Consider the following 63,389-nt stretch of genomic DNA (forward strand, 5'->3'; position numbering starts at 1 on the left):
CTCAAGCTTGTTGGAAACAATACGACGAGTAGCATCAAAACAGCGAATGGTTATAGTAAGAAGAGGCAGGGGAGGTATGCCTAACAAAAATAGGAGTGAAACCTCCAACCGAGAAGAACCGGCAAAACCTCCAACATCGAAAATATAATAGAAGATGCAAGCGAACTCCGTTTTCGGTGAACTCAAGCTTGTCAACAAGATGACCGTAAGCTCTAAGACTCACAAAGAGAACCAAACAAGAACCAAGAAAGATGATGCAAGGATGCAATGGTTTGAGCTCTCAACGAACGATACGATCGAGCTACTCATCGAGAGCCCCCCTTGATAGTATGGCAATCGATCCTATAACCCGGTCTCCCAACTACCATCATGAGACCGGTAAAATAGAAAACCTATCAAGGGCAAACCTTTGCCTTGCACATGGTCCACTTGAGCTAGATGATGACGATCTTGACTCCCTCAAGTTGGACCACCTTTCTTGATTGTGTTGGCTCGATGAAGACTAGTTGATTGCTCCCCCATACTCCACTATGGGTGAGCCTTTCTTCCGCACATCTTCACAAGTCCATTGTCACCACAAAGGACGGCAAGCTTCAAGCATTTGATCTCTTCGTGATGCTCCACTTGAACTTGCACACCGCAACCTTTCTTGATTGTGTTGACTCGATGAAGACTAGTTGATTGCTCCCCCATACTCTACTATGGGTGAGCTACTCTTCCGCACATCTTCACAGGTCCATTGTCACCACAAAGGACGGCAAGCTTCAAGCATTTGATCTCTTCGTGGTGCTCCACTTGAACTTGCACACCGCAACTTAACCCCACAAAGAACCCTCACGAAGACCATGGGTTAGTACACAAAGTGTAATTGACAATGCTTACCATACCATGGGATCACTTGATCCCTCTCGGTACATCTTCTATGCTTTGTGGGTTGATCAACTTGATTCACTCTTTAACTTAGTCTTGATCAACCTCTCACAAGACCAATCTTTAGGTAATTCCTTGAATAGCACCTTGGTCGACACAAACTCTCCTTGAAACCAACACATGTACTCCAAGAAAAGCCTATGGAAAAAACCTTCAAATATAACTCAAGGCAACCATTAGTCCATAGAGATTGTCATCAATTACCAAAACCAAACATGGGGGCACCGCATGTTCTTTCAATCTCCCACATTTTGGTAATTGATGACAATCACTTTCAAGAGAGTTTAATACAAGGAATTATGCATCACCATGCAATGCAACAACCAATAATGCATGCATATGAGATGCAAATGCTTAGGAACAAAACCAAAGCAAGGAGAAAACTCTAAAGACTTCTCCACAAAACTCTCTAAAAAATCCACAAAACTCTCTGAAACTTCTCCCCCATTGGCATCGATTGCCAAAATGGGCGAAAAGCTTAGAAGGCCAATATAGATTGAGTTCCTCCATAAGTTGTGTATTTCTCAACAAGAGAGTGGAATGCAATACACATATCCAACGGTAAATACTTGGAGGAAGACAAACTATATTGAGGCCCAAAGATTGCAAAAGAAAGATATGTCACAAAGACATAACAAAGAGAGACACAAGCAATCAAGCAATCAAAAGATACCAATTGAAGCAAGCTATCAAAAGATTCCAATTGAACCAACTCGACCAAAGATCCTTCGAGCCACAAGAATAAAAGATATTATGATAAGAGCAAAGAAGTGTTCTAAAGAAACTAGAGAAGCTCCCCATGATTTGTGCACACATAAGAATATTTGTGTTTGGATACAAAGTGCACAAAGTAGGATCATAGCTCCCCCAAAATCAATAGAAACTTACAACAAGTGCAAGTGAGCATATAGGAAACTAAGCCTAGTACTTGCAACAAACACATGGTTGAGCAACAAATAAAAGAGGCAACTTAAGAATGGGCTCAACCAAAATGATGTGTGTGAGTCAAGGCAATGCACTTGAGAAGACTAATGTACGAATGAGCATTAAGCATCAATAAAGTCTTGAAAGAATGAGGCACATAGTGCAAGGCCTATCATTCCCACACACAACTAGCAAATGGGTTCACAAGCTTACTAATAAGCATACAAACAGCCTATGCTTGTGACAACCCGTGGCGAAGATAGAAGATGAAAGCCTCATCAAGACGAGGGATACCAATAAGATGGCAAAAGCCTCGTAAAGATAAGCATGAGGAAAGTAATCTTCACCACACAAGAGTGCATCAAGATGCAACGAGATAAGACACGCACTCAAGGCAAAAGCTTTCACGGAGCCACCAAATAAATAACATAAGAAAGACAAGGTGGACGTGAAAGAAAGGATATCAACTAGATATGCAACTTTTCTCAAGTGTATAAGATTCTAGGTAGACGAACTCATGATGATTTATATATATGTACAAAGAAGGATGTACACCCGAAATAGTTGCAACACGAGGAACAAGATATCCACAAGGAAATCATAAATATACCGATAAGATATTTGCTTGAAAGCATAGCACATAGCTAGATAAGGTCTTATTGTATATAAATGAATTCCTACTACACAACCATCAAAGACATCGCAACAAGCAACATGAGATCATTGTTGGGATGCTTTGAGAAAGGAAACAAGTATCACAAGAAAGAATGGATAACATGCCATGATACAACCTACACAAGGTTGATGCAAGAAATGTGTGCATGAAGTATATGAAGATACTTGTTACCGAGATAACATTGGAAGGATGTAGTAGATACCAATTGAAGGTACAAAGTAGTTCATTGATCATCCTAGCTTGACTCCAATAAGCACATGGTGACAACTCCTTCCTTGTGAGTGAGCCGAGCATCCAATGCATCTCCACTTGTTCCTAGAACAACAACACAAACAAAATGGTACCCAAACTCATTGGGACCAAAGAGTTAGAGAACCAACAACACATAGGACAAACTCCACATAAATATGTGCATATAGATATGAAAATGAATTTCATGCACATCTCATCCAATTTGAGACTTGGTGGAGTTCCCCTATATATTGGGTCAAAGAAAGAAAACATGCCAAAGAAACTACAAGAAGTAAATATGCATGCTCAAGACTTTCAAGAACCGAGACCAAAAGACAAAGAAATACCAAGCGAAGAAAAGATACCAAATGAATAAATCATCACTTGGAGGATATCCATAAAAGATACATCGAGGAATGAGATATCCATTGATACACTCAAAAAGAAAGATGTCAAACTCCCAAAAAAGAGAGTGGTTCCAAACAAACCAAGCCCTCTACAAAGTTTCATGATGGCACAAAGCACCAAAAAGAAACGGCTTGCCTTCCACCAAACACACACTTGATAAGGATCACAAGATGAGTGTTTTATAGAGAATAGGATAGCTCCCCCAAGACTAGTGCATTAAGAGAATTGCATTTGAATACAAAATGCACGAGGTGGGATCATCACTTTCACTATATCTAGAAAACACTAGACAAGGTCAAGAAATTAACAAGATCCACAAGTGGAATGGAAGACAAAAGGGAGTTGATACAATCCTTGGCAAGAGAAAGGGCAAATAAAAAGCAAAGGCCAATGTAAAGATGATCAATAGATTCTACCACAAAAGTGAGTACCAATTGTCAAAAGACAAGAAGTAAACGGAAATAATTCCCGGTGGTAGATAACAAGGATATCCGACATCATCTTCACACCAAACAAAAAGCAAAATGCAACTTGTAGAGCTAACATGCCACCTAGGAACAAGATAATTTACAATATCAACTCTAGGTGACAATATCTCAAATGTACACATTTTCTAGGCTAGTAATATACACATAGCATATTACTCCCCCATAATGTGATGCCAATTAAGGATGAACAAGAGGCAAATAAAAGGATGCAACAAGAGATAATTAATGGACTATTTAGAATTTGAATTTCTCATGAGAAGACATACCACATAGCGACTAGATAAGCTTGCAATATCAATACTAAGTGGTATTCCCCATGTACCCACCTTTATAGGATTGTGAAGTGCACAAGCACATCACTCCCCCATAATGGGATATTCCATTAATCTCTCACAAGAGCCAACTAAGATATGAATAAGAAGCATAAAGGCTCTACGCACGACACACACATACATGATGTGCAAACCAACACACACATACTTGACTGCTCAAGATAATCAAGTTGGAAGCACAACATATACAAACACATGCAAGGAATGAAACCAAACATGCAAAAGGGCAAGTAACTATCAATGTACACAATTTAAGCACGAGTTACCGCAAGGAGGAACATTGGATATAAGATAGAAACTTGATAATCCGAATGACTTGGCTTGAGACAATAAGAATGATGAAGTCCCCTTAATTCTTCATAATGTAGCCAAGTCTCCAAGTGACCTCCAACAACACCTATTGATCAAGTATGAGATAGTTGGTCCCCAACCAAGTTGGGTCTGAAGAGGTTAGTCACAATAGGCTTGGATACCCAAATGGTTCTTTTCTTGACACCACTTTGAGCACCAACAAATTTGGCGAACACATTGTCAACCTTATCCTTCCCAAGAGAATAGACATCATCAATAATAATTGGGTTGGATAAGTTACCACTAGTGCATGAAGAAGCGAGGTGACCTTTCTCACGACATAGGTAGCAACGTCTACTCTTCACTTTCTTCTCACTTGATTTCTCAACTTGAGAAGCATTAGCTTGAGTCTTCTTGGGAAGAGGCATTTCTTCAACTTGAGGTTGAGAATGAGAGTGAACTTGTGGCCGCTTCCCTTGTTGCTTGTCACTAATGGGCTTCTTCTTCAATGGGCAAGATCTAACTGATGGGGAACGTAGCAGAAAACAAAAAATTTCCTACGGTTTCACCAAGATCCATCTAGGAGTTCATCTAGCAATGAGTGATTAGATGCATCTACGTACCTCGTAGATCGCGAGCGGAAGCGTTCAAAGAACGGGGATGATGGAGTTGTACTCGACGTGATTCGAATCACCGAAGATCCTAGCACCGAACGGACGGCACCTCCGCGTTCAACACACGTACGGTCAGCGTAACGTCTCCTTCTTCTTGATCTAGCAAGGGGGAAGGAGAAGTTGAGGGAGATGGCTCCAGCAGCAGCACGACGGCGTGGTGTTGATGGAGCTGCAGTACTCCGGCAGGGCTTCGCCAAGCACTATGGAGGAGGAGGATGTGTTGGAGAGGGAGAGGGAGGCACCAAAGATCAAGGTAAGAAGTCCTCCATCTCCCCACTATATATAGGAGGGCCAAGGGGGGGGCGCCGGCCCTAGGAGATCTAATCTCCTAGGGGGGTGCGGCCAAGGGGAGGAATCCCTCCTCCCCAAGGCACCTAGGAGGTGCCTTCCCCTCCTAGGACTCTTCCTTTAGGGTTTCCCCCACCCTAGGCGCATGGGCCCTAGGGGGAAGTGGCGCCCCAGCCCACTTTGGGCTGGATCCCTTCCCACTTCAGCCCATGGGGCCCTCCGGGATAGGTGGCCCCACCCGGTGGACCCCCGGGACCCTTTCGGTGGTCCCGGTACAATACCGGTGACCCCGAAACTTGTCCCGATGCCCGAAATAGCACTTCCTATATATAATTCTTTACCTCCGGACCATTTCGGAACTCCTCGTGACGTCCGGGATCTCATCCGGGACTCCGAACAACATTCGGGTTACTGCATATACATATCCCTACAACCCTAGCATCATCGAACCTTAAGTGTGTAGACCCTACGGGTTCGGGAGACATGTAGACATGACCGAGACGACTCTCCGGTCAATAACCAACAGCGGGATCTGGATACCCATGTTGGCTCCCATACGCTCCTCGATGATCTCATCGGATGAACCACGATGTCGAGGATTCAAGCAACCCCGTATACAATTCCCTTCGTCAATCGGTATGTTACTTGCCCGAGATTCGATCGTCAGTATCCCAATACCTCGTTCAATCTCGTTACCGGCAAGTCACTTTACTCGTACCGTAATGCATGATCCCATGACCAGACACTTGGTCACTTTGAGCTCATTATGATGATGCATTACTGAGTGGGCCCAGTGATACCTCTCCGTCATACGGAGTGACAAATCCCAGTCTTAATCCATGTCAACCCAACAGACACTTTCGGAGATACCCGTAGTATACCTTTATAGTCACCCAGTTACGTTGTGACGTTTGGTATACCCAAAGCACTCCTACGGTATCCGGGAGTTACACGATCTCATGGTCTAAGGAAAGGATACTTGACATTGGAGAACTCTAGCAAACGAACTATACGATCTTGTGCTATGTTTAGGATTGGGTCTTGTCCATCACATCATTCTCCTAATGATGTGATCTCGTTATCAATGACATCCAATGTCCATAGTCAGGAGACCATGACTATCTGTTGATCAACGAGCTAGTCAACTAGAGGCTTACTAGGGACATGTTGGTGTCTATTATTCACACATGTATTACGATTTCCGGATAACATAATTATAGCATGAATAAAGACAATTATCATGAACAAGGAAATATAATAATAATGCTTTTATTATTGCATCTAGGCCATATTTCCAACAGTCTCCCACTTGCACTAGAGTTAATAATCTAGTTACATTGTGATGAATCGAACACCCATGGAATTCTGGTGTTGATCATGTTTTGCTCTAGGGAGAGGTTTAGTCAACGGATCTGCTACATTCAGGTCTGTATGTACTTTACAAATATCTATGTCTCCATCTTGAACATTTTCACGAATGGAGTTGAAGCGACGCTTGATGTGCCTTGTCTTCTTGTGAAACCTGGGCTCCTTGGCAAGTGCAATAGCTCCAGTGTTGTCACTGAAGAGCTTGATTGGCCCCGACGCATTGGGTATGACTCCTAGGTCGGTGATGAACTCCTTCACCCAAATTGCTTCATGTGCTGCCTCCGAGGCTGCCATGTACTCCGCTTCACATGTAGATCCCGCCACGACGCTCTGCTTGCAACTGCACCAGCTTAATGCCCCACCATTCAAAATATACACGTATCCGGTTTGTGACTTAGAGTCATTCAGATCTGTGTCGAAGCTAGCGTCGACGTAACCCTTTACGACGAGCTCTTCGTCACCTCCATGAACGAGAAACATTTCCTTAGTCCTTTTCAGGTACTTTAGGATATTCTTGACCGCTGTCCAGTGTTCCTTGTCGGGATTACTTTTGTACCTTCCTACCAAACTTACGGCAAGGTTTACATCAGGTCTGGTACACAGCATGGCATACATAATAGAACCTATGGCTGAGGCATAGGGGATGACACTCATCTCTTCTATATCTTCTGCCGTGGTCGGACATTAAGCTGAGCTCAATTTCACACCTTGTAACACAGGCAAGAACCCCTTCTTAGACTGATCCATATTGAACTTCTTCAATATCTTATCAAGGTATGTGCTTTGTGAAAGACCTATGAGGCGTCTTGATCTATCTCTATAGATCTTGATGCCTAATATATATGCAGCTTCTCTAAGGTCCTTCATTGAAAAACTTTTATTCAAGTAGGCCTTAATGCTGTCCAAGAGTTCTATATCATTTCCCATCAAAAGTATGTCATCTACATATAATATGAGAAATGTTACAGAGCTCCCACTCACTTTCTTGTAAACGCAGGCTTCTCCATAAGTCTGCGTAAACCCAAACGCTTTGATCATCTCATCAAAGCGAATGTTCCAACTCCGAGATGCTTGCACCAGCCCATAAATCGAGCGTTGGAACTTAAACACCTTGTCAGCATTCTTAGGATCGACAAAACCTTCCGGCTGCATCATATACAATTCTTCCTTAAGGAAACCATTAAGGAATGCCATTTTGACGTCCATTTGCCATATCTCATAATCATAGAATGCAGCAATTGCTAACATGATTCGGACGGACTTCAGCTTCGCTACTGGTGAGAAAGTCTCATCGTAGTCAACCCCTTGAACTTGTCGATAACCCTTAGCGACAAGCCGAGCTTTATAGATGGTCACATTACCATCCGCGTCCGTCTTCTTCTTAAAGATCCATTTATTTTCTATGGCTCGCCGCTCTACGGGCAAGTCAGTCAAAGTTTATACTTCGTTTTCATACATGGATCCTATCTCAGATTTCATGGCTTCTAGCCATTTGTCGGAATCCGGGCCCATCATCGCTTCTTCATAGTTCGAAGGTTCACCGTTGTCTAACAACATGACTTCCAAGACAGGGTTGCCGTACCATTCTGGTGCGGAACGTGTCCTTGTGGACCTTCGAATTTCAGTAGGAGCTTGATCAGAAGTATCTTGATCATCATCATTAACTTCCTCTCTAGTCGGTGCAGGCACCTCAGGAACATTTACTTGAGTTGCGCCATTTTCCGGTTCAAGAGGTAATACTTCATCAAGATCTACTTTCCTCCCACTTACTTCTTTCGAGAGAAACTCTTTCTCCAGAAAGGACCCATTCTTGGCAACAAAGATCTTGCCTTCGGATCTGAGGTAGAAGGTATACCCAATAGTTTCTTTAGGGTATCCTATGAAGACGCATTTTTCCGATTTGGGTTCGAGGTTTTTAGGTTGAAGTTTCTTGACATAAGCATCTCATCCCCAAACTTTTAGAAATGACAGCTTAGGTTTCTTCCCAAACCATAATTCAAACGGTGTCGTCTCAACGGATTTCGACGGTGCCCTATTTAAAGTGAATGCGGCAGTCTCTAAAGCATAACCCCAAAAAGATAGCGGTAAATCGGTAAGAGACATCATAGATCGCACCATATCTAATAGAGTGCGATTGCAACGTTCGGACACACCATTACGCTGAGGTGTTCCAGGCGGCGTGAGCTGTGAAACTATTCCACATTTTCTTAAGTGTGTGCCAAACTCGTGACTCAAGTATTCTCCTCCACGATCTGATCGCAGGAACTTGATTTTCCTGTCACGTTGATTCTCAACCTCACTCTGAAATTCCTTGAACTTTTCAAAGGTCTCAGACTTGTGTTTCATTAAGTAGACATACCCATATCTACTCAAGTCATCAGTGAGGGTGAGAACATAACGATAGCCACCGCAAGCCTCAACACTCATTGGACCGCATACATCAGTATGTATGATTTCCAATAAGTTGGTTGCTCGCTCCATTGTTCCTGAGAACGGAGTCTTGGTCATTTTACCCATGAGGCATGGTTCGCACGTGTCAAATGATTCGTAATCAAGAGACTCTAAAAGTCCATCAGCATGGAGCTTCTTCATGCGTTTGACACCTATGTGACCAAGGCGGCAGTGCCACAAGTATGTGGGACTATCATTATCAATCTTACATCTTTTGGTACTCACACTATGAACATGTGTAGCATTACGCTCGAGATTCATTAAGAATAAACCATTCACCATCGGAGCATGACCATAAAACATATCTCTCATATAAATATAACAACCATTATTCTCGGATTTAAATGAGTAGCCATCTCGAATTAAACGAGATCCTGATACAATGTTCATGCTCAAACTTGGCACCAAATAACAATTATTGAGGTTCAAAACTAATCTCGTAGGTAAATGTAGAGGTAGCGTGCCGACGGCGATCACATCGACCTTGGAACCATTCCCGACGCGCATCGTCACCTCGTCCTTCGCCAGTCTCCGCTTATTCCGCAGCTCCTGCTTTGAGTTACAAATGTGAGCAACTACACCGGTATCAAATACCCAGGAGCTACTACGAGTACTGGTAAGGTACACATCAATTACATGTATATCACATATACCTTTCGTTTTGCCGGCCTTCTTGTCTGCTAAGTATTTGGGGCAGTTCCGCTTCCAGTGACCACTTTCCTTGCAATAAAAACACTCAGTTTCGGGCTTGGGTCCATTCTTTGGCTTCTTCCCGGCAGCTTGCTTGCCGGGCGCGGCAACTCCCTTGCCGTCCTTCTTGAAGGTTTTTTACCCTTGCCTTTCTTGAACTTAGTGGTTTTATTCACCATCAACACTTGATGTTCCTTTTTGACTTCTACCTCTGCTGATTTCAGCATTGCAAATACTTCAGGAATGGTCTTTTCCATCCCCTGCATATTGAAGTTCATCACAAAGCTCTTGTAGCTCGGTGGAAGCGACTGAAGGATTCTGTCAATGACCGCGTCATCCGGGAGATTAACTCCCAGCTGAGTCAAGCGGTCATGCAACCCAGACATAGTGAGTATGTGCTCACTGACAGAACTGTTTTCCTCCATCTTACAGCTGAAGAACTTGTCGGAGACTTGATATCTCTCGACCCGAGCATGAGCTTGGAAAACCATTTTCAGCTCTTCGAACATCTCATATGCTCCGTGTCTCTCAAAACGCTTTTGGAGCCCCGGCTCTAAGCTGTAAAGCATGCCGCACTGAACAAGGGAGTAGTCATCGGTACGTGCCTGCCAAGCGTTCATAACGTCTTGTTCTGCAGGGAGAACAGGTGCGTCACCTAGCGGTGCTTGTAGGACATAATCTTTCTTGGCAGCTATGAGGATGATCCTCAGGTTCCGGACCCAGTCCGTGTAGTTGCTGCCATCGTCTTTCAGCTTGGTTTTCTCTAGGAACGCGTTGAAGTTGAGGACTACGTTGGCCATTTGATCTACAAGACATATTGTAAAGATTTTAGACTAAGTTCATGATAATTAAGTTCATCTAATCAAATTATTCAATGAACTCCCACTTAGATAGACATCCCTCCAGTCATCTAAGTATAACATAATCCGAGTTAACTAGGCCGTGTCCGATCATCACGTGAGACGGACTAGTCAACGTCGGTGAACATCTTCATGTTGATCGTATCTTCTATACGACTCATGCTCGACCTTTCGGTCTTCTGTGTTCCGAGGCCATGTCTGTACATGCTAGGCTCGTCAAGTCAACCTAAGTGTTTGCATGTGTAAATCTGTCTTACACCCGTTGTATGTGAACGTTAGAATCTATCACACCCGATCATCACGTGGTGCTTCGAAACAACGAACTGTCGCAACGGTGCACAGTTAGGGGGAACACTTTCTTGAAATTATTATGAGGGATCATCTTATTTACTACCGTCGTTCTAAGCAAACAAGATGCAAAAACATGATAAACATCACATGCAATCAAATAATAATAGTGACATGATATGGCCAATATCACATAGCTCCTTTGATCTCCATCTTGGGGCTCCATGATCATCTTGTCACCGGCATGACACCATGATCTCCATCATCATGATTCCATCATCGTGTCTCCATGAAGTTGCTCGCCAACTATTACTTCTACTACTATGGCTAACGCGTTTAGCAATAAAGTAAAGTAATTTACATGGCGTTTCTCAATGACACGCAGGTCATACAAAAAATAAAGACAACTCCTATGGCTCCTGCCGGTTGTCATACTCATCGACATGCAAGTCGTGATTCCTATTACAATAGCATGAACATCTCATACATCACATATAGATCATTCATCATTCATCACAACTTTGGCCATATCATATCACAAAGCACTTGCTGCAAAAACTAGTTAGACGTCCTCTAATTGTTGTTGCAAGTTTTACGTGGCTGAAGTAGGGTTCTAGCAAGAACGTTTTCTTACCTACGTGAAAGCCACAACGTGATTTGTCAACTTCTATTTACCCTTCATAAGGACCCTTTTCATCGAATCCGCTCCAACTAAAGTAGGAGAGACAGACACCCGCCATCCACCTTATGCAACTTGTGCAAGTTCGTCGATGGAACCGGTCTCACGTAAGCGTACGTGTAAAGTTGGTCCGGGCCGCTTCATCCCACAATACCGTTGAAGCAAGATAAGACTAGTAGCGACAAGAAAGTTGACAACATCAACGCCCACAACCAATTGTGTTCTACTCGTGCAAGAGAACTACGCATAGACCTAGCTCATGATGCCACTGATGGGGAACATAGCAGAAAACAAAAAATTTCCTATGGTTTCACCAAGATCCATCTAGGAGTTCATCTAGCAACGAGTGATTAGATGCATCTACGTACCTCGTAGATCGCGAGCGGAAGCGTTCAAAGAACGGGGATGATGGAGTCGTACTCGACGTGATTCGAATCACCGAAGATCCTAGCACCGAACGGACGGCACCTCCGCGTTCAACACACGTACGGTCAGCGTAATGTCTCCTTCTTCTTGATCCAGCAAGGGGGAAGGAGAAGTTGAGGGAGATGGCTCCAGCAGCAGCATGACGGCGTGATGTTGATGGAGCTGCAGTACTTCGGCAGGGCTTCGCCAAGCACTATGAAGGAGGAGGATGTGTTGGAGAGGGAGAGGGAGGCACCAAAGATCAAGGTAAGAAGTCCTCCATCTCCCCACTATATATAGGAGGGCCAAGGGGGGGCGCCGGCCCTAGGAGATCTAATCTCCTAGGGGGGTGCGGCCAAGGGGAGGAATCCCTCCTCCCCAAGGCACCTAGGAGGTGCCTTCCCCTCCTAGGACTCTTCCTTTAGGGTTTCCCCCACCCTAGGCGCATGGGCCCTAGGGGGAAGTGGCGCCCCAGCCCACTTTGGGCTGGATCCCTTCCCACTTCAGCCCATGGGGCCCTCCGGGATAGGTGTCCCCACCCGGTGGACCCCCGGGACCCTTCCGGTGGTCCCGGTACAATACCGGTGACCCCGAAACTTGTCCCGATGCCCGAAATAGCACTTCCTATATATAATTCTTTACCTCCGGACCATTCCGGAACTCCTCGTGACGTCTGGGATCTCATCCGGGACTCCGAACAACATTCGGGTTACTACATATACATATCCCTACAACCCTAGCATCACCGAACCTTAAGTGTGTAGACCCTACGGGTTTGGGAGACATGTAGACATGACCGAGATGACTCTCCGGCCAATAACCAACAGCGGGATCTGGATACCCATGTTGGCTCCCACACACTCCTCGATGATCTCATCGGATGAACCACGATGTCGAGGATTCAAGCAACCCCGTATACAATTCCCTTCGTCAATCGGTATGTTACTTGCCCGAGATTCGATCGTCAGTATCCCAATACCTCGTTCAATCTCGTTACCGGCAAGTCACTTTACTCATACCGTAATGCATGATCCCGTGACCAGACACTTGGTCACTTTGAGCTCATTATGATGATGCATTACCGAGTGGGCCCAGTGATACCTCTCCGTCATACGGAGTGACAAATCCCAGTCTTAATCCATGTCAACCCAACAGACACTTTCGGAGATACCCGTAGTATACCTTTATAGTCACCCAGTTACGTTGTGACGTTTGGTACACCCAAAGCACTCCTACGGTATCCGGGAGTTACACGATCTCATGGTCTAAGGAAAGGATACTTGACATTGGAGAACTCTAGCAAACGAACTATACGATCTTGTGCTATGTTTAGGATTGGGTCTTGTCCATCACATCATTCTCCTAATGATGTGATCTCGTTATCAATGACATCCAATGTCCATAGTCAGGAAACCATGACTATCTGTTGATCAACGAGCTAGTCAACTAGAGGCTTACTAGGGACATGTTGGTGTCTATTATTCACACATGTATTACGATTTCCGGATAACACAATTATAGCATGAATAAAGACAATTATCATGAACAAGGAAATATAATAATAATGCTTTTATTATTGCCTCTAGGGCATATTTCCAACAGTAACATGATGCCCTTCTACTTTGCACTTGAAGCAAATAATCTTGGCCGAATTCCTGACTTGTTCTTGGCCCTTCTTCTTGATCATCTTGGACTTCTTCTTCTTATTGGAGTTGAATCCAAGTCCACCTTTGTCATTGGGGGATTTTTGCACACTCAAGATATTGTTGAGTGTGGATTTCCCTTCATGACTCTTTTCCAAGTCTTTCTTGAAAGAAGTGACTTGGGCCTTGAGCTCTTTGATTTCCTCTACATGGTTAGTCTCAACACAAGTACTAGAGGAAGTATAAGCTTCATTGTTAGAGCAACAAGGCAAGAAAAGCAATTCATCACAAGATGTACCCACATTGTGAGTAGATGAATTACAAGGACTAGCACCTGGCAATATAGCATTTTGACTAGAAGTAGTGCTAGTATCCACATGAGGCTCACTAGATGTTACCTTAGCAAGCATGGCCTCATGAGTTAATTTTAGCACATTATGGGATACTAGAAGATCATCATGAGAGCTTGTGAGCTTTACATGATTTTCTTCCAACATTCCATAATTGCTAGATAGCAACTCAAGTTGAGCCCTTAGCTCAACATTCTCCTTCAATATGGATGCTTCACAAGAGATAGAGTTAGTAGCACAAGCATCATCATTAGCAACAAGAGGAGAAGACAACTTGGCAAGCTCTTTAGAATATGAAGCTTTAAGTTGAGCATGAGACTCGGTGAGTTTGATGAGCTCACTCTTAATGACCCTTGAGCCATTTTCGAGGTGCTCAAAGTCCTCAAGGAGTTTAGCATGCGCAACTTCAAGCTCATCATTTTTAGTTTCAAAATCATTGACCACCTCAAGAGCTCTATCACGAGATTCCCTCACTCTAGATAATTCTAGAGCAAAAGTCTCCTCAAGAGATTCCTTGGTGGTTTGTTCAAGTTCAAGAGCTTGAGAGAGATCTGCAATCTCATTAGCGTAATCACGCTCATGACCTTCCATTTTCTCAATGGTGACCTCATGCTCCTCAAGATGAGATTCCAACTCCTCAATATATTTCTTGCCCTCAATGGCAATGGACATAATTTCCATGAAGTTGGAACGAGCAATTTTATTTTTATGAAGAGCTTTAAAAACCATTTCCCCCTTAATTTTTGAGGAGGCAACATTATCATTCTCTTCATCATAATCAACATCATCATCATTCTTGCCATCATCAATATCATCATAAGATATATTGGGATTCAAAGTGGGAGATACCTTTGAAGCCTTAGCCATAAGACAAAAAGCAATCGATGATGATGTAGGATCCCTTGAAGCACCGTTCAAGACCACATCTTGTTCCATGGGGTGTTGGGTTTCCTCTACATTGTTAGCACAACAATTCGAGGAAATATATGCATTTTTATCATGGCAACAAGACATAGTAAACATATCATCATGAGATTTAGTCAAGCAATTTCTACATGATATGCAAGGACTATCAACACAAGCATGTAAAACATTTAGAGTGCTCAAAGTGTTAAAGCCCAAAGAAGGAGCATTGCAATAAGATAGTGATGAAGGATCATCCACAATAAGCACACTATCATCATTGCTATGACCAACAATACTCACCATATCATTACCTTGTGGCAAACCACATGTAGGTGAAGTAGAAGTTGAGAATACTATACAACCGGGGGTGGAGGGAGAACAATCATCCCCACAAATCTTGGACACACCATATTTATCTTGAAGCTTCGTCCACAACTCATGAGCATCCCGGAACGGCATGAGTTGAAATATAACTACATTGTTCAAAACATCGAAAAGCACATTAGAAGCTTGAGCATTGAGATAAGAGTTTTTCTCATCCTCTAAAGATAATCTTTGGGGATCCTTTGGAGGAGAAAAACCCATATCTAGAATTCGCTCTAAATTTGGGTCCATGACCCTAAAGAGATTAAGCATGCGAATTTTTGGAAATATGCCCTAGAGGAAATAATAAAAGCATTATTATTATATTTCCTTGTTCATGATAATTGTCTTTATTCATGCTATAATTGTGTTATCCGGAAATCGTAATACATGTGTGAATAATAGACACCAACATGTCCCTAGTAAGCCTCTAGTTGACTAGCTCGTTGATCAACAGATAGTCATGGTTTCCTGACTATGGACATTGGATGTCATTGATAACGAGATCACATCATTAGGTGAATGATGTGATGGACAAGACCCAATCCTAAACATAGCATAAGATCGTATAGTTCGTTTGCTAGAGTTTTTCCAATGTCAAGTATCTTTCCTTAGACCATGAGATCGTGTAACTCCCGGATACCGTAGGAGTGCTTTGGGTGTACCAAACGTCACAACGTAACTGGGTGACTATAAAGGTATACTACGGGTATCTCCGAAAGTGTCTGTTGGGTTGACACGGATCAAGACTGGGATTTGTCACTCCGTATGACGGAGAGGTATCACTGGGCCCACTCGGTAATGCATCATCATTAATGAGCTCAAAGTGACCAAGTGTCTGGTCACGGGATCATGCATTACGGTACGAGTAAAGTGACTTGCCGGTAACGAGATTGAACAAGGTATTGGGATACCGACGATCGAATCTCGGGCAAGTAACATACCGATTGACAAAGGGAATTGTATACGGGGTTGCTTGAATCCTCGACATCGTGGTTCATCCGATGAGATCATCGAGGAGCATGTGGGAGCCAACATGGGTATCCAGATCCCGCTGTTGGTTATTGACCGGAGAGCGATCTCGGTCATGTCTACATGTCTCCCGAACCCGTAGGGTCTACACACTTAAGGTTCGGTGACGCTAGGGTTGTAGGGATATGTATATGCAGTAACCCGAATGTTGTTCGGAGTCCCGGATGAGATCCTGGACGTCACGAGGAGTTCCAGAATGGTCCGGAGGTAAAGAATTATATATAGGAAGTGCTATTTCGGCCGTCCGGACAAGTTTCGGGGTCACCGGTATTGTACCGGGACCACCGGAAGGGTCCCGGGGGTCCACCGGGTGGGGCCACCTGCCCCGGGGGGCCACATGGGCTGTAGGGGTGTGCGCCTTGGCCTATATGGGCCAAGGGCACCAGCCCCAAGAGGCCCATGCGCCAGGAGATCAAGAAAGGAAGAGTCCTAAAGGGGGAAGGCACCTCCTAGGTGCCTTGGGGAGGAGGGATTCCTCCCTTGGCCGCCGCCCTCCTAGGAGATTGCATCTCCTAGGGCCGCCCCCCCCCTAGGCTCCCTATATATAGTGGGGAAGGAGGGCCTCTCACACCACGCCTTTGGTGCCTCCCTCTCCCTCTCCAACACATCCTCCTCCTCGATAGAGCTTGGCGAAGCCCTGCCGGAGTACTACAACTCCATCACCACCACGCCGTCGTGCTGCTGTTGGAGCCATCTTCCTCAACCTCTTCTCCCCCTTGCTGGATCAAGAAGGAGGAGACGTTATGCTGACCGTACGTGTGTTGAACGCGGAGGTGCCGTCCGTTCGGCGCTAGGATCTCCGGTGATTTGGATCACGTCGAGTACGCCTTCCTCATCCCCGTTCTTTGAACGCTTCCGTGCGTTATCTACAAAGGTATGTAGATGCAATCCGATCACTCGTTGCTAGATGAACTCCTAGATGGATCTTGGTGAAACCGTAGGAAAATTTTTGTTTTCTGCAACGTTCCCCAACAGTGGCATCATGAGCTAGGTCTATGCGTAGTTCTCTTGCACGAGTAGAACACAATTTGTTGTGGGCGTTGATGTTGTCAACTTTCTTGCCGCTACTAGTCTTATCTTGCTTCAACGGTATTGTGGGATGAAGCGGCCCGGACCAACCTTACATGCACGCTTACGTGAGACCGGTTCCACCGACTGACATGCACTAGTTGCATAAGGTAGCTGGCGGGTGTCTGTCTCTCCCACTTTAGTTGGAGCGGATTCGATGAAAAGGGTCCTTATGAAGGGTAAATAGAAGTTGACAAATCACGTTGTGGCTTTCACGTAGGTAAGAAAACGTTCTTGCTAGAACCCTATTTCAGCCACGTAAAACTTGCAACAACAATTAGAGGACGTCTAACTTGTTTTTGCAGCAAGTGCTTTGTGATATGATATGGCCAAAGTTGTGATGAATGATGAATGATATATATGTGATGTATGAGATGTTCATGCTATTGTAATAGGAATCACGACTTGCATGTCGATGAGTATGACAACCGGCAGGAGCCATAGGAGTTGTCTTTATTTTTTGTATGACCTGCGTGTCATTGAGAAACGCCATGTAAATTACTTTACTTTATTGCTAAACGCTGTTAGCCATAGTAGTAGAAGTAATAGTTGGCGAGCAACTTCATGGAGACACGATGATGGAGATCATGATGATGGAGATCATGGTGTCATGCCGGTGACAAGATGATCATGGAGCCCCAAGATGGAGATCAAAGGAGCTATGTGATATTGGCCATATCATGTCACTATTATTATTTGATTGCATGTGATGTTTATCATGTTTTTGCATCTTGTTTGCTTAGAACGACGGTAGTAAATAAGATGATCCCTCATAATAATTTCAAGAAAGTGTTCCCCCTAACTGTGCACCGTTGCGACAGTTCGTTGTTTCGAAGCACCACGTGATGATCGGGTGTGATAGATTCCAACGTTCACATACAACGGGTGTAAGACAGATTTACACATGCAAACACTTAGGTTGACTTGACGAGCCTAGCATGTACAGACATGGCCTCGGAACACAGAAGACCGAAAGGTCGAGCATGAGTCGTATAGAAGATACGATCAACATGAAGATGTTCACCGATGTTGACTAGTCCGTCTCACGTGATGATCGGACACGGCCTAGTTAACTCGGATCATGTTATACTTAGATTACAGGAGGGATGTCTATCTAAGTGGGAGTTCATTGAATAATTTGATTAGATGAACTTAATTATCATGAACTTAGTCTAAAATCTTTACAATATGTCTTGTAGATCAAATGGCCAACGTAGTCCTCAACTTCAACGCGTTCCTAGAGAAAACCAAGCTGAAAGACGATGGCAGCAACTACACGGACTGGGTCCGGAACCTGAGGATCATCCTCATAGCTGCCAAGAAAGATTATGTCCTACAAGCACCGCTGGGTGACGCACCTGTTCTCCCTGCAGAACAAGACGTTATGAACGCTTGGCAGGCACGTACCGATGACTACTCCCTCGTTCAGTGCGGCATGCTTTACAGCTTAGAGCCGGGGCTCCAAAAGCGTTTTGAGAGACACGGAGCATATGAGATGTTCGAAGAGCTGAAAATGGTTTTCCAAGCTCATGCCCGGGTCGAGAGATATCAAGTCTCCGACAAATTCTTCAGCTGTAAGATGGAGGAAAATAGTTCTGTCAGTGAGCACATACTCACTATGTCTGGGTTACATAACCGCTTGACTCAGCTGGGAGTTAATCTCCCGGATGACGCGGTCATTGACAGAATCCTTCAGTCGCTTCCACCGAGCTACAAGAGCTTTGTGATGAACTTCAATATGCAGGGGATGGAAAAGACCATTCCTGAAGTATTTGCAATGCTGAAATCAGTAGAGGTAGAAGTCAAAAAGGAACATCAAGTGTTGATGGTGAATAAAACCACTAAGTTCAAGAAAGGCAAGGGTAAGAAAACCTTCAAGAAGGACGGCAAGGGAGTTGCCGCGCCCGGCAAGCAAGCTGCCGGGAAGAAGCCAAAGAATGGACCCAAGCCCGAGACTGAGTGCTTTTATTGCAAGGAAAGTGGTCACTGGAAGCGGAACTGCCCCAAATACTTAGCGGACAAGAAGGCCGGCAAAACGAAAGGTATATGTGATATACATGTAATTGATGTGTACCTTACCAGTACTCGTAGTAGCTCCTGGGTATTTGATACCGGTGCAGTTGCTCACATTTGTAACTCAAAGCAGGAGCTGCGGAATAAGCGGAGACTGGCGAAGGACGAGGTGACGATGCGCGTCGGGAATGGTTCCAAGGTCGATGTGATCGCCGTCGGCACGCTACCTCTACATTTACCTACGGGATTAGTTTTGAACCTCAATAATTGTTATTTAGTGCCAAGTTTGAGCATGAACATTGTATCAGGATCTCGTTTAATTCGAGATGGCTACTCATTTAAATCCGAGAATAATGGTTGTTCTATTTATATGAGAGATATGTTTTATGGTCATGCTCCGATGGTGAATGGTTTATTCTTAATGAATCTCGAGCGTAATGCTACACATGTTCATAGTGTGAGTACCAAAAGATGTAAGATTGATAATGATAGTCCCACATACTTGTGGCACTGCCGCCTTGGTCACATAGGTGTCAAACGCATGAAGAAGCTCCATGCTGATGGACTTTTAGAGTCTCTTGATTACGAATCATTTGACACGTGCGAACCATGCCTCATGGGTAAAATGACCAAGACTCCGTTCTCAGGAACAATGGAGCGAGCAACCAACTTATTGGAAATCATACATACTGATGTGTGCGGTCCAATGAGTGTTGAGGCTCGCGGTGGCTATCGTTATGTTCTCACCCTCACTGATGACTTGAGTAGATATGGGTATGTCTACTTAATGAAACACAAGTCTGAGACCTTTGAAAAGTTCAAGGAATTTCAGAGTGAGGTTGAGAATCAACGTGACAGGAAAATCAAGTTCCTGCGATCAGATCGTGGAGGAGAATACTTGAGTCATGAGTTTGGCACACACTTAAGAAAATGTGGAATAGTTTCACAACTCACGCCGCCTGGAACACCTCAGCGTAATGGTGTGTCCGAACGTCGTAATCGCACTCTATTAGATATGGTGCGATCTATGATGTCTCTTGCCGATTTACCGCTATCTTTTTGGGGTATGCTTTAGAGACTGCCGCATTCACTTTAAATAGGGCTCCGTCGAAATCCGTTGAGACGACACCGTATGAATTATGGTTTGGGAAGAAACCTAAGCTGTCGTTTCTAAAAGTTTGGGGATGCGATGCTTATGTCAAGAAACTTCAACCTGAAAAGCTCGAACCCAAGTCGGAAAAATGCGTCTTCATAGGATACCCTAAAGAAACTATTGGGTATACCTTCTACCTCAGATCCGAAGGCAAGATCTTTGTTGCCAAGAATGGATCCTTTCTAGAGAAGGAGTTTCTCTCGAAAGAAGTAAGTGGGAGGAAAGTAGAACTTGATGAAGTATTACCTCTTGAACCGGAAAATGGCGCAACTCAAGAAAATGTTCCTGAGGTGCCTGCACCGACTAGAGAGGAAGTTAATGATGATGATCAAGATACTTCTGATCAAGCTCCTACTGAAATTCGAAGGTCCACAAGGACACGTTCCGCACCAGAGTGGTACGGCAACCCTGTCTTGGAAATCATGTTGTTAGACAACGGTGAACCTTCGAACTATGAAGAAGCGATGGCGGGCCCGGATTCCGACAAATGGCTAGAAGCCATGAAATCCGAGATAGGATCCATGTATGAAAACGAAGTATGGACTTTGACTGACTTGCCCGTTGAGCGGCGAGCCATAGAAAATAAATGGATCTTTAAGAAGAAGACAGACGCGGATGGTAATGTGACCATCTATAAAGCTCGGCTTGTCGCTAAGGGTTATCGACAAGTTCAAGGGGTTGACTACGATGAGACTTTCTCACCGGTAGCGAAGCTAAAGTCCGTCCGAATCATGTTAGCAATTGCCGCATTCTATGATTATGAGATATGGCAAATGGACGTCAAAACGGCATTCCTTAATGGTTTCCTTAAGGAAGAATTGTATATGATGCAGCCGGAAGGTTTTGTCGATCCTAAGAATGCTAACAAGGTGTGCAAGCTCCAACGCTCGATTTATGGGCTGGTGCAAGCATCTCGGAGTTGGAACATTCGCTTTGATGAGATGATCAAAGCGTTTGGGTTTACGCAGACTTATGGAGAAGCCTGCGTTTACAAGAAAGTGAGTGGGAGCTCTGTAGCATTTCTCATATTATATGTAGATGACATACTTTTGATGGGAAATGATATAGAACTCTTGGACAGCATTAAGGCCTACTTGAATAAGAGTTTTTCAATGAAGGACCTTGGAGAAGCTGCTTATATATTAGGCATCAAGATCTATAGAGATAGATCAAGACGCCTCATAGGTCTTTCACAAAGCACATACCTTGATAAGATATTGAAGAAGTTCAATATGGATCAGTCTAAGAAGGGGTTCTTGCCTGTGTTGCAAGGTGTGAAATTGAGCTCAGCTCAATGTCCGACCACGGCAGAAGATATAGAAGAGATGAGTGTCATCCCCTATGCCTCAGCCATAGGTTCTATTATGTATGCCATGCTGTGTACCAGACCTGATGTAAACCTTGCCGTAAGTTTGGTAGGTAGGTACCAAAGTAATCCCGGCAAGGAACACTGGACAGCGGTCAAGAATATCCTGAAGTACCTGAAAAGGACTAAGGAAATGTTTCTCGTCTATGGAGGTGACGAAGAGCTCGTCGTAAAGGGTTACGTCGACGCTAGCTTCGACACAGATCTGGATGACTCAAAGTCACAAACCGGATACGTGTATATTTTGAATGGTGGGGCAGTAAGCTGGTGCAGTTGCAAGCAGAGCGTCGTGGCGGGATCTACATGTGAAGCGGAGTACATGGCAGCCTCGGAGGCAGCACATGAAGCAATTTGGGTGAAGGAGTTCATCACCGACCTAGGAGTCATACCCAATGCGTCGGGGCCAATCAAACTCTTCTGTGACAACACTGGAGCTATTGCACTTGCCAAGGAGCCCAGGTTTCACAAGAAGACCAGGCACATCAAGCGTCGCTTCAACTCCATTCGTGAAAATGTTCAAGATGGAGACATAGATATTTGTAAAGTACATACGGACCTGAATGTAGCAGATCCGTTGACTAAACCTCTCCCTAGAGCAAAACATGATCAACACCAGAATTCCATGGGTGTTCGATTCATCACAATGTAACTAGATTATTGACTCTAGTGCAAGTGGGAGACTGTTGGAAATATGCCCTAGAGGCAATAATAAAAGCATTATTATTATATTTCCTTGTTCATGATAATTGTCTTTATTCATGCTATAATTGTGTTATCCGGAAATCGTAATACATGTGTGAATAATAGACACCAACATGTCCCTAGTAAGCCTCTAGTTGACTAGCTCGTTGATCAACAGATAGTCATGGTTTCCTGACTATGGACATTGGATGTCATTGATAACGAGATCACATCATTAGGAGAATGATGTGATGGACAAGACCCAATCCTAAACATAGCATAAGATCGTATAGTTCGTTTGCTAGAGTTTTTCCAATGTCAAGTATCTTTTCCTTAGACCATGAGATCGTGTAACTCCCGGATACCGTAGGAGTGCTTTGGGTGTACCAAACGTCACAACGTAACTGGGTGACTATAAAGGTATACTACGGGTATCTCCGAAAGTGTCTGTTGGGTTGACACGGATCAAGACTGGGATTTGTCACTCCGTATGACGGAGAGGTATCACTGGGCCCACTCGGTAATGCATCATCATTATGAGCTCAAAGTGACCAAGTGTCTGGTCACGGGATCATGCATTACGGTACGAGTAAAGTGACTTGCCGGTAACGAGATTGAACGAGGTATTGGGATACCGACGATCGAATCTCGGGCAAGTAGCATACCGATTGACAAAGGGAATTGTATACGGGGTTGCTTGAATCCTCGACATCGTGGTTCATCCGATGAGATCATCGAGGAGCATGTGGGAGCCAACATGGGTATCCAGATCCCGCTGTTGGTTATTGACCGGAGAGCGATCTCGGTCATGTCTACATGTCTCCCGAACCCGTAGGGTCTACACACTTAAGGTTCGGTGACGCTAGGGTTGTAGGGATATGTATATGCAGTAACCCGAATGTTGTTCGGAGTCCCGGATGAGATCCCGGACGTCACGAGGAGTTCCGGAATGGTCCGGAGGTAAAGAATTATATATAGGAAGTGCTATTTCGGCCGTCGGGACAAGTTTCGGGGTCCCCGGTATTGTACCGGGACCACCGGAAGGGTCCCGGGGGTCCACCGGGTGGGGCCACCTGCCCCGGGGGGCCACATGGGCTGTAGGGGTGTGCGCCTTGGCCTATATGGGCCAAGGGCACCAGCCCCAAGAGGCCCATGTGCCAGGAGATCAAGAAAGGAAGAGTCCTAAAGGGGGAAGGCACCTCCTAGGTGCCTTGGGGAGGAGGGATTCCTCCCTTGGCCGCCGCCCCCCTAGGAGATTGCATCTCCTAGGGCCGCCCCCCCCCCTAGGCTCCCTATATATAGTGGGGAAGGAGGGCCTCTCACACCATGCCTTTGGTTCCTCCCTCTCCCTCTCCAACACATCCTCCTCCTCCATAGAGCTTGGCGAAGCCCTGCCGGAGTACTGCAGCTCCATCACCACCACGCCGTCGTGCTGCTGCTCGAGCCATCTTCCTCAACCTCTTCTCCCCCTTGCTGGATCAAGTAGGACGAGACATTACGCTGACCGTACGTGTGTTGAACGCGGAGGTGCCGTCCGTTCGGTGCTAGGATCTCCGGTGATTTGGATCACGTCGAGTACGCCTTCCTCATCCCCGTTCTTTGAACGCTTCCGCGCGTGATCTACAAAGGTATGTAGATGAAATCCGATCACTCGTTGCTAGATGAACTCCTAGATGGATCTTGGTGAAACCGTAGGAAAATTTTTGTTTTCTGCAACGTTCCCCAACACGAATTACCCAAACATCAAAAATTGTGCCATCGAAACTAAGAGTGTCAGAGAATCCTAAACCCCTAGTCGACATCCTCACTCTCTAGGCGGTTAAGCCCTAGAAACCTGGCTCTGATACCAATTGAAAGATCATGGATGTCGCCTAGAGGGGGGGTGAATAGGCGTTTTAAAATAATTACGGTTTAGGCTTGAACAAATGCGGAATAAACCTAGCGGTTAATTTGTCAAGCACAAAACCTAAAACAACTAGGCTCACCTATGTGCACCAACAACTTATGCTAAGCAATATAAGCAACTATGTGATAGCAAGAAATATGACAAGAAACAATATGGCTATCACAAAGTAAAGTGCATAAGTAAAGGGCTCGGGTAAGAGATAACCGAGGCACGTGGAGACGATGATGTATCCCGAAGTTCACACCCTTGCGGATGCTAATCTCCGTTTGAAGCGGTGTGGAGGCACAATGATCCCCAAGAAGCCACTAGGGCCACCATAATCTCCTCACGCCCTCGCACAATGCAAGATGTCGTGATTCCACTAAGGGGCCCTTGAGGGCGGTCACCGAACCCGTACAAATGGCAACCCTTGGGGCGGTCACCGAACCCGTACACTTTGGCAACCCTTGGGGCGGTCACCGGAACCCGTCAAATTGCTCGGGGCAATCTCCACAACCTAATTAGAGACCCCGACGCTTGCCCGAAGCTTTAGACCACAATGATTAAGCTCCGAACATCACCAACCGTCTAGGGCACCCAAGCACCCAAGAGGAACAAGCTCAAGGGTACCAAGCACCCAAGAGCAATAAGCTTCTCAACTTGTAACTTCCACGTATCACCGTGGAGAACTCAAACCGATGCACCAAATGCAATGGCAAGGGCACACGGAGTGCCCAAGTCCTTCTCTCTCAAATCCCACCAAAGCAACTAATGCTAGGGAGGAAAATGAGAGGAAGAACAAGAAAGAGAACACAAAGAACTCCAAGATCTAGATCCAAGGGGTTCCCCTCACATAGGGTAGAAAGTGATTGGTGGAAATGTGGATCTAGATCTCCTCTCTCTTTTCCCTCAAAAACTAGCAAGAATCCATGGAGGAATTGAGAGTTATCAAGCTCGAAGAAGGTCAACAATCGGGGAAGAACACGAGCTCAAAGGATAAGATTCATTGGGGAAGAAGACCCCCTTTTATAGGAGGGGGGGAAACCAACCGTTATGTGTTCAGCCCGCACACAAGCGGTACTACCGCTCCACGAGCGGTACTACCGCTCAGGCAGAAGAAACAGGGAAAAGGAGCAACAAAACATGAACCTTGGGGCGGTAGTACCGCAGGAGACAGCGGTACTACCGCTGGGTTAAGCGGTACTACCGCTCCCTTCGGCGGTACTGCCGCGCAGAACGAAGGGGAAAGGGAATGAGGGAACCGGGCGGTACTACCGCGGAGGAAGGGTGGTACTGCTGCTAAGGAGCGGTACTGCCGCACTACTGCCGCAGCGAGGTACCGCACAATCCGACACAGAAAAAGACCCCTCGAATCGACGCGGTAGGGACCTGGTAAGCCAGCGGTAGTACTGCTGCGGAGTCACCGCCGGTACTACCGCTGTGGAGCGGTACTGCCGCTTGAGACCCCTCAGCGGTACTATCGCTGGGTACCACGGTACTACCGCTGGGACCCTGACAAAAACCACACTCAAGAAAACAAGAACTGCCATAACTTCTGCATATGAGCTCCGAATTGAGCAAACTCGAGCTTGTTGGAAACAAGACGACGAGTAGCATCAAAACAGTGAATGGTTATAGTAAGAAGAGGCAGGGGAGGTATGCCTAACAAAAAGAGGAGTGAAACCTCCAACCGAGAAGAACCAGCAAAACCTCCAACATCGAAAATATAATAGAAGATGCAAGCGAACTCCATTTTCGATGAACTCAAGCTTGTCAACAAGATGACCGTAAGCTCTAAGACTCACAAAGAGAACCAAACAAGAACCAAGAAAGATGATGCAAGGATGCAATGGTTTGAGCTCTCAACGAACGATACGATCGAGCTACTCATCGAGAGCCCCCTTGATAGTATGGCAATCGATCCTATAACCCGGTCTTCCAACTACCAACATGAGACCGGTAAAATAGAAAACCTATCAAGGGCAAACCTTTGCCTTGCACATGGTCCACTTGAGCTAGATGATGACGATCTTGACTCCCTCAAGTTGGACCACCTTTCTTGATTGTGTTGGCTCGATGAAGACTAGTTGATTGCTCCCCCATACTCCACTATGGGTGAGCCTTTCTTCCGCACATCTTCAGAAGTCCATTGTCACCACAAAGGACGGCAAGCTTCAAGCATTTGATCTCTTCGTGATGCTCCACTTGAACTTGCACACCGCAACCTTTCTTGATTGTGTTGACTCGATGAAGACTAGTTGATTGCTCCCCCATACTCTACTATGGGTGAGCTACTCTTCCGCACATCTTCACAGGTCCATTGTCACCACAAAGGACGGCAAGCTTCAAGCATTTGATCTCTTCGTGGTGCTCCACTTGAACTTGCACACCGCAACCTAACCCCATAAAGAACCCTCACGAAGACCATGGGTTAGTACACAAAGCGTAATTGACAATGCTTACCATACCATGGGATCACTTGATCCCTCTCGGTACATCTTCTATGCTTTGTGGGTTGATCAACTTGATTCACTCTTTAACTTAGTCTTGATCAACCTCTCACAAGACCAATCTTTAGGTAATTCCTTGAATAGCACCTTGGTCGACACAAACTCTCCTTGAAACCAACACATGTACTCCAAGAAAAGCCTATGGAAAAAACCTTCAAATATAACTCAAGGCAACCATTAGTCCATAGAGATTGTCATCAATTACCAAAACCAAACATGGGGGCACCGCATGTTCTTTCAGAAGGGTATTTGTTCTTTCTTGAAGGAAAACATTTGGACCCGGCGCGCCGGCCGAACTTTCTGTCGGTCGCGCGCGGGACGTGGAATCAAATTTGATCCACCAATTAGATTGCCCCTCGCGCAAGCCCACCTTATCTTTTCTGATTCGTCACCGACCACCCGTCTCCTCCCCTCGGCCCCACAGTTGCCATGGCTACTACCTCTGATGAGAGGCCATGGTCGTTACCTCCGGCGCCAGACCTTGGCCGTGCCCATCTGTGGCGATGCCGCTGCTCGGACCGGCGCTGTGTTTTGCTACATTGCACGGCGATGCAGCGAAGATGGTGATTGTGATGCGACACATCACCCCGAGATTGGGGCTTTTGGTTCGCCTACCGGTCACCATTTGATGCAAACCAAGCATAAGAACTGTGGCGGCGGCGGAGATGCTGGAACCATCAACGGTGCATCTTGTAATCCACAAGAGCAAAAGTTGGAACCAACGGTGTGCAATGTTGGAACCAGCAGCAAGGCGTGCTATGGCTAGCGGCGGGGATGCTGGTGAAAGCTTCAATCGGCATGAAAAAAGCTTCTCATCAACTAGCATGAAAATAGCTTCAACCGCGGAAAAAAGCTTCAACCGGTGTATAACAAAGGTTCAACCAGCGAAGGAGAAAGCTTCAACCATGGGGAAAAGCTTCAATGGGCGTGGATAAAAAGCTTCAACTACAAAAAAAATCTGTGAGAGGCACAGAAAAATCTTCAACCGTTGTGTGAAAATGCTTCAACCATGAAAAGAGCTTTAATGGGCATAGTAAAAAAAAGCTTCAACCCACGAAAAACAGCTTCAACTATGGTGAAAAAAGCTTCAAGTGACATGGAAAAAAGCTTCAAGTGACATGAAAAAAAAGCTTCAACCGATACGGCATGCCGACGATGGTGCAAGCAGCGACATCGGGGAGCTGCGGCCGACGGCATGGTGGTGCTGCATCGCCACCGAGCTACAGTCGTTGCCACGCGGAGCTGCAACCAGAGGGCGCAGCTGCTGCATGGGTGGAGCTAGGGACGAGGGCGGTGATCCACGACAAGGATGGTCGGCGAGGGCGCCGACCGGGACGAGGGCAGCCGGCAGGGGGAGAGGAGAGGGTGCATTGTCGGAGAAGCATGTGTTGCCGAGAAGACGAAGTGACCATATAGAGGGGAAGAATCCTTCGTGCGCTCGCCGGGGGCGGGGGGGGAGGGGCGGGGGGGAGACGAGTGCATCTGACGGTCATAATTGACCAAATCAAATGGTTGGGGGTCGATCGGACGAAATTTCGGCCAGCGCGTCGGCTCTTAACAGTGCCCTTCTTAAACTGTACGCGTTTTAAGAATTAAAAAATTGAAAAATGTTTACATTTCAATAACTATCAAAAAATAGATTTTTTTTAAAAAATGACAAAAAAGCACGCTACAGTATTTTTGTACTTCAGGCTAGAGTGCTCTATTTTTTTATATAAACAGTTACCCCATGGAGGCTCGTGCAAGGGTCGCTTTTTTTCCCTGTAAGCACACCAAGTGATGCGCGCAGCAGCCGTCATGTGTCACGTGTTGTGTGCTCCCTCTGAATTTTGGTTTCTTTATTTGTTTTTTCTATATGTATTTTCAAGTTTTAAATGTTTTTCAGGTTTTATTCAGCCTTTTGGCTTTTGTGTTTTTCCCTATGTCCTAGAGGAAAATAGATTGGTACCTTTATGGGAGGGAGGGGGGGGCGGCGTTTCGGGAAGCAGTGCTTTTCTATGAGTTGTGCTTCACCGAAGTACAGCAATGCTTCCCAAAAAAGAAAAATCATAGCATGTACTTACACAAGAAGCATGAATGTACTTCCCTAAATGTAAAAAAGCACAACATGTGCTTCACGAAAAGAATAGTTGTGCTTCATGAAAACCACATATGCGCATTTCCTGAAAAATACAGTTGTACTTCCTCGAAAAAGGGACAAGCATAACATATGCTTCCACGAGAAGCATAGTTGTGCTTACCCGAAAAGTACAGCTTATGCTTCCGCGAGAAGCACAACTTTGTTTTTCAAAAAGGGAAAAGCACAACGTGCTTCTAAAAAGAAAGTGAAAAGGTATAATTGTGCTTTAGGGTTCTTTTTTTGTTGCATTTTATTTTTTGTGTTTTTGAAGAAAAAATGTTACAGTTTTTGTTTGGTTTTTAAAATGGTTTCCTATTTTTCATTCTGGGTTTTTCTTGAAAAGAAAGATTTGTCTAAACTTATTAATATGAGATCTAGCTTTCAAGATATCTACACTAGAAATTCATCGATGAAAACGGTTCATAAATTAGACACGCGGTTAAGAGATAAAATATTTTGAAACAAATCTACGAAAAAAAGGAAAACATTCAGGTTTGAGACAAGTGACACGCATGCATTGCGCCACTTGTCTGCACCAGAAAAAGGTGGAAGTGAACTTAAGGGTTGCCCGTCTGGTCTGGTGAAAAGCTTTCTTTAGGCCGAAACGTATGAAATCACTAGTTAAGGGGTACCATTTGGTCACTCCCACCTTTCCAGCTTGGACAAGTGGCGTGTTGCATGTGTGCACTTTGTCGTAATTTGAGAGTCTCTTTTTTGGTAGATTCGTTTATTCAAAACATTTTATCTCTTAAATCATGCATCCAAATCCCGAAAATAAATCTTCGAAACACCTATTAACGTGAGATTTAGTTTCGAAGATCTCAATGTGAGAAATTAAATCTCATGTTTCGATGAAAAATAAAAAATAAATACCAAATTCAGAGCGAGAGCCCAGCACACGACACGTGATAGCGGCTGAGAGCTCATCAAATAGCGCGCTCGCAGCTCACCAAGGTGACCCTAGAGGGGCTCCCGTATGGGGTATCCTCAGTTAGTTGCTCCCCAAAATATAACGTGTTAGAGCATCTCCAGCCGTTGCGCCTCCCAAGAGGCATTTTTTCAGCCTCCTGGGGAGGTGCCGGCGAACATATTTGCGTGGGGGTGGAATTTCTTCCAGTCGTGCCCCACCCAACAACAGCTGGGAGGAGCTCCTACGGCGGCCACCCCGTCCCGCGCCCACGCCTCGCCGCCCCGGCCACGACCACGTCGCGCCGTCCCGAGCAGGCGGAGGCCACCCCGGCTGGTTCCCACGGCGGCCACCCTGTCCGCGCCGCCCGCGCCCACGCCATCTAGGCCGCGTACATGCGCTTCCATCTGACAGGCAACGGCGGGGTCGTTGCTGCGCCTGGCAAGGTCGCATTCGAGCTTCGGTGGAGGCCGTGCCCGTCGTCGGCGGGGCTGGCGGTGTTCCTGAGGTCGGGGAGGCCGTCCTCGCGTGTGCTGGCGAGGGCCGACCTCTCCTTGTCTGTGGACGCCAAGGTGGAGAGTTGCGTGGTGCCCTCCGAGGAGGCGGCCAGTGGCGTAGCTAGGATTTTATGCCAGGGTGGTCCAATTGCCAAAAAAAATAATTGCACCACAAATTCAACAAACCAACATATGCATACAGAAACAGAATATATCAACTAGGTCTTTCAAATAATATAAAATTCATGGTTATGTCTTAAATTTGCATAAAAGAAGATAACACGTCTTATTTGTCGGGATAACGCCTTCTCAAGACCATGAAAGTTCTACTCTAGTATTTATCAATTATTAATTGTAAAAAATAAAACTAAATCTTGCACTCTCAGGTCTCAGCTTAGCTTGTTCAAATCTTCGTAGCAAGAAATTTATACTTTGAATTTATGAATTAACAGAGAATAAAAATCTTACTTTAGATCGGAGTAGTAGGATGGAAAACTGAACAACTGGTTCTCAACCAAACTAGATTGTGTGTGCTTCGCCGGCTGCCTGTTTGCCGCCGCCGGCAAGTGTCCTTCGCCCGGCGGCCAGTCCGTCGCCGTCGACGAGTGCCATGTAGGCCGGCGGATGCCCGCTGGGGGCCGCTAGGCGATGGCTGATGGCGATGGCCGCTCGCTCCTAGGGTTCCCGAACTGAAAGAGGCGGCGGGAATCAGGAACGTCTTCTTTTTTTTTGAGAACTAGGAACGTCTTCTCGTGTCGATCAATCAGCACAGACACAGAGACTAACGAGCCAATCCTTCACGTGTACATGGGCTGAGTTGGGCTTGTTTTTCTTTTTTCTTTTTTTACAGACTAAGTAGTATACTAATGGGCTGAATTCCAGGGTGGTCCATGGACCACCCTGGCCACCCTACAGCTACGCCACTGGAGGCGGCCATGGGCGCCGGTGGCAGGTACCTGCCGGTGCCGTCCGACGTGCAGCCGTTGGAAGGAGGAGGGGTCGTCATCCGTCTCCGCATCGACAAGGAGGTCAAGGTCAAGGCGAGGAGGAGCGCCCGTTCCTGTGCCTGGCCGGCTCCGATGCCGTCTCCCGCCGCGGCCCGGCGCTGTTCCAGCGCGACCGCTCATTGTCCATGTCCATGGTGCACCGGCCCAGCGATGTCGTCAGCACCGTCGCCCCTGCCGCCGGCGCCGTGGACAGGGCGTCGTGGACCACGCGCACCCCGGTGTCCCGTGAGGTCTCGGCGTGCCCAGCTTCGGCTACGGCGGACAGCGAACGGGGCCGGACCCAGCGCGGCCTGCCGGTGCTGGAGCCAAGGACGAGGCGGCGCGTGGAGGAGGAGCACTGCAGGGGAGGCCCGCGACGCAGCTTGGGCTCGTCGAGAACAGGACGCCATGGACGAGCTCCCCGCCTCCCTGCTCCGGCGCCCTCCCTGCGAGCCCCCCGCCTCCCTGCTCCGGCGTCCTCCCCGCGAGCTCCGGCGCCTGCCCGCCGTGACGCCCCCCGTGCCCCAGCTCCAGCGCCCTGCTCGTCGCGCCCATCCTGTCCCATGCGCGCCTGCTTTAGTGGGTGGGGGATGGGGGAGTGTGAGCACGTGGGTGGGCCTGCAGAAAAGAGAGGGAGAGAGAGAGGAGAGAGAGAGGGTTGAGACACTGAAAGTGGACCATTTGCATGCAAAATAAGAGTGTCAGCGTCCCTAGCTGCCTCCCGGGGGGCTGGGTTTCGCCTGGTCGCGCCGGCCGTATTTTTCCTCGAATCAGGCGAAAACTGGGCTCTTGGGGTGACGAGTGGGAGGAATTTTACTCGCCAACGGTGAAAAAATGCCTGGGAAAGGCTTCTTGGGGGGACTAGTGGAGATGCTCTTAACTGGCTGAAGCATGGGAGCTGGAGTTGTAGGTCGTGGCTATACATCGCTTATAGTAAGACCAAAGACAGTGCTGCCGGAAGGAATGCTTCTGGTGGGCCGGCCCAAATGAAGGTTTGTTCGTTTCTTTATCCTATTCCATTTTTTATCTCATTTTATCTTTTCCTTTTTTTTACCTTTGTTCATATTTTCCAAAAATAACTAAAATACATATATTACTCAAACAATTACATAATTTTAAAAAAAGTTCCTACAGTTTTAAAAAATGTTTGTGCAACTTTAAAAATAAGTTGATTGCATTTGAAAAAAATGTTTCAACACATATTAGAAAAATAAGATGAAATATAGGCGTTTGTAAAAATATGTTAATTGAATACAGAGTACATGTCAGATTGATATAAAAAATGTACAATGTGTAAGAAAAAAAAGTAGACATGAAAACATCTATTGGAAAAACAGATTAATAATTATATTTGAAAAATGATAAACAATGATAAAATTATTCCACATGTATACGAAAAATCAATTTATATGAAAAAAAGTAAACATAAAAACATTTAGATTTAAAAAATGTTAATCATGTATTTGAAAAATGTTAAACACTTATAAAAATAATATTTCATCTATATACGTAAAATGTAGAACATGTATGATAAAAAAGTAGACATAAAATCAAATATTTTTTAGTATGTTAGTAAAGTATTTAAAAATATATAAAATGTATACGAAAAATGTATATGTCAAAAACATATATAAAAAATGTTAATTGTGTATAAAAAAATCACGATGTACTCCCTCTGTTTTTATCTACTTCGCATATTATATTGTGTCAAGTCAAACCTTGTAAACTTCGACCATGTTTATACAAAAAATATTACCCAAATCAATAGCATTCGAATCATAATTCTGTATATTTCGTACCAAATACATTGTTATTGTTAAAGTTAAGATTGTTTTCATAAGTTGAAAATCATGCACAATGGACATGCAGTTGGCCGAATTGGACATGATATATGAAGTTATTATGCAACAAATGAACTTTAAATATGGGTCTAAAATAAAGCCATCAGATGCTACCGTGGAAGAGGCCGACTTGGCCCTGGTGCAGTGCCAAGGAAGAGGTGCTCAGGTGATGCGGGGCTTGATGAGGATGATGACATTGATGGCATAGCCTAGAGTCCTCCAAAACCTAAGGAAGGAAACATTGGTGATTTTTTAAGGAAACAATGGTGATGGCTCGAGTGTTGATAAGGGAAAGTGCCAAGTAGCGAGGAAATTGGTCATGAACATGGGCAGGGGTGAATGATTTGCAGGGGGGATCTGGCAATGTCTAAAACATGGAAAGTGAGAAGAATGGGAGTGTGGGGATGGCCCAGGGCAGTGGCGGTTATCTAACACTACCCTCGCCGTGAATTTATGTTCCACCAAAAGAACGCAAGATAGCTCAATAATTAAGGTCCTTAGACCGGACCAGCGCTTTAGGCATCATGGCTTCTCTCATGCTCCATGTATTATCTTTGCTCCTCGTTAATATCAAGACCTACCACATGGAGGTCATAGATTCACACGACAATAAATGCTTACCCAAGTAAGTATTTGGATCAATGTATGGGCCCGTAAATTGAACAACAAGCATCACACACACCATGGATAATCAACCTTTTACCATTGTAGAGGATGACCACATGCCCGGCTTGCAGATGCGCCTGACGCCTAGATCAATGGAGCGTCAGTGGTAGCCGTGTGGCCATGTAGTGCCTGCCTGGATGAGTGCATGCGCTTGGCCGCCATGGTTGTCGAGGGTGCGCGCTCACCGAGCGTCGCACTGCCAGGAAGGGGAGCTCGGAGCCGATGGGTATGGATCGACGTGGCACACCTGATCTTCTCTAAATTTATGTGGATTTTCTCATCGGTCGAGAGAGGTCGTAGGATTTTATGGCGGCTAAAAAAATAAAATGGGGTAAAAATGTGTCACAAACATGCCTAAATTGAGTATAAATGTGAATTCTGAGGGTAAAAAATGGAATTCACTCTACTACGTACTAAAAATGACCCACCGCCACCTTTCACAGCTGCAGTGGTTTATTCGTTGGAATTCGGGAACCGGCTTCTGTCAGATTCCTGAACTGCATAGTTTTTAAAACTCTTTTGTTTTGAAGGTTGGTTGGATTCCTCAATGCTTAACCTTTAAAACTCACTCGAGGGTCGCAAGTTGCCTAGGAACAAAGGATCTTGGTCTTATGTGCGGCGCGGGACCGGGAGATAGGTACTCCTTCCGTTCTAAAATAGATAACCCAACTTTGTACTAATTTTAGTATAAAGTTGGGTCATCTATTCTGGAACGGAGATAGATCAAAGCGATGTGAAACTGGGTTTAAAAAACTGGCGCCGTGGCACGCACAGTCGTACCTTCTCTCGCCTGTGGCGCCGATGTGTCGGGAGTCCAACAAGGAGCTCTTTTTTTGCAATTTAACTGCAGGGAGCTCGGATCCCCAAAGGCAGCCACTGCTTGGCACACCCCCACGGTCAGAAGCCACACGTGATGCATCAGCTGCGTGGCCCTCTGAGCAGCTGCACTAGTAACAGAGAGAAAGCTTACACTCGTAGGGTTTGTTAAACAACGCCGCGGCAGATGTTCTGTACTTGTATATAACAGTTTGTAAGAAATCTGAGCTTTGACCACCCAGCTAGCAGCTAGTCATCGATCTGTATCTGACTACCAGTGTTTAAACTAACAAGCATTCTTCTATAAGAGCCCAACAAGCCTCGGCCTTCCTCCTCTCTTCACTCTCCTTGCCATCACCCCTTCACCAGCCCGCCAAGATTTACCGGCCGTCGACAGTTAATTGGAGTTCACCATGACTACTGTCCGAGTTCTTCTTGCAGTTGCCCTGGTCATCTCCCTGCTCGCCCTTGGCCATCCCCTTGCTCATGCCCGCCATGGTGAGTCTCATTTTTCTCTTCTTATTTGAATCGTTCATCTCAAGTTTGTATTACTCCCCGCCAAGATTTCCTTATTTTCATTATTCATCTCAAGTTTGTATTACTCCCTCCGTCCCATAATATAAGAGCGTTTTTGACATTGTCACAATTAGTAGTATTGTTGATCTCACCAGCTGCTCATATATTGCTTCTCGCAGTGAAGGACCTGTCGTCCATGCCAACCGGTGATTCCTCGTCTGAAAAGAAAGGATTACAGCAAGGGAGTAACATGAAGCTCGATGCCGGGAAGACGAAGAAAGTTGAAAACGTCGGAGTGGAGGAGACACCTAAGGGATCTGCTGAACCAAGCTTCGGCAACCGGGGGAGCCTTGGTGCTGAGTCTGATAAGGTGGCCGTGTTTGCTCGCCGTGGAGAACCACCCAAGCCTCACCCGAAAAAACACAACTAAGGCACCGTCCGGAATGGGTGAAATTTTTTGGTGACCATATATCAGCACTTAGCTCAAAGTTGAACTAACTACCGGTGACCCTACAAGCTTTGCATCCAGTCCAGCAGTCCCTAAGTATGTGTACATATAGTTAGCTAGCTAGCTTGCTTTTTAGTTGATCTTGTTATATTTGTTATCTGATTTAGAGTAGTGGCAGTTCTCTTTCTTTCATGTGCCCCTCTCTAGCTAGTTTCTGGGTGAAATTTTGGCTAGGAAACGGAGATCCGAGTATCCGACTACTCCACTGAGCATACTGTACTATAGCTGCCTACTGTCAAATTAAATACCACACTTTTTCTATACATACACAGTTTATTCTTCTACTTTGAAGGGTCAATGCCTCAATGGATGCATTAAGCCAAAGGAAATCTTAACACATGTTCTCTTTTTTTTTGGAAGTTTTTCTTAACACAAGATCGGATGGTCACAGTTGCAAAAGAAAAAAAAACGGCAAACCATACACAAAAAAATCTTACCATCTATTCACACAAAAAACACGTTTCTTTTTTGAAGGAAATCTTAACACACGAGTTCGAAACAATAAAATGTTCCATCTATTCAAAAAAAATCTTACCATCTATACACAAAGAAAATTTTAACACACATGTGTTACAAAAAGAACGCCAATAATTGGCCATCGTTCCCTAGGGAGCTGCTCCCATTGAACATTTTCGTTCGCCAAGGGAGCAGCTCCCAGCGAATGATTCGACCAGCCCTCGATTGATCGCCAGGAGGAGGCCCTGTGGCAAACCCCCATTGGGCTAGAAGCCCAGTTTTGCTACTTTTAAATGACATGAAAAAATACATATTTTCTTATTAAAAACAGAGAAAAGCATGAAATCATGAGCGCCATCGTATGGAAAGTACTAATACAAAAACATCCATGCTGTGAAAATAAAAATAAAATATAAATATTTAAAAAATGCCACAAAAGTTGCCATGTCCTAATCAACACCCAAAAAACTTGTGTGCGAAAAAAGTGGCAGTAAAAATGCCACCTCTCAATATTAAAAATGCCGTCCCTCTTAAAATAAAAAAAATGCTCATCCTATTATAAAATAAAAAATGGCATGTTCTTATAAATAAAACTGCCATCATCTAACAATAAAAATACCATCCTCTCGTAACAAAAATGCCATCCTCTTATCTTTTAAACAAAAAATGCCATCACCTTAAGTAATAAAATTTTCATTCTCCCAACAATAAAAATGAGATCCTACTATAAAAAATGACATGCTCTTAAAAATAAAGCTGCCACGCTCTAATAATAAAAATGTCATCCTCTTAAGTAATAAAAATGCCATTCTCACAGCAATAAAAATGACATCCTGTTATAAGACATGCTCTTATAAAATAAAACAGCCATCCTCTAATAATAAAAACGACATCGTCTTATAATAAAAAATGCCATCCTCTTATAATGAAAATGACATATTATTATAATAAAAATGGTATGCCTCTTATAAGAAGAAATGGCATCCTCTTATAATAAAATTTCCTTGTGAGAAAGTTAACAAAAATGGGATATTCTAACGAACTACAAAACAAAAAAGCTTCAAAAATGCCAAGTTATATATAAAAATATGTTTTAACACAAATGTTCACGACCCACCTCTCCAGCCCAATGGCAAAAGGCCACTGTCGCGCGTGTGATGATTTTTTGGAGAAAAAAAAGGAACACGAGCGTTAGCCGGGGATCGGCAGACAACGGATGCTTCCAGCCATCCGACGTGGCCTTGCTCCTGCGCGAGATCCGTGCGACAGTGATGGGTGCGTTCGCTCGGGTTGGCCTCCCCGGGAGCGTCGAGCAGATAAGATTCCAGTAAAAAAAAGGAAAGTGTGTTAGGGAGTGTTGGTAAGGATGCATTATGCAATGAGCATATTGTACTATAGTTGATCTTGTGTTGTGACCATTTTAATGTGTTTTGTGACAATCAGATATTTTTTTGCAAAGGTGACCACCCGACCTTAACACAAAAATTAATGAATAGATGGTAAGGCTCGAACCATATGACCTTCTAATTAATCGACCTCATTGTTGTTGTTTTTTGTGAATTGACCTCATTGTTATTATACTAAAAATAGTGGATGATTAGGGAGTGGTTTTAGCAATGTTGTCGTGATTGAGATTGTCGTGGATGTCGTTAGTGAGACAAACACACAAAATATTTAAACAACGACCTCACAACGAAGGGCGTCGTACATGGACAAGTTTCACACCTCGATGTTTTCTGAACAGGTTTAGTCACCTCGACGAAGCGTGACCTAGTCCTACGTTAGAAGGTGTCAATGGAGGTTTGGTCATATGCCCGAGTGAAACGAGTCCCTCGGTACCCTCTACAAACTTCTCTTCCTCAACATATGTCAAATTAGGCTCCTCGGATACAACCCAAGAGCACATCGAATGAGGCTTGAAGCTCTACTGCCCTCCCCTTGATTCTAACTAAGAGAGAGTGAAATGACGTGCATGCTCATGAGAGGCTTTGTAATAAATGGTGATCTACCGGCTGATGGCGATTGCTCCTCCGTTGTGGTTCTTGAAGATGTTGGATAAACTCATCGGGCATGGTTGTGGGCGGCAGACGAGTTCTCATCGGTAGGTAGATGCCTAGTGCGGTGGCACAACGTTTGTAGGCTGAGGGACTTCGGTGGTCTGGGCATACATGATCTACAGAGACAAGGCAGTGGGGTACGCACTCCCTGGCTATGGCTATGATGGATGGATGATGATCGGACATGGAAGGACCTACTACTGCCCAATGACCCACATGCCAAGGGGGGCTTCATGCCTCCACGATGATCTCCATTGGATATGGATGCAAGACATCTTTTTGGTGCTCTCACAGGGCTAAGGGATGTTGGCCGGCAGACGGTGGCCAAACATGTACACACATTGTAATGGGTGAAGGGTTTGCTTCCACGATGCAACCCAGAGAAACCAATGGATGAAGTATGTCAAAGAGAACCCGACACCCATGGTGCTTCATGAGTTATGCTAGCTCTAGGAGGCTTCCATTGTCGTTGTGCTGCAGCAGGACACACCAGACACGATTGCATGGAAGTGGGCGGCTTCGGCCGACTACTTGACGACTACAATGTATAATATGCAGTTTCATGGGAGCCTTCAATCCAACTTGAAGGCGGTTTTTTGGAGTGCCAAGGCCTCCCCGAAGGCGAAGTGCTTTGCTTGGCAGCTGCCTCAGGGAAAGATCTCGCGATGGATAACCTAGCAAAGTGGAAGATCACGCATGACCCTATGGCCCTTTGTGACTTGTGACACTGGAGATGGTGCGTCATTTGATTGTGATTTATCCTTTTTCCATGAAGGTCTGGGGGAGGGCATCGTCCTCTTTAGGAGCGCCCAATGCTGGGATGAGCATGCCGGTTAATTGTAACTTACAGAATGCTTTAGGCGGCAAACGAGGGTCATGCCTCGTGCAATAAGATCTACATGGAAGGAGACATGCTTTATCGTGTCTTAGTGCCTATAAAATGACATGAATTCATGTATTTTCAATAATGATGCTAACTCGGCACTGTAGGTTCATGGCAAAATCATCGACGAGCGCGAGGACGTTGAGACAGGCAGGGCTTGCACCAATGGTAGCATTTTTTGACCTGCCTTGATCTCTTGTATTGAATTGGTCTATATGGTATGGTTCCCGGTGCCACACTAGCTTTTGTTTCCTTTTGATACCTTGGTTGCGTTATTATGTACTTCACACCTTCTGCATTAATGAAAATCAACACTATGTTGCTTTTTCATCAAAAAAGAGGCTTTATATAGGCTACGGGTCCTTGAAAAATGATCTTGGGCACCCTTGAGATGGTAGGTGGGAAGGTTTGGAGTGGTAATATTTGATCCATGGTGGATTAGGAGAGGGGATGAGTCTAGTCCATAGTGAGCCACCCATCTCAGTCCCTCCACTATGGTGAGATTTTGGACTCATGGGCTCATTCTAAACTTGGGTGTCTTTGCTTCTTATTTCTTTGTTTGACTTTATATTTTTATTTCCTCTTCTCCTTTGACTTGTTGATCATGGCAAGTTACTTGGGCTTTTGTTGACTTTACTCAACGTTCATTGTTTGCCATGTTAATGCCATGTAAGACCATGTGGGATCCTCTGTAGGATTTCGCTATTCATACAGCATGAGTCCCATCGAGCCAAAGTCACAAAAGTCATTGTTGTGCCTTCGAGTCAATACTTGACTTTTGGAGATCTTCATCTCCCGGTCTTCTAAGGTTTTCTTGATACTTCAAACTTCTTGGTCTGCTGATTAACTAGTCTTGCGGTTTCTTTGCTTCCATGGAGAGATTCTACCCCTTAGAAAGTTCACGAAGGGTGTCACTGGTTAAGAGAAAGTTTTCTTGTTGAGGTGGTGCAACATCCGGGGGAAACATAGACAAAAATGGAGAGGGATGAGTCACGAAGCACCTAGATGCCTTGTTTGGTTTTTGGGTTGAGTTTCCCTATGTTTCCGATCTTCATCCAGACGCCTGATGATGTTACAAAGAGAGCGGGATAAAAGAAACTTGTTGGCGAAGGAGAAGAGGGGTGTAAAAGAGCGACCCTACTTTTTCTCAGTCGTCCATCATTTTTCTTCCGTATTTCCACCCCCCCCCCCCCCATTTCCTGATTTCCTAGTATTTTTGGACCTTATTTTGGAATGTTGTCGCTAAATCTTCAAAGTTTCTAGGGCTTTTAGGCAGGAATAGAGAGAACGAGTGAAAAGGCAATAACACCTCCTCCCCAAAACAACAAGTGGCGTCTGAGACGGTCTGACTGCATAGTCGTGCCCGTCTTGGCCATGCTAATGCTGTGCCCACTCTCGGTCGCCCATATATACTTTAGCTAATGCTTTTTTGTTCGTTTTCTGGTTCGTTTCTTTTAAATGATTTTTATTTGCTTTATTTTCACTTAGTTTTCTATTAAAATACTTTCTAATTTTCAAAATAGTTCAGGAACTAAAAATGTTCGCAGATTCAAAAATATTGAAAAATTGTTAGCGAATTCTAAAAAATGTTAATGAATTTAAAAAATATTCAAAAATTCAAAAATTAATTAGGAATTTGAAAAAAATGATTGTGAATCCAAAACATGCTCAATTTTAAAATGTCCATAATTTAAAATGTTCGCATGTTGAAAAAATGCTCATGAATTTTTAAATGTTCACAAATTCAAAACATTCAAGAATTTAAAAAATGTTCGTGAAGAAAATTTTAATCATTTTTAAAAAAAATACAACATAAAAGAATATTCATGGACTCAGAAAATGTTTGCAAATTTCAAAAAAGAAAAAAAAGAAAAAATAGAACCAGAAGAAAATCCATGCAAGGAAAGAACAAAATGGTTCAGTGAAGGTTCAAGTAGCAGCGCTATCCATGAAGGTTGGTTCCTTCTCTACGCCTAATCGTCCTACTTCGGCTCCTTCACAGGGGGGGCGTAGCCATGTCTCGCTACTAGCGAGGCAAACCGTCCGCTCGCCTGAAGCGACGAAATAATGTGTCGGCCCAGTGGCACTGTTAGCTCGATCGTTTTCTTTTTTCTTTTGTTTAGTTTTTGTTATATTTTCAAAAAATAACTAAATACACATATTTCAAGAAAAATACAAGTTTCTAAAAAATATATAAGCAGTGTTAAAAAATGTTGATGCAACTATAAAAAATGTTTAAACTCCCAAATAATCTAAATAAATATATTGTGAACAACACTTTATATAAAACCATTTCAAAAAATATGTTAACCAAGAATTGAAAATTGTTAAATGAGTCTAGAAAATGTTTGTCATGTATAAAAAATTTGTACATAAAAATAGAAATGTGTACAAAAAAATTGATTATGTATTAAAAACTAATCTTGTATTTGAAAAATGTTAACCAAGCATTTAAAAATGTTAAATGTGTTTAGAATAATGTTGAACATGTATTCAAAAATTTTAATATTATATTTTAAAAATAATAATGAAGAATTTGAAAATGTTAAATGTGTATAAGAAAAATGTTTACCATTTATTCAAAAAATATTAATCTTGTATTAAGAAAATGCTAAAAGTGCATGGAAAAAATGTTCACCATGTATTTAAAAATGTTAAACATTTGCTTGAATTTTTTTATGGGAATACTTGAATTTTTTTAATCAAACATTTTAAAAAGTAAAAAAATAAAGAAAATATTGGCCATGTATTCAAAAAATCTTAATCTTTTATTTAGAAAATCTTGAATGTGTATTAGAAAATTTTATTATATATAGACCGAAAAATAAACAATATGCATGGAAAAAGTAGACATAAAAAATATTTGTTTTCTAAAAATGTTCATCATGTATTTAAAAAATGTGTAATGTGTATATAAACAATGTTTCTAATTATACAAAAATATTAAATGTGTACTGGAAAAGTTAACATGTGTCGAACAAAAAAGAAAAGTGATGAAAATTTTTTTTGCGGGTAGAAAAGTGATGAAAATTGACAAAAGCAAAAAGGAAATGCAAAGAAAATGAAGAATGAAACAAAGAAGACCAAAGTATAACGAAGAACGAAAGAAAACCAGTGAAAAATGAAAGAAAACTAAAATTATAACAAACAAAAAAACGGTGAAGAAAACAGAGGAAAAAACCAAAGAAAGGAACAAATAAAACGAAGAAAATATAAAGGAAAAATCATGAAACCCGATAAATAAACGAATCTAAATGGTGAAAAACAATAAAAGTGGAGAAAAAACAAAGAGAAAGCAGAAAACTGAATAAACCTATTGAAGAAATAGAGAAGACCGAAAGAATAAGAAAAAAATCCAAAATGAACTAGCAAACTGAATGGAACGCAGTGAGCGTAGCAAGTGAGCGAACTAACGGGAAGCGAGTCGAACATACATCTCACTGTAAGCGGGATATAGCCCTGACGCTTTCCCAAAGCCGCCCTAAACCATGACAATGAGTGCAGCTGCCAAGTGCTCGGCCCAACCAGGAGCCCATACCTTGTGATGTGTACTAGTACGTGTATGTTATTCTCTCGGATTGGGTTTATAAGTCGGCACATATTTTTAGGTCCTTATTTTAACTAGGAAAACTTGTCTAAGAAAACTAGGAAAACATGCATTGTATTTCATAAATATATGTTTTTATATTCATTGTCAAATGTAGTTTCTAACCATATAACAAATTTGTGGCATATTATAAATATATTATTAGTCAAACTGAAGACCTAAAAACTTGCATGACTTATAAACCCAACCGAAGGAAGTATTTAAATAAATGTAAACCATAGAAGAAGAAAAACGGACCAATGTGGCATGCCCAACCCATTAAGATAGAGAAAAACCCATGCATGAGAATCATAATTTCTTCGCTCTCTTCAGCAAACCATCGACTCTTATCATAAATTAACCATAAAAGATGAAGAAAACCATTAAAAAAGCTGAGAAACAAATAAAACCAAAAGGAAAATAGTGAAAACGTCAAAAGTAAAGGTAAGCCGCAAAAAATGCACAATCGGGCCACCGCGCGTCATGCGTGCCCTCAACAGGGACACCCTATGTGCTCCCCAAGTTGTTGATATGGATTTCTCGGGATCTTGTACCTTTGCCACGCAAGAGAGGGTTGACATTTCGCGAAATATTAAATTTAGGCCTAAGGGCATCTCCAACACAGACTCCTAAAACGTACACGTTATCCATTCATGGACGTGGACGTGAACGCGGACTGTGATACGGGAGCCGGCTATCCAATTGTGTACCTCAAACTTCTGCATTTTCAAACAGAATTTGAAACAAACTTGGTGATTTTCATTTAAAATAGATCACATTCATTATATTTTTGACATATTTCATTAAAGAAATGCATACGGAAGTTAACCTAGTCTAAATCTTCGCATCGTTGCGGGAGAGGGTATTGGGGTGGGACCGGGGTTTTGGACGCATAGGTGGTCCTTCCATGGATTCTTTAGTCAAGAATTGTCTTAGTTTTTTTATTTTGACCTGATTGAAATTAAGTGGATGCAATGAAAAAAGAAATTTAATTAGACTACTTAACTATTTCAATCTACTAATCTATTCTATGTAGATTCAAAGAGTACGACTACGTGGCGACCTTCGGGAGAGGATGCAGGCGCATAAGAGAGTTTTGGGGTGGGACCAGGCTTTCTCACACGCACATGGCGGCGGTTTAGACGACCACGAAGCTCTCGCCGATTTGCAGAATTTCAGACAACTGGACGCATCCGCTGATAGAAGGGGTACCGTGTTGGATGTCAAAGTGCATCTGGACAGCTTGGTCCGGACGTTTGTGGCCGATTTGAGGGTCCGCATTGAAGATGCCCTAATACCCTTTTTATTATACGACTGAAGTACATATCTCTCCTACTTCAAAAAAAACATAAGGTTTTGTTTTACGATTTCTTTTGTTTCATCTCCTTTCCGGCCCACCCCACCTCCGCTTTCGATTTCGCATGTTTTCCTCGTCAGTCTTCATTCTAAGATGCTCCACATCTTAATGATATGTCTATTTTTAATCACTTTAGCTAGACGTCAGTATTCTGAATTTTAATTCTGGGTCAGTCCATTCCCAAAGAAAGGAACAACGATCATGGAGGCGCGCGGAGCACCGAGGCTGCTGGTCCGCCGGGGAAGCAACGTCTTGGTGTCTATCTTAGGGGTGTGGAGGTGCAGGTTCACGGGTAAAGCAGCGCGTCGGTGTCTATCGTAGAGGTGTGGGGGTATGGGTTCATCGGGGAAGCAGTGTCTCAGTGTCTTAGGGGTGCGGGGGATGTTGACGCCTGAACTGGAGGTTGACGGGCTTAGAGCGATGACCTAGCGCGGCGGCAAGCACGGCAGTGGGAGGAGGTCAAGGTGGCGGAGGCATGTGGTGCAGCCGTGGTCGTTGGCGGTTTGAGGGAAGAAGGTTGAACTGCAAGGTATCGCAATAGTTTTCCTGCGGTTATAGGAAGTTTGAAGTAAATGTTTGAATATGATTGTGATTGGGTGAATTTTCTGTTCTGTAGGTTTGAAAAGGATTCCAAGAAGAGCGTGAACGTAACCAAAGTTATAACTGGTGACTTGGAAAGAAAACCCTCCGTCGTCAAAAGTATGTATCTCGTTCCTGAAGGCATGGTAACGTAACGTAGCCAATGCAGCTACTCACACCCGCAGTAACTTCAAAGCATCAGTTGCCAACTCAACTCAACTGATCAATGCAGCCAAAAACTACCGCTATATGTCCACATGAGCCATGGCCGCAGAATGCTGATCACTGGTCGATCCTGCGGACAGAAGACTGTCAAACTGGAGGCCATGAGCGCCACAACCAACCATGCCACTCTCATCGCTCGAGCCATCGTTTCTCTCGCCATGATCTTCTTCTTCTCCGCCGTCTGCAACTCCGACCCGGACCTCCTCTTCGACCACTGCGTCGCCGACACGGCCGCCGCCGCGGCGTTCCACTTCAACGGCCTGCCGTGCATCGACCCGGCGACGGCGCGCGCCGACCACTTCGCCACCTCGGCGCTCTCCGAGCCCACGGACCCGTCCGCCACGCTCTTCGGCTTCAACGCGACGGTGACCAGCCCGGCCGCGTCCCTCCCCGGCGCGAACGCGCAGGGGCTCGCCATGGCGCGCATCGACCTGGCCCCCGGCGGCATGGCGCCGCTGCACTCCCACCCGCGCGCGTCGGAGGTGGCGCTCGTGCTCTCCGGCGGCGTGCTGGTGGGGTTCGCCGACACGTCGTACCGGCTCTACACGCAGCGGCTGCGCGCCGGCGAGGCGTTCGTGTTCCCGAGGGGCATGGTGCACTTCATGCGCAACGAGGACGTCTCCGCCCCCGCCGTCGTGCTGTCCGGGCTCAACAGCCAGAGCCCCGGCGCGCAGCTCGTGCCCTTGTCGGCGTTCCGGACGGAGCCGCGCCTGCCGGACGAGGTCGTCAAGAAGACGTTCAGGATCACCGGGCAGGACGTGCAGAGGATACAAAGGAGCCTCGGTGGGTCGTAGGGGGGAAGATCGCCTCCGCTTGCATCGATTTAGTACTGTACTCGGCTACTCGGTAGATAATTACTCGTGTGCTACCACAGGAGTCTAAATATTGTACGCAATCATCATGATTTACCTGTCATTTTTATCATTAACGTGATTATTACATATTAAAAATGGGACTGACTAGCGTCCAATTGACTGAAAACAAATTTAGGGCCGTCGATTTGTTCTCATCCGTTTGATGCAGAATCGACGGCCGGATGACCTTCAATCTCCAGCACTCCTTGCGTGGCATTGTACATAAATCATTGTATATAGTTCAAACTCATAAGATGTAACATTATTATCGGAAGCAGCAATTTTTATCAAGCCACGCAAGCAAACTCCATCTTAAGCTTGAACTAGCAGAGTTCATGGGTGTCTACCCTGTCACGGATGCAGTTCGTTGATGCATAAACGTACAACAGCCCTTGTGCATATCATGATGCAAGGACAATGGTGTTACAACAGCTCTTGACGTTGAGAAAAAACAGCTCTTGACAAGATGATTACAGTGGTGACACATTCGTCAAATCATCGAGAAAGAGGCAGCCAAACACCGTGTTGAAAAAATCACTGCCTTTGATGGGGCCCTGGCTTCCTACGAGGGCTTGCGTGTCATATTGGCACGCCCTCGTGCAGTCCGGGCAATACGTCACCTGCATTTCATGGTCAAGTGGTGAGTCGCTAGAACATGTGAGAACAGTACCAAGCAATAAGGCATCACAGTCAAATATATTCCCACAACCTGATGCAGTTATTTCGATGGAACATGTGGAAACATTACTAGGCAGCACGGTTCAAATATGTTCCTCATAACATGAAGCAGTTATTTTGATGGACATGTGAAAACAGTACTAGGCAACCCGGTTCAAATATATTCTCATAACATGAAGATGGACATCCCCGTCTGAACTGTCATGCGGGAGTTCCTGTTATTCATGGATGACAGCAGCTACAAATTGCAGCCTTGTCATGTATTGCTTCACTCGTACACTTAATCAGTTTCCATAATACTAATATCATGCCAAATGGACCAAGGAAATGCTACATCAAGAATATCTGGATTGACATGGTGATATACATATAAGTGTTTTTCTAGCTCGAATGGAACAAGCACTAAGCCATAACCATGCACCGGATCACCCTAACTGATATGCACAGGCCTAAACAGGTTTGATTACCAATGTGCATGGGCTGCAGTTATACAAAGTAGTCGAGGCATACCTCCAAAATCTTTGGCTTGAATTTATCATCAAGCATAACATCAACACCATAGATGGCCCGACAGAATGAGTTCTGCATCTCAGGATGGACAGCTGAGGCTGACTCAAAGACACGCCTTATCATAATACGTATGCTTTCATGAATCTCCAGCCATTTAACTGAAATTTTAACAGTAAATTAGAAACCTAAGACATCGCTACACTAAAGAGGGGGAATGCAAGCTGTTGTAAACCTTGGTGCTCCTTCTCAAACGCCTTGACGAACTCTGGAGTATTCATATGGTTCATCCTTCCATTATAGTTCTGGATGGGAAGAGAAATTAGGGAGCTAGATTACACTCTTAAACATTTATTACCAAGAAAAGTTTACGGCTGGTCACTATATGAGCATACAGCTAGAGCCTATAAGATATAACAGGAGATAAAATAGAACATCAACAAGCTTCTGCACAACTGACATTCATGATGTGATATTATGAAGTAACACATCTAACTTCAGGTGAAATTTGATCTTACCATCACAGTGAAATGGGTCTCGTACTCAAAAAGGCTAGTTTTCTCCAAAGTGTACTGATTGTTTGCTAACCTGACCTACAATAAGGAAAAGATAGATGCACAATAGTCACTGGATATCATCATCAAGTAATGGCCACAGACATTCACTAAGTATCATTAAACTTTCAGGCATACCCAAAAAACATCACAAAGAAGTATATCCAAAGGGCATATACTGCGGACCAAAACAATGTACCGAAGATCAAACTTTCTTCCTTGGAAAAGCGCAGGACACTCAATATACTTTTGGCATATCTTGGGACCCGTCTCCATAAGTCGGATGATAGCAGATAGATCACCACTGACAGTGGTATCAATTGTTCTTGCCATATTCCAAGGCTTCATGATCCATAAGTTGTCCTTACCATCCCGTTTCCTCACAGAGTAATCGCCAATTAGTTGAGACAAATGGGTCTCTAGGTTATATGTAGGTTGAAGCCACTCAGGTGAGCCCCATGCCTGTAGGAGTTCATTTTAGTTTTCAGATGCCGCTAACATTAAAGGTACTGAATTCAAAACAGTAAAGCTATGCCAGATGTTTCTTCAAAAAGAAGGTGTACACCAAACAGCTCAGTAGCTCACCCTGTGGATAGTATCCGCTAAGTGGTGCTTCATGACCAGACAAGCCTCAAAAGGAAACTGATTCATGTATTGTTGGTCTGTGAGACCTAGTGAACTCTTTAATTCAGAATCAATTTGCATGCCTGCCCAGATGATGTCTGCATCCTTCGGATCAGTTGCTGCAGGAAAACAAGTTAGATGTAAACGAGGAGCTAATTTCCTTTGAAGCATACGTTGCAGAAATAAAGGAATACACTATGAATCGCCATGACTGTACAAGCATATTAAAGGAGCCAATAAAACCAGGTGGCATACAAATAATGTCTTATTAGAAGAGTATGCTAAAAATTAGCACAACTTCAGTTCTGTTCAGTTCACTGACAAATATTACAAGATATTATTCATCAAGCCATAACCATAATTTACAACTTAAATAGTAAACTATTAACTATATGATAGCAGAGTGCTATCATGGGGTGTACACGAAATTAGCAAAAGGATATAATATTTATTTATCCTTCTGTAAAACAAAAAGGTATCATGACATGATTTTCATGTTCTGTCTTTGCTTTCCACATGAACAAATATTCCAACAAAAGGAGGACAAGTGATGAAAGGAGGGAAAGGAAATGGACTGTGGGAATCACAGGGCAAAACTTATAAGGAACAATAGCCAGGGTGCATCCCCATCAAAAAAACAGTCAATCCTGAAAAAATAGTTACAGAAAAATAATAAAGCAGGAGCTTTGCTTACTGAGAACAAACTCTGGACGTGTTAAGAACTCCTCTACTTGGGGTATATCAGTAAATACTCGAAGTGGACGGCCATCACTTGGACGTACACTTTTGGTTGAGGGCGCCTCTTTTATAGGACAAATACTAGTTGACTGAAGCTGCTCCTCATACTTCCTGAATTCCTATGAAGTAGCCAGAAAGCAAGAGAGAACATAAGACTAATTCATTGGGGTTCATGTACAGCTCAAACCAGTCAGTACTGGCATGGAAAAAAGTACCTGAATAAAATATTTCTCTGGTGTGTGGAACCAGGCTGTAAGCCTAGCTGAGCGTTGTTTGTCTTCGCCAATACCAAACAAGAAATCCCGGGTACATTCTTCTCCAGTATGAACATCACAAATAGGCCACAGAATTGTGTAACTGAAAATATTGGATATTAACAAACTAAATAATGATAGAATGTTCCTACAATTCAAATGTCAATACCTTATAGCAGAAGCTAATTTTCCTTCTGGCATGAACAAAAAAGGAGATATCCTAAAGTTTGCATCATCACTATGGCGCATGGCTGAGCCCAACTCATCCATGACATACCTGCATAAATAACCAATCACGAAACATATAACACAGTAAAACAAGCAAATGTGTTTCATGTCCTAGTAGAATGTTTCTCAATGTCCAAAAGTGAAAGCAAACATATTTCCTGGATGATCTAACTGGATGGATTTAGTATTACATAAAACCCTACTCTAGCAGTAGGTGTTAGTCAAGGTCATAATGTTAACATGATTCTTTTTGCACGAACTCTTGCAGGGATTTAACTACACAGTAACTAAATTTACACCAACCACTCGTCCAGAAGGGATGAAAAAATATTGCAGCAATGGCATACCAAATGGGTGTTTCATCAAACTTTTCTTCATCGGCAAGCCGGTATGTCATAAGATACAGCCACATTGCACCAATAACTCTTTCAGCCAGGGATTCTTCAGGTGACCATTCTGGAACACGTGGTTTAAGTGCAGAGTCCACTACATGCTTAGCGTTCTCGACTATAGTTAACGCATTGACACCATTCAGCAAATTTATATTGGGAAGAGACTCAATAATGGTAATTGCACTGTCTCCAAGAGGGCCAGGAATGTCTACCTGTCAAAAGATAATCATTTTCCATGTAGAAGTTGATAACACTCATCCTAGTCTAGAAACAAGACGAGAACTAAAGATAACAACAAATTTCTGAGAAAATATGAAGTTTCGACAATGATACCTCCAACTCCTGTAACTGTGTAAACCCACTAAATAACTTAAAGAGATCATTGCCAGACATTTGGTCCAAAGGATTGCCACGGATGTTCAAATTTGAAAGAGATGACAGTTTACTAGAGGAGAACACCTTCAAAATTAAAAATGTAGAGAGGAAAATTGTCAGTGGAGCGGTTCACCTTTTCTGAGTGTACTGTTCTGACAAAATGATAGCTTAAACTAGGGAAAATGATACGGGTAACCTTTTTGTGACGTCGTGTTTTAAAATTATAGAGAACCAATTGTGGGCATTAGGTATCTTACCTCAGGTAGTTTGTGGATGGACCTATCAGAAAGGTCAAGAGTCACAATATTATCCAATGATATGTTTCCCACAGACAAACAGGGATTTTCTGCTCCAACCATATCCCCACAGAAACCTAAAGCCCACTCTCTAGCTTTCCTTGTAAAATGTGAATTGTAGATTTCCAATTCAGGAAGACCATCAAGAACATCTTTCTCAGTGCTGTCAACATCAAGAAAATATTACAATGACATAACAGGACTTTACAACAATATTACCTGAAATAGACATCACATATAAGTTCTGAAATATTTCAGCTAGTCAGAGTTTTGTTCACTTGCTATTTGTTAAAGCCGAGTGTTGTTCACTTGCTATTTGTTAACGCCCAGAAACTGCACATCTGTATCGTGTTGTTTTTACCACATACATGCAGCATGACCAAATACTATGAACAATGCTCTAGCGTTTTTCAGATAAACATAATCTACACCCCTAAATTATCATAAGCCAAATTTTACTAACCCATCCATGCATACATTCCAAACACAGGGTTTGGCTGTAAGAACACAGAAAATGAATGAGTCAGAAACTGGCCGGCGCCGGGCAGGTTTACTTCTTCCTTTCGAGAAGCCACTTTTTTAGTACTGTTCCATCCGTATTTAAGTTCATCATGCCAGCCCGATCATTTGATGAACTACGAAAGTATAATTTCTCGGTTATCATTTGCAGCAGCTCTACAGTCCGACACTCAGTGGCAAGCATTATATCATTTGAAGGCAAATATGTAGTTACTTTCTTAACTCCATACATCAGGATCACTATTTTTTTTCATGGATAGACCTATAACCAATTAAGAACAGGGAAAATGTGCATAGGAGAGTTTACAAAATAGATAACTTAAGAAAAAATATGTAAAGCACAATTCTGACCATTGGTTAAGGACAGGGTTCTCATTCAACCAAAGTGCCTTTAACCTTCCACACTTCCCGATTTCTTGCATTACTTTTTCTGGATCCTGCAGCTTGTTTCCCCATAGATTGAGGGCTACCAGATTCTAATGAGAAAGAAACGAAAGATCAGTTTCAGGAAAACATCAAATACAAACCGTAGATCAGTCAGAAACAGTTCTCCCGACAAATAACATAGAAGAACAGTGAAAAGCTCTTCTGAAATGAGCTGTGGCACTTAGAAGAGAACATTTGTTATATTCTTTTGATCACAAATAAAACCACGGAATCATCAAATATAAACATACACACTGCAATATATTACTACTATTATACTTATATGAGATCAACCATATATACTATACTGTACACTAGTCGAAGGCACGTGCTTTGCACGTGTGCATTCTTAATTAAAAATTTGCATACAAGAAGAAAATTTTAAATATAAATGAAGCACTTTTTATATGGAGTTTTAACTTCACAACCTTTTGCGGAGTTACAATGTTCATGAACAAATTTGATTTTCTTTTTTTTAAAACATGTTAAGAGTAATTTTGGTTAAACACTTACTTGACAAACTTGTTGTTAATACTCTCAAACCGTTAAATCACATCATGGGATCAAAACTATATATTTTTTCAAAAAAATAATCATCTCCATGCATTCTACATCACTTGGACGTAGATGGAATACAATGCATTCTACACCATGCATATTCAATATTTTTGCGAAAAAATGGGTATGTAATCAGTCCATATATACATATACATGTAAATGAATGGTAGCATCATAAAATTCATGCAAAAACGTGAGAACAGCCGTTCCGCTTGACCTTTTTTTTTTACCTTTCTTTATTTTGCAGAAAAATGGGTATGTATCAGTCCATATATACACATACACGTAAATGAATGGTATCATCTTAAAATTCATGCAAAAACGTGAGAACAGCCGTTCCGCTTGACCTTCTGTTTTTTTTCTTACTTTTTATTAGAAACACATTTTGATTTTATTTTTCCTAAAAAAACTTTTGATTTTATTTGAGAGGTATGTGGTCGACCATTTTTTTTTCCTGCCTTGCCAGCTAGGCTAAAATATGGTTTGGGCTGACAATTGGTTATACGCACACGGGCCTTGAAGCTTGCCACTGGGCCAACTGTATGGAGCCCCAGTCCAGTCAGAAACGTCAAACATCAGATCAGCTCCCTCGCACGCTGTCGAGCGAGTTCCCTGAAAAAAGGACAATCGAGCGGAGCGCCACGGCGCCGCCGCCCCTTCTCCCGTGTCTCTGCCCCCCACCCCCCGGGACATCCGACAGGCGCAGGCGCAGTGCACGACTCGGCCATCCCGCAGTTGCAGGTACAGTGCACGACCCAGCTATCCCGCTGCCGGACTGCCATGCCGCGCGCCGGCGCTGTGACGACCCGGCCATCCCGCAGTTGCGCTCGCCTAGCCAGTCGTTATCAGGAAGCACGGCGGCGCCCAAATCCGGCAGACACGACCGCACACGCCGGCAGGTGGCACACTCCACACCTCCACGGCTCCGACGCGCTGGCGCAGGAGATACATGTGAAGCCTGGAGCCTACCGTGGGTTGTGGAGTCCTCTAGAAGGGCGACTCGTTTTCAGGTTTGGCGGGAACTACTTGGGTGGCGAATCCAAGTGACAGAGGCCGTTCGATTTGATAGAGTTGACGGCTACAGATGAATCTACTCTGGAAGTTACGGGTAAAAGAAGAGAGAAGAAGGTAGATTCAAAATATTCAAAAAAATGTGTACTATAGTAGTAGAGATTACAGGCAATGGCAACTAAAAACATATATGGAGAAGAGTCAGACCGGAAAATTTGCAGATAAATCCAGTGCCACTAACATATCATCATCGATACCAAGCTCCTCAAGCTCCAGCCATGCAGCAAAATCACTTCCCGACTCCTGAATTCTAATCCTTTCTTTCTCCACCACCTGCAAGACATGCTCCAAACCCCCACCATTTTCACTGCATTGCTCATCTGACTCTTCGACCTCAGTTTTCCTATCCAGATCCACACACATTAGAGCTGCCATTCTCTCAGCCAATCCTGGTACTTCACGTAGCTACAAAATCACCAACACACAAAAATGATATCACTCATGGATACACTTATTCCTGTTTGTCAGGTCAGCACCTATTGCTAGTACTTGACGGTGGAACAAAACAGTACATACTTCTTAAGTCATTAACAACCCTAAATTGACAACAAAATGCTCGTGAACAGAGGAGATCAACAGCCAAAAATCAGAGCATTTTAACCTGGATGAAATTGTAGCCGCCACTCACTTCACTAATAGAGTCACTAATTTATTACAGTATAACAGCATCAACGATCAACAAAATCAGCAGAGATCAATGCCAATACAAATATACAATGTAGAAAAACTGGATGATAGCACAACCTGAAACCCACTGCTTGTTACCAAGAGCACATATAGATTAAACCAGAAAGTCCAAACGAAGCAAATGGTTATAGTACCACTGAATAGTGTCACTAGTTACACAGCTTCCAAGCTAGTAGTTGCTTCGAAATAAACTAACACGAGCAATTCGTACTAGCAGGCATCAGACGAGGCGAACCTGCTTGAGCGCATCGGAGAGGCGGAAGGACCACGCGTGGTCGACGAGGAAGACGTCTGCCTCCCTCCCTAGAGCCGTGTCCGAGGCGAGCACGAGGCGGCGCTGCCTCCCTTCCTCGCAGGGCTCGACGGAGAATCTCTCCCCGCCGTCGAACACCTCGTCGGCGAGCTTGCGGTACAGCCGCCGATGCAGCGACGGCGGCACGCCGGCCGCAATCAGCAGGAACTGGTGCACCCGCGCGAAGTCCTCGAAGCTGCGGACGCGATCATCGCATGGCGCGGGGGCGGCGGCAGCGGGAGACATCGGGATATCACCGCGTCAGGCGGCGGCGGCGGCGGCGCTTGGGGGCGGAGAAGGAGGGTTTAGGGCATCTCCAACCTGGAGGGCCAAAAAATCGTCCCTGGGGCGCACCGGCGTTAAACCACGCACTGGGGACGTGATGCCCCCCCCCCCCAGTCGCGGCCCCATGGGTGTTTAAAAAAGTCAAATACGGCACAAACACGACTCAAATCTTTACCTCTTTACCTCTTTACCTCTTTACCCCTACTAATAAACCACGTAGTGCTTCTGGTCGTACGTCGTCGCCATTTTTATAAAAAAGTCCCTTTGCTTTTCGAAAATAGAACCCGCAGTCCTTTCTTTAGTGAATCTGGAAAAACGCTTCGGTTTTACAAAAACGACCCTACGTTTGTTTGATATTCAGTCCGCGGTCCCTGATTCATCTTATCCAAAACTCCTCCCTTTCCAGCGACGGCAGCGATGGCGGAGCACGAGCAGGTGAGGGCGGCGCCTTCGTCGGACGGCTAGCCGCGGCGGAGGAGAAGGCGGACGCCATGGGTGCGGCTACAGACGAGGCGGAGGAGAAGGCGGACGCCGTGGGCTTGCTGCACGGCTACAGCCGAGGCGGAGGAGAAGGCGGACGCCGTGGGCGTTCATGGAGGATGGTACGCCGGCCGCGTCAAGTCCCCTGCCCCCGGCCGCCGGCGCCTGTTCTCGGCCTCCATCGCCCGGAGGCGTGCCCCTGCTGTCGGCCTTCGCGTCTGCTTCGTCTGCATCACGCCAGCGTCGCCCTCGTCGTCGCGGCGTTCTTCTGCTTCCGGCGTCGCCCCGTCGCCCATGCGCCGAGTTCTGCTGCGGCCTCTGTTCTTCCGCAACGAGTAGCAGCAGGTCGTCTGCGGTTGCGGCAGCGGTGTAGGCGAGCGAGGCAGAGGAGCGTTCAACACCGGCGTCGAGGGCAAGGTAGGCCGGGTGCAGTGTCCTCCGGCGTGTGGTGGCGCATTTGTACGGCGCAGGAGGCTGGGCGCGTCGATTCGGGTGAGGGGAGTGGGGTCCAGATCTGGTCGAGGACGGGGCAACCGGCGGCGGCGGCGTGGCTGACGCTGGACGGAGAGAGAGGCAGAGCAAGGCACGCCGAATCGCTGGATGGCGCACCTCCCCTAGCCTCCTTCCTCTCCCGGTCGTTGGGGAAGCAGGACGGCCACCTCTGCTGGACGCCCTTCCCTGGTCGACGACGAGCGATGCGGGCTGACACGATGGCGCCCTTCCGTTGTGGAGTATCGTACTAGGACGACGGCGGTTAAGGTCAACGCCCTGCTCGACGCCCCCATCTGTTGCTCGATGCGCCCATCCCCTCGCTGGTTGAGCTCAACGCCACCTTGCTCTGCCTCCGGCAGTCATTTCATCCAATCTGGCTGGTCCGCTCCCCACCTCGGCGGCTCCTTCAGTCCGGCAGCACACCACGCTCAAGCCTCCACCACCCCAACTCCTCAAGGTATAAGATTTGCTTTTTGTTTATACAGAGGATGCAAGATTCTACTGCTGCCGTGTAATAAGTAGCACTTGCAGTTACAGTAGACAAGGAGCTCCGCTCTACCTCTCATCTCTCTCCCTGTCCTGGTGGTCACGGGCTGATGTTGCTGCTCCTCTCCTTCAGGATCTATCTCTTTCTCTTTGTCTCTCACCCTCTCATGGATTGACAATTGCATTCTTCCCAAATTAATGTGTGCCTCTGTTCTTGATATTACGCCCACACCATGTTTGATGTTATGCTTATGAGGAGTTGAACTTCATTTTTTTTCAGGCTTTTCTTTGGTGTATCAGGCATTCAGGCTGGTGTAATTTGTTTTCAGAAGTGAACATGTTGTACAGTCCAATATATCTACAAAAATTAAGTTATGGTGAGTTGTTCATCATGTTGCTTGCATATTTTTTGTCTAACAAGCTGGATACTTCAGTTTTGAATATAAACATTGAGTAGGTGCTCAAATATTTTGCTAATGATAGTTTCCAACTTGCTTTTTAGCAGAACTACAGAACTATTAGCAGCTTTTAATTATGTGTACTTAAAATGGATTTGGTGTCCAGGACATGTGGAGTTGAGATCAGGTTGAATTATGTGCTGATGTTCTTCGATAGTATAATTGTTCTTCTCCTTTAACATGATGCACCATTGACTTATTTTTTTAGATGCTCAAATACACAGAGTAATGACATCCTGTATGCGCTTGGACACCCAGCAGATTGAAAATATAGAAGCAAAGATATCCAATACGAGGCCACGATGCCCGACAGAGATGCAGCCAATACGCGCCCAATCTTTATTTCTTGATGTTGGAACAACAAATAAGAGCATGTTCATGTTTATTTATTATGGTTTTTTTTCGAGAAATTTTGGGGATTTACAAGCTGAAATTATTGACTGTCTGAAAAAATGTTTTAACCAAAACTGTTTGAACAATGTGCCCTGGTTCTGCATTCATGGAACTGTAAAAAAAATTGAACAAGTTCAGTCGGAGTTTTGTTCCTGTTAATATTCCATTCTTAGTGTCAGTTTCTTTCCACTTGCTCATCTTTTAATGTTGAACTATACATGTACTTATTATTAAAGTTTTGTTGTCTTCCTAAACTAATTAGATTTTTTAAGCACTACTGAACTAATTGGATGCCATCTTAAATTACCTTCCCTTTGACATTATTGTACAGATTCCTGAAACACTGTCCAGAATTCCACTGCTACAGAATTGAAATTCGATAGCACATGGTAAACCAGCTTTGATTCAGCAGGGTTATCAGCTTAGATTCGACTATTTTTAGTTCCTACAAGAGCAAATGATACGCTTATGTCAGTAGTTTTTAGATATATTCACTGGCTTCAGATTCTGCTGATGGATTTTTATGCTCTGTTCTGCTTCTAGAGCTTGTGAATGATGTTCATTGTTGTTTGAAAGATGCACTTTTTTATGCCTATATGTAAACGATGCAATTACTGGCTGAGAGATACACTTATTGGTGCTGTTCTGAAATGATGTTCATTACTGTTCTACAGATGCAGTAGACTGATGTTTATTGTTGTTTTGTTATTGTACAGAACGAGGACGGATCCAAGGTTGAGTACTGGGTGTGGAACCCCTTCAGATCCAAGTTGGCTGCTGTTGTACTCTGTGGTGTGGACAACATCTGGATTGTAAGTCTTTTTTGATGATTCCTTCCGGCGCCCTGTCATACTCATTGCTCTTCAGTTAACGAAATGAATGCACATCGGCAACACAGGCAGTAGCAGAATGGGGTATAATGAATGTTTTGTTTGAGTCTGACTGTCAAACGCTGGTTCGTGTTTCTAGATTTTCTAGCTAAGGGCTGGTTTTGTTTAGCTGGAACACAAATCACGACCAGATGTACCTATTATGACGATTTCGGGTCCGTGCTAACTATTTCTAATTTTGAAATTATTCCTCAGAACACATGATTACATTACATTACACACTGAAAAATGGTGCAAAGTGGAAGTTGGTACTAAAGCGGATAGCTCTTTTTGATCTGCACAGAAATTTCAGTAATAATATGTGCCACTCATTTTGTTACCACACTTTGTTTCCTGGTCCCCTTTCCATTTTGACAAATTTATTATCCCGAAGTTTATGCATAATGATGAAATATTCTGTGGTAGTATGTCGAATGCAGTTTAGTATATTCCCGTTGGTTCTGTAGTGATTTTTAGCTCCGACCATTTTCTCTCTAATTTTATTTTAAGGTCTACTCTTTTAAAAGTTTTTATTATGTTTTTCTTTAAAATAAAAGATTGATACAAAAATGGCACCTACTATCATTACAGGTCCGAGGAATTACAGCTTAGGGACTTGGGAGGCGATCGTAAAAGCGGTGTGCTACAGTGTAATGCACTAGCAATATGTGAAGTTTTTTTAAGGAGGGGGTTAATAAACAATCAGAAAATTCTTTTGCCCCCTCAGAAAACTATGTTCCGTGTTTGGCCCCTCTGGGCATTGATGTGAAGCTATACAGTCGTGTAATATGACCAAACTCATCACCTCGGGGTTGATCACATTCGTCGTGAATAGGTGGATAACATGACCATCATCGACAATGGTGGCAAGCAAGAGAAGTGGAATCATAGACTAGGACGAGCGAGGATTTGTTTAACCCGTTGCAACGCACGGGCTCTTTTGCTAGTTTAACGTAAACATCGGCGAGTTCGTTCAAATTTAAACATACTTTACAAAAAAAGGAAAACTACCGCGGGCTACCCCGCCGTCTCCCTCGCCGCCTGCCTCGCCGCCCGCCCACGCGGTTCTACATGTCGAGGAGGCGGTAGAACCGCGTGTAGTCACCGTCGTCGTCGTCGTCGTCCTCGTCGCCCCCGACGACGCCTCCGCCGTCCCTACTGCATCCCTCCCCCGGTTGGCGCGGCGGGTTGGACGGTCCGGGGGGCGTCGTCGTCGTCGCTATCAAGGACCACGACGCCGTGCTCGTCCTCGCGCCCACGCTTGCGGGCGGCGATCTCCTCCAGGGCCCGGCGCTGCCGGACCATCTCGTCGCGGAGGTAGTCGTCCCGTGCCCACCGCAGGGCGTCCTCGTCGGAGAAGCCACGCCGGGCTATATCCTCGTACTCCACGGGGAGGCCGGGCTCCGGCTTGGGCTCCGGCTTGGGCTCGACGAGGACGAAGCGGCCGGTGGGGGAGGCGTTGTCGCCGATGCGGACGCCGGAGCTGCGGGTGCGCGCGCTGACAGGCGCACCCTGGGGCTCCGGCTTGACGGGGCGGAGATGGAGGCAGAGGGAGCCGCCGGACGAGGTGGAGGACCCCCTCGGTCTCCATGCACCTCCGGGTCCAGGAGCTTCCCCGGCGGCGTGTGAAGGACGGGGGAGCGGGGTACTCGAGGCGCGGTGTAACGCCCTCGATGCGGCTATATCTCCTACGTGACGAAGCACGACTTAGAGGCATAACCGCATTGAAAGCAATGTCGCATGTAAGGTAATCTTCACACAGCCCATGTAATACATAAGGGAAAGAGATACATAGTTGGCTTACAATTGCCACTTCACACAATTACAAGAATAAAGCATTACAACATCCAAATACAATCAAGGTCCGACTACGGAACCCAAAATAAAAGAATACTACCCCAAATGCAACAAGGTCCCCGATCGACCCCAACTGGGCTCCACTACTGATCAACTAGAACGAAACAACACAAAGGACAAGATCTTCATCGAGCTCCTCCTGAGCTTGGTTGCGTCATCTGCACGGACTCATCGGCACCTGCAAGCTGGTTTGGAAGTATCTGTGAGCCACGGGGACTCAGCAATCTCGCACCCTCGCGATCAAGACTATTTAAGCTTATGGGTAAGGTAAAGGTATGAGGTGGAGCTGCAGCAAGCGACTAGCATGTATGGTGGCTAACATACGCAAATGAGAGCGAGAAGAGAAGGCAAAGCACGATCGAGAAACTATGATCAAGGAGTGATCCTAGAACAACCTACGTCAAGCATAACTCCAACACCGTGTTCACTTCCCGGACTCCGCCAGAAAGAGACCATCACGGTTACACGCGGTTGATGTATTTTAGTTAAGATAAACTTCAGGTCTTCTACAACCGGACATTAACAAATTCCCATCTGCCCATAACCGCGGGCACGGCTTTCGAAAGTTCAAATCCCTACAGGGGAGTCCCAACTTAGCCCATGACAAGCTCTCACGATCAACGAAGGATATACCTTCTCCCGAGACATTCCGATCAGACTCGGTATCCCGGTTCTACAAGACAACTTCGACAAGTTAAAACAAATCCAGCAACACCGCCCGGATGTGCCGACAAATCCCGATAGGAGCTGCACATATCTCGTTCTCAGGGCACACTCAGATGAGCGCTCCATACAACTAAAACTAAACCTCAAGTTTCCCCGAGGGGGCGCTGCACAGGACTCTAGTTTGGACCAACAATCAGAGGAGCACTGGCCCAGGGGGTTAAAATAAAGATGACCCTTGAGTCTGCAGAACCCAGGGGAAAGAAAAGGCTAGGTGGCAAATGGTAAAACCAATGTTGGGCATTGTTGGAAGAGTTTTATTCAAGGCGAACTGTCAAGGGGTTCCCATTATTACCCAACCGCATAAGGAACGCAAAATCCGGAAACATAACACCGATATGACGGAAACTAGGGCGGCAAGAGTGGAACAAAACACCAGGCATAAGGCCGAGCCTTCCACCCTTTACCAAGTATATAGATGCATTAATTAAATAAGAGATATTGTGATATCCCAACAAGAATATCCATGTTCCAAACATGGAACAAGCTTCAATCTTCACCTGCAACTAACAACGCTATAAGAGGAGCTGAGCAAAGCGGTAACATAGCCAAACAACGGTTTGCTAGGACAAGGTGGGTTAGAGGCTTGGTTCAACAATATGGGAGGCATGATAAGCAAGCGGTAGGTATCGCAGCATAGGCATAGCAAAAGAGCGAGCAACTAGCAAGCAAAGATAGAAGTGATTTCGAGGGTATGATCATCTTGCCTGAGATCCCGCAAGGAAGAAGAATGAGTCCATGAAAAAGACAAATGGACGTAGACGAACGGGTCCTCACAAACGTGACGTTACCGGAACCAACCCGAATAAGCAACTGGAAAGAAGCAAACAACATAGTAAACAACCAACACAAAATCATGGCATGATGCACAACAAGTATGATGCATGTCCGGTTTAATGAGGCATGGCATGGCAAAGTGCACAAGCAATCCTACAAATTAAGTGGAGCTCATTATGCAACGAGTTGCATGTTAACGAAAACACCACATCAATTATTTAGTTCTCTCTCATTTATGTACCCCAACAATATTAAATGTTCTTAACATGACAAGGGTGAATCAAAGTAAAACTACCTATCTAGTCAAGTTTAAATGAGGCCGGAAGCAACGAACAACAATTCCGGTAAATCCCCATATGCATATATTGGTTTGGTACTGATCTGCCCTAAACACAATTTTAGAGTTATTAAACATGCAAAGTAAAGCCACCATGTTAAGCTAGGCATTTTTCTACCCCATTTACATATAAAGATTATTAAATTCCGAGTTACGGTTATTTAGTTATGAATTAAATCATTTTTTAACATGGCATAGGAGCAAAATTTAGTCAAACAACATTTTAAGCATTTTAAACATGGGTGAAAGTTGCATATTATGAAACTAGACAAAATTCTAAGCATGTTTCATATATAAAGTTTTTCCATGTGATGCATGGTTAGTGAGTAATGAAATGCATGAAGTTTAGGGGCTGATCTGCAAAAGTACAATTCCCTGGAAATTGATAAAATCACAGCTAAGGGAAAAAAATGATCTGGGCCAAAACTGGCTGACCCATTAGTGCAAGGCGGGGCGCTGGATCTGGCTTACCATGGGCTTGGCCCGTTCAAAAAAATAGAGGAGCCTTGGCGCTGGGCCTAGCGAAGAGGGAGATGCGGTCAACGCGAGCGGTTGCCTCGCTCGTTCTCCTCGCGCACAGAGACGAGCGGGAGGAGCAGAAGCAGGGCACGACGGAGGCAGGGGACTGCAGGACGGGCTGCTCCGGCGGAAGAGGCGCAGGGACTTGCCGATCCGGCGGCGGCTGGAACGGACGGATCGTACCTTGGGGCACCGGATCCGGTGGGTGGTGGAGCTCCATGGGCGGCGACGCTGCGGCTTGGTGCCGGGAGGAGATGGTGCTACCTGCGAACGCCATGAGAGAGAGAGATCGTGAGAGAGAAGGAAGGAGAGGAAGCTGCGGGGGAGACGGGAAGGAGCAAGGACGGTCTGAGGGTGGGCTGCTCCGGCGTTCGACATGCGCCATGGAATCGATCCACGACGAAGGGTTCGAACAGGGAGGCGGCTTGGAGTTTCCGGCGACGATGATGAGCGAGGCAAGGCGGGCGCGGCGAGACTGTTAACCGACTCCACAGCCACGGTTCCAGGGAGGCACGACTCTGGCGGGCAGGGGCCGGAGATGAGGTACGGAAGGACGGCTTCCATGGCCTCCTCACGTTCCTGTAGAAAGAGAGAAAAGAGAGAGATTTGAGAAGGGAGGGAGCAACGAGATGAACAGGGAGAAAGGAGGGATGGAGCGGGGGCGCGGGGTCCTGCTGGAGCGGCGGCTGGATGGAGCCGATGGTGGTAGGGTGAGCGCTGGTTGGACCGGCGCTGAGAACGAGGTGGAGGTGCGGTTGCTGCGGGAGGAGATCCCGATGTGGATTTGGAAAGCGGCGGCGGGCGACGGGACACATCTCCTAGATTTTAGGGTTTGTACAAAAAGACTAGGAGTGGAGTATAAATACATCACAGATTAGGTTAGGGGCTACCTCGTCCCTCAGATCGTAATCGGACGATCGCGAATAAAATAGCTAGGAAGCCCAAATAAGAAAACGGTGACGTTTTGTAGACGTTTGGGGATGATCCGGATCCAACGGTGACAACTACCCGGGTCGGGTCCGGGACAATTTCGGGAGCGCACGTGAGGGGTTCGATGCACTGTGCAGAGAGGGTTTCGGACTGTGCGATCGCATCGGACAACTCCGGAAGTGAAGAGGGGAAGGAGGATGGACTAGGTGGGCTGTGGCGAGACTGCGAGGGGGAGAAGAGAGAGAGGGCCCGGCATCTGTTTCCAGAGACCGAAAACGTCCGACGTTAGACCGACTATAATGTCGCTATAGTTTAACGGTTGGGCTATCAAACGAACTCTGCATGCGATGAAACTTGACAGGCGGTCTATCTACACTATAATAAGACCACACATCAACTCTCATCCCATTTCGAGAACATTTTCCGGCCACTTATAAAATAATAAACCGGACATGTCGCGGGCGCGTGCAAGTGTGTCTGGGCTCAGAACGGACAACGGACGAAATGAGGAGACCGAGACGAATGCAAGTTTTGAAAACATGATGATGCAATGCACATGATGACATGATAAGATGCAACACGCAAGCAAATGACATGGCAACGACGGCGAATAACTGTACGGCAACTGGCACATCGGTCTCGGGGCGTTACAACACTCCACCACTACGAGAGGATCTCGTCCCGAGATCTAGAATGGCACCGGAGGGAAAACGAAAGAGAAAGAGAAGAGGTAAAACTAAGTTGCTCCTTTGACAAACGAGTGAGACCAAAGAACCTT

The 63,389-nt window shown here is 44.9% G+C and overlaps 4 protein-coding genes across 8 annotated transcripts; 3 read left to right on the forward strand and 1 right to left on the reverse strand.

Moving 5' to 3' along the window:
• The first annotated feature begins 35,120 nt into the window (after positions 1–35,120).
• On the forward strand, positions 35,121–36,072 carry LOC123081548 (uncharacterized). The gene is made up of 2 exons (XM_044504112.1): positions 35,121–35,283; positions 35,481–36,072. Exons 1-2 carry the CDS (start codon positions 35,199–35,201, stop codon positions 35,729–35,731), a joined length of 336 nt encoding a protein of 111 aa, XP_044360047.1. The 5' UTR covers positions 35,121–35,198; the 3' UTR covers positions 35,732–36,072.
• An 8,926-nt stretch (positions 36,073–44,998) lies between these two features.
• LOC123084721 (germin-like protein 3-1) lies at positions 44,999–45,941 on the forward strand. Its single transcript, XM_044506215.1, has one exon. The coding sequence runs from the start codon at positions 45,003–45,005 to the stop codon at positions 45,744–45,746; it is 744 nt and encodes a 247-aa protein (XP_044362150.1). The 5' UTR covers positions 44,999–45,002; the 3' UTR covers positions 45,747–45,941.
• An 81-nt stretch (positions 45,942–46,022) lies between these two features.
• LOC123084720 (tubulin--tyrosine ligase-like protein 12) lies at positions 46,023–54,338 on the reverse strand. The gene is made up of 15 exons (XM_044506213.1): positions 53,949–54,338; positions 53,174–53,431; positions 51,323–51,447; positions 50,414–50,615; positions 50,115–50,240; positions 49,737–49,993; positions 49,331–49,438; positions 49,123–49,264; positions 48,864–49,026; positions 48,131–48,288; positions 47,684–48,007; positions 47,510–47,584; positions 47,227–47,296; positions 46,995–47,152; positions 46,023–46,426 (listed from the first exon to the last, which is right to left on the reverse strand). Exons 1-15 carry the CDS (start codon positions 54,249–54,251, stop codon positions 46,277–46,279), a joined length of 2,619 nt encoding a protein of 872 aa, XP_044362148.1. The 5' UTR covers positions 54,252–54,338; the 3' UTR covers positions 46,023–46,276.
• Positions 54,339–56,133: 1,795 nt separating this feature from the next.
• On the forward strand, positions 56,134–58,326 carry LOC123084722 (putative rRNA 2'-O-methyltransferase fibrillarin 3). Of its 5 annotated transcripts, none has more exons than XR_006439381.1 (4): positions 56,134–56,362; positions 56,931–56,988; positions 57,316–57,411; positions 58,060–58,326. XR_006439381.1 is itself a non-coding variant. In XM_044506216.1 (4 exons), the coding sequence occupies exons 1-4, from the start codon at positions 56,225–56,227 to the stop codon at positions 58,078–58,080; spliced, it is 369 nt and encodes a 122-aa protein (XP_044362151.1). In that variant the 5' UTR covers positions 56,134–56,224; the 3' UTR covers positions 58,081–58,326. The 5 variants fall into 5 exon arrangements, 2 of the variants coding, with proteins under 2 accessions (XP_044362151.1, XP_044362152.1); XM_044506216.1 differs by lacking the exon at positions 56,931–56,988 and adding an exon at positions 56,415–56,557 and having other exon boundaries at positions 56,134–56,333; XM_044506217.1 differs by lacking the exon at positions 56,931–56,988 and adding an exon at positions 56,415–56,530 and having other exon boundaries at positions 56,134–56,333.
• The last annotated feature ends 5,063 nt before the right edge of the window (positions 58,327–63,389 follow it).

The sequence above is a fragment of the Triticum aestivum genome, chromosome 4A (genome assembly GCF_018294505.1).
Source record: "Triticum aestivum cultivar Chinese Spring chromosome 4A, IWGSC CS RefSeq v2.1, whole genome shotgun sequence".
NCBI classification, from domain to species: Eukaryota; Viridiplantae; Streptophyta; class Magnoliopsida; order Poales; family Poaceae; genus Triticum; species Triticum aestivum.

What these genes read in the sequence shown, in the direction of transcription:
- LOC123081548 (XM_044504112.1), top strand. Translation starts at nt 35,199, where the DNA reads ATGACTACTGTCCGAGTTCTTCTTGCAGTTGCCCTGGTCATCTCCCTG. An exon ending in CCTTGCTCATGCCCGCCATG is followed by an intron (nt 35,284 to 35,480) that starts GTGAGTCTCATT and finishes TGCTTCTCGCAG; the next exon opens with TGAAGGACCTGTCGTCCATG.
- LOC123084721 (XM_044506215.1), top strand. Translation starts at nt 45,003, where the DNA reads ATGCTGATCACTGGTCGATCCTGCGGACAGAAGACTGTCAAACTGGAG.
- LOC123084720 (XM_044506213.1), bottom strand. Translation starts at nt 54,251, where the DNA reads ATGTCTCCCGCTGCCGCCGCCCCCGCGCCATGCGATGATCGCGTCCGC. An exon ending in CCATCCACAAACTACCTGAG is followed by an intron (nt 50,241 to 50,413) that starts GTAAGATACCTA and finishes TTAATTTTGAAG; the next exon opens with GTGTTCTCCTCTAGTAAACT. An exon ending in TCAAGCCAAAGATTTTGGAG is followed by an intron (nt 46,427 to 46,994) that starts GTATGCCTCGAC and finishes CATGAAATGCAG; the next exon opens with GTGACGTATTGCCCGGACTG.
- LOC123084722 (XM_044506216.1), top strand. Translation starts at nt 56,225, where the DNA reads ATGATAGTTTCCAACTTGCTTTTTAGCAGAACTACAGAACTATTAGCA. An exon ending in ACATGTGGAGTTGAGATCAG is followed by an intron (nt 56,334 to 56,414) that starts GTTGAATTATGT and finishes TTATTTTTTTAG; the next exon opens with ATGCTCAAATACACAGAGTA. An exon ending in CCCAATCTTTATTTCTTGAT is followed by an intron (nt 56,558 to 57,315) that starts GTTGGAACAACA and finishes GTTATTGTACAG; the next exon opens with AACGAGGACGGATCCAAGGT.